General features: G+C 45.0%; 2 protein-coding genes across 2 annotated transcripts; one reads left to right on the top strand and one right to left on the bottom strand.

Moving 5' to 3' along the window:
* The first annotated feature begins 37,142 nt into the window (after positions 1 to 37,142).
* LONP1 (lon peptidase 1, mitochondrial) lies at positions 37,143 to 55,840 on the top strand. The gene is made up of 18 exons (XM_063455975.1): positions 37,143 to 37,716; positions 39,240 to 39,328; positions 39,673 to 39,792; positions 41,110 to 41,329; positions 41,651 to 41,712; positions 41,881 to 42,010; positions 42,134 to 42,217; positions 42,529 to 42,749; positions 42,842 to 42,980; positions 43,734 to 43,912; positions 44,513 to 44,600; positions 44,764 to 44,886; positions 45,780 to 45,896; positions 52,624 to 52,764; positions 52,874 to 53,039; positions 53,833 to 54,041; positions 54,648 to 54,812; positions 55,536 to 55,840. Exons 1-18 carry the CDS (start codon positions 37,219 to 37,221, stop codon positions 55,683 to 55,685), a joined length of 2,901 nt encoding a protein of 966 aa, XP_063312045.1. The 5' UTR covers positions 37,143 to 37,218; the 3' UTR covers positions 55,686 to 55,840.
* Positions 55,841 to 59,470: 3,630 nt separating this feature from the next.
* On the bottom strand, positions 59,471 to 62,498 carry RPL36 (ribosomal protein L36). Its single transcript, XM_063453332.1, has 4 exons — positions 62,417 to 62,498; positions 61,053 to 61,146; positions 60,735 to 60,869; positions 59,471 to 59,600 (listed from the first exon to the last, which is right to left on the bottom strand). The coding sequence occupies exons 2-4, from the start codon at positions 61,143 to 61,145 to the stop codon at positions 59,511 to 59,513; spliced, it is 318 nt and encodes a 105-aa protein (XP_063309402.1). The 5' UTR covers position 61,146; positions 62,417 to 62,498; the 3' UTR covers positions 59,471 to 59,510.
* Positions 62,499 to 70,863: the final 8,365 nt, after the last annotated feature.

Genomic DNA, 70,863 nt, shown 5'->3' with positions numbered 1-70,863 from the left:
CTGACCTTTTTGTTTATCATCCGCCAGTATGGCGTGATGAGTGGGCACGACCACCAGATATGTATTCCGGTGCCGGTGCCCTCACCACATCTCCAACAATTGCTGGGGATTGCGTCATGTATGTGTCGTAGTGTGTCGGGGGTTCTGTACCAGTATGTTAGCAGTTTGTAATTTGTCTCCTGGTACTTCGAGGAGATGGATCCCTTGTGTGTTAATAGGAAGATTTTTGTCCATTCCTGGTCTGTGAGCGTGGTCCCCGTGTCCCTCTCCCATTTAGTTGTGAATCTCAGTGGGGGTCTGCCTTCGTTAGTCATGAGGGTGGCGTACAGTTGTGACACCCCGTGAGAGAGGTGTTGCCTGGCTGTACATATGGTTTCTAAACTTGTCAGCGGTCCGTGCAAGTGTCCCTTTCCTGTAAGTGCCGTGTAATAGCTTTTGATCTGGTAGTAGTGGAAGTTGTCTAATTGGGATGGTCTGTCTTGTGCGTGTAAGTCTGTTTGCGGCCTGAGCGTGTGTGCGGTGCTCCACTTGTGTATGTATTCCCAGTCGGATGCTTGAAAGTTCCTCAAAGCGGAGGGGTGTAGTCCTCCTGCCAGATCAGGGTTGTGTGTGATGGGGGTGAGTGGGCTAGGTGAGGACGTCAGGCGTTTGGCGAATCGTACAGAACACCACACGCGAAGCGTGGCATCAGTTACCGGATTACCTGTTCGGAGCTCTGCATATGTGGAGCTCCCCAGCCAAAGTCTAGACGGTATCGTTCCGCGGGCCTGGTATATCTCCATATGTACCCATTGTTTTGGGCTAGGGTTGGCATGCCAGTCGACTAATCTTTGTAAATGGGTGGCTTGGTAGTACGTGTGTATTGAGGGGAGTCCCGCTCCTCCCTCACCTTTGGGTCGTTCCAGAGTCGACCTGCGGATCCTGGTAGGTTTGTGATTCCACACAAAGTTCCTGATCGCCGTATTCGTTGATTGGAAGAATGCTCTCGGTACTGGGATCGGGATGGTCTGGAACATATATAAGAGGCGGGGAAGTACGTTCATCTTGACCGCGCTGATGCGGCCAAACCACGATATGTATCGTGGTGTCCAGTTGTGGAGGTCCTTCTGTAGTGCTGCCAGAATCGGGAGGTAGTTCTCCCGGTATAGGAGGGTGAGGTCGTTAGTCAGCCATACTCCTAGGTATCGGAGTTTGTCTTTGCAGAGTTTGAACGGGAATTGTGTGATGAGTTGCTGCATCTGTGTGGGGGAGTTAGTCACCGGCATAGCTTCAGACTTGCTTAAATTAAGTTTTAGGTTGGACACCATGTTATATTTCCGAAAGGCTTCCAGTAGGTTCGGGATGGAGGTCCTTGGCTGTTCCATAAAAAACAGCATATCGTCAGCGTATGCTGCTACTCGGTGGTCAATCTCCCCCAGGGAGTGCCCCGTAATTCCCCCATCCCGTCTGACCGCCTCCAGAAAGGGCTCTAGAGAGAGGGCAAACAGGAGGGGGGATAGGGGACAACCCTGTCTGGTGCCGTTATGTATGGGGAAAGGATTTGTCAGGGCTCCGTTGATGCGTATGCGGGCCGTTGGGGTGGTGTATAGTGCTGCGACCCAGGCCCGCAACGTAGGGCCAAAGCCCATGTGTCGTAGGGTTTCTGCTAAATAGGTCCAGTCCACTCGGTCGAAAGCCTTCTCGGCGTCGGTGGATAGGAGTATCAACTCCTTCCCGGCTCGTCTAGCATGGTGTATGATGTTGAGGGCCCTGATGGTGTTGTCCCTTGCTTCGCGTCCTGGTATAAAACCGACCTGGTCGGGATGGACCAAGTCCGGGAGGGTCCGCATGAGCCGAAGTGCAAGTGCCTTCGCGAAGAGCTTCAGGTCCGCATTCAGGAGTGAGATCGGCCGGTAGCTGGCGCAGCAGGCCGGGTCCTTGCCTTCCTTAGGGATGACCGTCACCGTTGCGGCGAGAGTGTCTGTGGGGAACCGTCCCCCCGAGCTAATGGAATTAAGTCCTGTCAGGATCCTCGGGAGCAGGATGTCTTTGAAGGTGGTGATATATGTAAGTGGGAGGCCATCCGGTCCCGGCGCTTTATGGGGCTTGGTGTGTTTCAAGGCCGCCGCCAGTTCCTCCAGTGTCAGGGGTTGTTCCAGTTCGGTTGCTAGTTCAGGGGATATTGTGCGAGCTACATGCTGGTTCAGGTAATCCGTGATTGTTTTCCGGTGCTGTGGGGCTGCGGTCCCCCTCTTATCCTGGGTTTGATCGTACAGGTCTGCGTAAAAGTCCCGGAAGGCTTCCTGTATGCCCACTGGGAGCCTGGTGATATCTTGGTTCCTGGTTCGTATTTTGTGGATATGTTGTTTCAAGCGTTTTTCCTTCAGTAATTTGGCTAGCATTCGCCCACTTTTGTTCGAGTGTTCGTAGTAGAATCTGGCCGACTTCCGGAAGGTCAGATGAAGCCCTTTAGTGAGAATGTCATTTAGTTCTCTGCGAGCCTCCGTGAGTTGTAGGTATGTGGCATCATCTAGTGTACGTTTGTGGTCTAGTTCTAGTGCGGCTATGCGTGTAGTCAGTTCAGTCATGTGTCTTGTCTTGTCTCTCTTACGTTGGGTGCATTCTGATATGAAGTGTCCACGGATGACACATTTGTGGGCCTCCCATAGAGTCAGTGGGTCGATGTCAGGCGTGTCGTTGGTGTCAAAATATTGTTTGAGTGTGTGGGCGGCTTTGTCTGTGAACCCTATGTCGTTCAACAGGCTTTCGTTTAGCTTCCACTGTCGTTCACTTGGCTTACAGAGCGGGGAGGTTGTTGTGGCATGTACCAGGGCATGGTCTGAGTGGTCGAGCAACCCGATGTGCGAATCAAGTAGGGTAGTCAGGTAACCTTGGGATATGAAGATATAGTCTATGCGGCTATAGTTTTTGTGTACCGCCGAGTAGTAGGTGTAGTCGCGGTTATCAGGGTGTCTCGCCCTCCAGCAGTCTATCAGGCCCAGCCTGTGTAACGAGCGTAGTGTTGTTCGGATGCAGTGCACAGGGATTGTGCTGGTCCCTCTAGAGGTGTCAAGGCTTGGGTCAAGAGGGAGGTTAAAGTCCCCAGCCACCACGAGAAGTCCCTCTCTGAATTTCTCTAGCTTGGCCAACGTTTTGCTCAGGAACGTATGCTGTTTCTTATTCGGGCTATACAGAGAGGCAAAGGTATATACGTGGTCGGCTATCGTGCCTTTGAGGAACAAAAATCTTCCACTCGGGTCCGTCTGCTGTGCTATGCAGTGGAACGGTACCGTGTGGGAGATAAGTATCGCCACACCAGCCTTCTTTGAGTCTGGGTGGTTCGAGTAGTAGGTTTGGGGAAAGCGGTTATGTCCCAATTTCGGGGCCCCTTCGCCCCTGAGGTGCGTCTCCTGCAAGAACGCAATGCTTACCCTCTCCGACCATAGCTGTCGGAGGAGGCGCGCTCTCCGTTCTGGGGAGTTTAGACCCCGGACATTATTGGTCCAATACTTGAGACCGGCCGGTCGTATGGCCATCCTGCCCTTTCGGGGGGGGGGGAGTGGAGACGTGGCCCGAGGTCCGGTTCGAAAGAGGGGGGAGGGAGGGTCGGTAGGAGATTAGTCCGGGTAAGGGGAGGGTGATGCGGGTAAGTGGGTGCCGTAGCAGGCAATGTCGATCCCGGAGCGGGTGAGTATGCGCTACTGGGGGTAGGATACCCTATCCAGTGCGCCCCGTTCTTATCTACACGGGAGATCTATTGCGTGGGGTGACAAGTGGTTTCCCGTCACAATAATGTAGGTACGGTTGTCAGAGTCCTTGTCTCTGCCCCTGTTGGCTCCCAACCCGCGAGTCGTGCTCCCTTATGCTATTTGTGTATGTGTCAGTGGGGTTTCGCGTTCCTTCACTCTGAATGAAGGGGTGGGGCGGTGCATTGATTTGCCATGTTCGGGTGGGGGGGCTGGATGGTCCGGGTTGAAATGGAGTCCCTTAAGGCTAGCCAGGAGCGGGAGTGTCGGGGGGGGGTCCCGGGTTTTGGTAGTGTCACCGCCAGCTAAGGCGGGTCCGGGGTGGGGGCGCCAGTTAGGCGTTTCACTTGCATAAGCGGGGTATGTGGCTTGTGACATATGATACCACTGCCAATGTCAACCTATGTGGGCAGCGGCAAGGGGGAGGGCGGCCTACGTGTTGGTGAGCCAGGTGCTCATGGGTTGGACGTTGTGGTCTGCGCGTTTTCTACCACTTGTGGGTTGTAGACAACTGGGGTCGGTGGCTTTAGAAGGGGGGGGTGCCCTTCATGAGCGTGGGTGGGCATGCGTCCTTGTAGCGTTACGTAGGGCCGTTGGTACATGAATCATTCAGTAAATACACAGTCGACAATTATTGCTTTACAACATCTTAACAATTACCTCGTATATCGAGTACTTTATATAGCTTACACCACCCTTATCGCGTCCTATTCCTCCCCCCAGACGCCCCAATCGGGCACTCCTACGGTCATTGGTGGTGTGGTCGGGAGTCGCTAGTTGCTGCAGGTGTGGGGCGCCCTCCGTGAGGTGGGCTAAGCAGATTTAACAGTCAGAAGCTGCGGGCAGGATCTAAGTGTACAATCAAAGCAGTAAAGCCTATTGGCCTGATCCTAGCTCAGGTTACGCCCGACTCCCCACCACCTCCCGATTTTTGTTGCGAGCTTGTATTAGGTAGCGATCAGACTATGCAGGTCAGGTCCCCTGTGGTCGATGCTGTCGGGTGGGGGGGGGGGACGCCTCCCGTGGGTAGGCTTGGGCATGTGGCACTGTTACCTGTCGTAGGGCAGTCGCTACATAACATAAACATTAAGGTCGCAATGAACAGTTAAAGTTATCCGTGTACATAGGATTAATACTGTAATCCGTAGACCATATACAATTAACATCACCCCTACCACTGCCTGTGTCGCCCCCCAGTCGCCCCAACCGGACCTCCTACCGGTCGCCTTAGGCATGGCCGGGAGGTGCCAGTTGCTGCGGGTGTGGGGCGTTCTCTGAGCGGCAGGCTGGACAGCGTAAACATTCGCATGCCTCAGGCACTAACTTGTTGTAGGATACTGGGGCAGTGGTGTTTTACAGTCAAATCCTGGCCCAGATTATCTCCCGCTCATCGTCACTTCCCCTTTTTTGCTGCGAGCACGTGTTAGGTCGCGGTCAGACCGCCTGGGTCGCTTTTGGGCTCAGGGAACCCTCTCCCATTCCCACCGCCCAAATCCCGCTGCCCATCTGTTCCCATCCCCCATCACCTGCCCCGACAGCCACGATTTCTCCGTGAATGTACTCGGCAAGTGGGGGCCAACTCCTCGTTTCTAAGTGTGTCCGTGTGAGGCAGCATCGTTGCAGCGAGTGTATTGTCCCGGATTCCCGCCCGTAAAACCCCCCGCCCCAAAGTTCCCCAGAACAAGCCCCTTCACTCGGCCGCCCGCTGGGTGAGGTTGTGGTACGTGGGCCCCATGTTACCTCAACAAGGCCTGCTTGCATAGTCCCTGGGCCCCTTACTGTGTGGTGGTCCTGGGGGGGTTGTGTGGAAGGGGCAACAAAAGTACATACCCCTGGGTCTGCGAGTAGCCTTCGGGCTTTCAAGAGTCACGGTGGTGTACCTGCGGGTGAGCTGTGGGCTAGCGGCGTCCTCTATTCTTCCGGGCTTACCGGGCCGCCTCTGAGCTGCTGCGTTCCGCGGTCTTGGGATACCAGGAGGTTGCGGTTGGGTACGTTGGGGCCTGTAGCTCTAGCAGGTGGGCCCTCGAAGATCCAGTTCGGGATGGGTACCTGTGGCAGGCCTGTGGCTCGCAGGAAGTGTGGTACGTCGTTGGGCCATCTAATACTATGCCAGTGGTTGTCTGTCCTTGCCTGCAAACTGAACGGAAACCCCCATTTGTAAGGGATCCGTTTTTCTTGGAGAAGGCGTGTAATAGGCCTCAGGGCTCGGCGGGCGTCCAGCGTGAGCGTGGAGAGGTCTTGATATAACGAGACCCTCGTGTCCATGAATGGGATCTCATGGTGTGCTCTGGCGGCTCTCATAATGGATTCCTTGAGTGGGAAGGATAAGAGGCAACAGATGACATCCCTGGGTAGGCCATCACGTCTGAGGGAGCGCAGAGCTCTGTGCGCTCTCTCTATGCCAAAGTCCGGCGGCGCTTCAGGGCCCAGGAGTTGGGAGAACAGGTTCTTGAGAATGTCATGGGGGTTCTCCCCATCCGCCTCAGGGATACCACGGATCCGAATATTGTTTCGGCGTCCCCTGTTGTCGAGGTCTTCCGCCTGTCTCCTGAGGTCGAGGATGAGATTGCCCTGTCTGGTGGCTGCCAGATCCGTCGCTTGGCGGTGTTGCTCTGCCTGCAGGCGTTCAACCTCCAGGTCGTCTACACGTTGTTCCAGTGCAGAGAGGTCGCTTCTCACCGCGGCTATTTCCTGCCGGATGATCGACCGGAGTTCGGACACCATTTCGGCCTTGTCTGCGCGGGTGAGCATGGCCGCGGAGATAGCCGCCAGGTTCGCAGAGATTTGGGTGAGTGTCACTACATCATTGGGTTCCGGCGGCGAGTCTGTCATGTTCTCGGAGCCAGGAGAGGTAGGCGCCATGGTGTCGCGGTCTCGGGCGCCGTGTAGGCCTCGGGGTGCAGAGACGAATTCGTCCATGGGGCCGGGCTGATGCCGGGGCTGTGCAGCCGGGGCCAGGCCTGGGGTGGCTGGGCGTTTAGTTTTCCCCATTTTTGTCGACGTATTTGCTATTTGGCAAGGCTTTTGCAGGTTGGGGCCTAGGAGCTCGAGTGTCTTGCGTCCTACTCCATGTGCGGTCAGGCCACGCCCCCCGCCATGATATTTTTAATACTTTAGTTTTAATAGTTGTTAATTAAAGGTTATGTTTTATTTTATTCTACTATTTATCTATGGGTTGCTTCTGTAATTAGAAGGTTTAGGTCGAGAGGTATTAGGAATTAATTACCATGCTCCCACCTGTAACAGTATCCTATTTCTTGTATGTGTATTGATTTCTGATTTGTATCAGTGATAACACCGGGTAAGGGATCTCCTAGTACGCGTAGGTTTTCGTACCTACTATTTTCTATTAGGAATTATCTACCTACGACCCTGTCCTTCCTTTTGCTCTCTCATATAGTTTTAGTCTACTTTTAGTCGACTAAATCTCGAAAATGTTAGTCAACTAAAATCTGTCTAAAATTGTTAGTTGACAAAATTAGCACTGATTTAGACGACACGCTCTCTTTTTATTTCTGCTCAAAAGCTTAAATTTAGAAACAAAACAGAATCAGGTTTTGAAAACTCACCAAACATGCTTCTTAGATCTTTGTCCTTCCACCACTTGCGAGATTTTCCAATTACTGAAATTCTTTGATTTCAAGTGTCTTCACTAAGTCCTCCCAGGTATTCGTAAAAATCACAAATCAATACTGGGAAGTCATTTAACAAACTGAATACCAATGTATGTGCAACCACTTATTTTATTGTATCTGCACGAACGAAGTTCAGGATATGTGTATTATAACACCAGATGTGCATTTCACCTGGAGATTCTGTTAACCCAGAAGAGAAAGCATTTTTTCGTCCTTCCATATTTAACAACATTATATCTTGTAAAATTAAAGGAACACTCCAGCCACCAATACAACTTTTATTCATTTGAGTCTTCATTATTTTATAACTTGCATAGGCAAATTAAATAGGTTATTTCCATTCTACGACAAAGAAAGAACAGGAGACAGGTAGCGAGGTACAGACCGAATACCTAGACCCAGCCGGGACAGTCACAGTCTGACCACGCTATCCTGTGTACCGCAAGGAGACTCCAGGGGTCTGTCAGGTGGGTATATCACATGACCGCTATTTCGCAGAAGCAGATTGGTTTCCTAATGGGGCTATCGGATTGGGTACCTCCCACGTGGGGCCTGTCCAATAGACGTGTAGTGAATGCAAAGATGACACGCCCCCTGGGTGGATACACAGTAAAGCCGTTCCTACCTGGTTCGTGGCAATGATACCGGGTAGGAATAACCCATTAGGAAACCAATCCGCTTCTGCGAAATAGCGGTCATGTGATATACCCACCTGACATGGATTCCCTCTATTACCCGATCCTATTGAGGTAACATTGCAGCACCTGAGGTATTTCTTCGAGCACTCTTGTGATTGGACACAGAAGTCTGAGTACTCCTGGTGTCTTACATACTTAAGGGAGGTCAGTTACCTCATTCAGTTAGTCCCTGACGAAGGTGCAGTACCTAAGCACCGAAACGCGCGTCGGGCGTTTTGCTAATATCACTTTGCTGTCTTCACATGGGCACCTATTAGACACTTTGGGTGTGGAGCACCTTGATGATGCTCTGAACCACTTTTTTTGATTTATTCGTTTTTCCTTTTTTTTTTCCCTACTATGTCTGTCTAGCTAGATTACCAGGGAGAGAGGCTTTATAATTTTACTATCAGTGCATTTGTCACTGATTTCTAATTCTCTTATACATTTCTCTCTCCCTTTACTGCTTTATCTCCTCTTTGCACTGTAGGACCCCTGGTGTACAGGTATATTCTTTGAGTCTCTCTATTTAGACTCCTGTATACCGGAAGGGGGGCTGGGGACCTATACTATACAACAGAGGTCTAGGTTGAAGTTCCAGCTTTGTGTATGCAACATCTATATGCATTTGAGGACTGCATGGCTGTAGGGTCATTTGGGGTATGGATACTTTCATTTAGCATTCTTCATTAAAGGATTTTGTTATTTTTCGATTTTTGGTATCCTCTTTATGCCTCTGCACTTTGATGTTAGTGCATATGTACCGTACTCCAGCCTTGCCATTTAGTAGGGATTAGATTTTGTGTATATACTTTATTAATTGGGGTTGTAGTACTTCCCTCTCTGTTTTGGGCACTATAGCCATTAGCATTCATATATTTTGTATTTGTCCATTTAGGCTATACTTATATCCAGGGGATGCTGGGGGTCTCAGAGCTTGTTTTTATTTGAGACCCTTCAGCACCCATTTCCTTCTGTTTTGTTATTTCCATTCTACAAACTGCAAGAAGCTTCTCTTTGATGGAATCAGTCACGTAACGATCAATTATGGTGCATTGAACTTGTGTGCTTCGTTTTTCTCCACTATAGTCCAGCCTTTCTTTCTCCACCAACTTACAATGTCTACTGCCCCCTGGAATATGTCCTGAAGGTTTCTAACTTGTTCTGTCCTTACAGATATTTGTAAAATTAAAAAGTAGATTATGACTATGACAGTAGCCACCATCACCATGAGCATAAGACGGACACTTTATGTAGGTCCCCGGATAATTCTCATGTTCTAGTCACCCTGTGCCCATTATAGGTGCAGGGTGTGCATTATTGTTAATTGTTAAGCATTTTGTGTGCTCTCTTGTCCTGCTGATGCTTTTGACGAACTTGGTGTATTTGCCTGTGGAGCCTGTGCAGCCCCATCTGTTGGTTGTGAAGATTTTGAAACAGCTATATGCACTACCTGAATAGCAAGGCTTGTTAATTTGCATATTGAGGTCGATTTGCATATTTTGATTTCTGCAGGCTGGGAAGATACTTCTTGTTAATTATTGTTTTCCCCATCCTTTTATGAATGTTATTGTGTTACTATGATTCCCTGTATGTTGAACAAAAATTAAATATATTGGAGACTCACCGAGGTGAGGCTCATAAGCTGGGTTTAGTACAATACATACTGAATAACTTAATACATATAATAATGACTAAACCAGACGCACTGTAAATAGATGCAGTATCTATATGATCTAATTGGTAACTCCAGGTATACGGTATTGGGTTCTAATCAAAATACTTTATAATGTTCTTAGTAGAACAGAAATCCAAGAGAACACACAAATACCAAAGGAGTACCAAAGAGATAAGATACAAACAAGGGGAGATAGAGTATTGAGGCTGGAGTAATAGTGGTGGATTCTCTAAACAGTGGAAAATTAGAGAGTCCACCAGAGTATAGATGGTACACTTACCGAAATGGTACCATATAGGGTATAAATCCTGAATCTTAGAACTCCTGAATAAGTCACCTCCAAGGGTGTGCTGGGCTATCAATGTAAATAAAAGGATCTATATACAGATACAGCCACCAAAAGCACAGAGTAGAAAGAGACAAATATGTATCCCTACAGCTCCTAAGGAAGCACCTTCAGGGGTGTTCTATACTGTCCCTAGGAGTGAAAAGGAGAAGAGGTACCATATAGAGTATACATCCTAAGTCTTAAATCTCCTAAATAAGGCACCCCCAAGGGTGTGCTGGGCTATCAGTGTTGAATCAAAGAATCAATCAATAAAAATACATATACATACAGATGCAGCCGCAGAGATGACAAAGTAGAGAAAAACAACTATATGTCCCTACAACTCCTGAGAAAACACCTTCGAGGGTGTTCTATACTGTCCCTAGGAGTAGAGAGGAGAAAAGGATAAATACTGCTCCAAATGCCTATAACGGATATCTTCTAAATAGCATCACTCTGTGCTATCTGGACAAAAATAGGTAAACCAAAACAAAATTAAATTAACCACCTAGTGTTCCCATAGTGTTAAGTGAATAAAAGGATTTAACCCGACGCGCGTTTCGGTGCTTTCTAAGGCACCTTCGTCAGGGGCACCCCTGACGAAGGTGCCTTAGAAAGCACCGAAACGCGCGTCGGGTTAAATCCTTTTATTCACTTAACACTATGGGAACACTAGGTGGTTAATTTAATTTTGTTTTGGTTTACCTATTTTTGTCCAGATAGCACAGAGTGATGCTATTTAGAAGATATCCGTTATAGGCATTTGGAGCAGTATTTATCCTTTTCTCCTCTCTACTCCTAGGGACAGTATAGAACACCCTCGAAGGTGTTTTCTCAGGAGTTGTAGGGACATATAGTTGTTTTTCTCTACTTTGTCATCTCTGCGGCTGCATCTGTATGTATATGTATTTTTATTGATTGATTCTTTGATTCAACACTGATAGCCCAGCACACCCTTGGGGGTGCCTTATTTAGGAGATTTAAGACTTAGGATGTATACTCTATATGGTACCTCTTCTCCTTTTCACTCCTAGGGACAGTATAGAACACCCCTGAAGGTGCTTCCTTAGGAGCTGTAGGGATACATATTTGTCTCTTTCTACTCTGTGCTTTTGGTGGCTGTATCTGTATATAGATCCTTTTATTTACATTGATAGCCCAGCACACCCTTGGAGGTGACTTATTCAGGAGTTCTAAGATTCAGGATTTATACCCTATATGGTACCATTTCGGTAAGTGTACCATCTATACTCTGGTGGACTCTCTAATTTTCCACTGTTTAGAGAATCCACCACTATTACTCCAGCCTCAATACTCTATCTCCCCTTGTTTGTATCTTATCTCTTTGGTACTCCTTTGGTATTTGTGTGTTCTCTTGGATTTCTGTTCTACTAAGAACATTATAAAGTATTTTGATTAGAACCCAATACCGTATACCTGGAGTTACCAATTAGATCATATAGATACTGCATCTATTTACAGTGCGTCTGGTTTAGTCATTATTATATGTATTAAGTTATTCAGTATGTATTGTACTAAACCCAGCTTATGAGCCTCACCTCGGTGAGTCTCCAATATATTTAATTTTTGTTCAATACTTTATTTGGGTACAAGCCCTATGGTGGAACTGGAACCACCAAACTGACCTCAGTTTGTCACACACTCTCATAACTATATGAGGTGTTGGATACACTTCCTCTATTTTCATTCCCTGTATGTTTCCTCATATTATTATGGTTATTTGTATTATATTGAGTTTGTCACCATAAGTGTAATGTTATTGGATTACGGGCTAGTCCTGAGTGAAAAAAAAACTCTGCGAGCTAGTTCCATTGGGATCTTTGTGTCCTGGTTAGTTTATTCATGGATGCCAAACATGGGTTTACTTCAGGGAGATCATGCCAAACTAATCTTATTGATTTTTTTGATTGGGTAACTAAAATAGATCAGGGTGGTGCAGTAGACATTGCTTACCTAGATTTCAGTAAGGCTTTTGACACTGTTGCACATAGAAGGAGAAGGCTTATCAATAAACTGCAATCTTTGAGTTTGGATTCCAATATTGTTGAATGGGTAAGGCAGTGGTTGTGTGACAGGCAACAGAGGGTTGTAGTCAATGGAGTATATTCGAAGCTTGGGCTTGTCACCAGTGGGGTACCTCAGGGATCTGTACTTGGACCCATTCTCTTTAATATTTTTCTAGTGATTTCAGAAGGCAAGCCTCCTAAATGGTGGGTTAAACACTATAGGGTTAGGAATACATGTTTGTGTTCCTGATCCTATAGTGTTCCTTTAAAGAGTGAGTTGTGATGATTTAAAAAAAGAATTGCAAAATTTAGGACAAATTAGCAAAGCTGGTAACATAGATTAAATGAAGATTTGTTTTGTCCAATGCAACTATTTTGGCCTAAATTTAGCACTTCGGTATTCTATTTGTCAGAATTCAACATGTTTAGCGAATAAACCATCTAGTTACAAATCAAAATTTATGATTTCATCAATCTAGATCGCCACCTAGTGCTTTTTTAGTGAACTGTAAACATGTTCTCTTTTCGTGAGAAAATTATGTAAATAATAATGACCCTTCTATTGTGGATAGCATATGTCATCTCTGTTGCCAGTAGTTTCTGTCTGTGAAATAGATTTTATTTTGTTAATTACCCTATTATTTGATTGCTGTATTATGACTTGTCTAAAAGAGAAAGGGGGAAAAAAACTAAATTAGCTTACCCAATAGGTAGTCCTGGCTCAGGTCTCAAATAGCTCAGCAGTACCATTACGAGGAAACCTCTATCATTTCATTGTCAGATTCCTTTATATACTATTTTAACAACAGTCAATTAAAGGGAGATTTTTGCTTCCACAATAATATGTTTTTAGTCCATGAAGCCTCCCACTCTGCTTCCCATCGTGTTTTCCTGCAAGATGACTTCTCTTTGGCTTCTTGTCCAACTCAATGCTTTTCCTAGAGAAGCATTGTGGATAGAAACCGCACATGCTGCTCTCCTACAATCAAATGCTTTACATAGAGAAGCAATGGATCCAGTGCTTCTCTATGAGAAGCATTAGAGGAGGGTTGATGTCCTCATGCAATGGATGAGGATGTAGTATGTCATAGAACAGAGTATGACTCCGTTGTGGGTGCGGAAGCGCCATCTAGTGGCCATCTAGTAGGAATACAGCCACTTGCGGTGTGTTTAATCCTGCAATGTAAATATTAACCTATGTACAAAGCAGCAATGCTAACATTGCAGAACCAATATGGGAGGGGTACTGCTCACAGACCACTTCACCGAGATGAAACGGTCTGGATGCCTATAGTAAACCTTTAATGTAAACTGAAATAGGTGGTTTAATTTTTAGCTTTTCATGTGCAAAGGAAAGTGAGACGAAAGATAGGTTCCCAGATGTTTTGGAACTGAAACGTCCACAATACTTTGTCATGCTAACTAATGGCAAAGCACCATGGGAGTTGTAATTCTACAACATCTGTGGAACAACCTTTGGATAGCCGTTGACTGTCTGTTTTTATAATGCTATGTTCTATAACAAGGTGTGGGATTCTCAGAAATTAGTGAACTAAATCTAACTAAATAATATATAACGCATGCAATCTATTAATCTAAATGTGTGAAATCTGAAGGCAGTTGGTAGAATTAAACACACATGGTTATTCATTGAATACGGAATTGATTGGATTTGACCTGGGATTGTTACATTTTTACACCAAATAACCAAGTTGGCTAAGTTGGATAATGCACTTGTTCTGGCCTGACAATTTTAAACTAGTCGTGAAGTAGACAGTAATAAATCTTGTGGAGACACCAAAAAGACTAATGGTCTCCACAAATATCTGGGAAACCAGTCCTAGTTGATTGCGAGAGAATGTGTCCAGCCTACAGACATCCAAATGTATTTTTTTTCAATCTATATAGCATCATTATGGGTTCAAAAGACATGCCAATTAAAAACTAGACAAAATAACGTAATGGGTTCTTGTAGACAATAAGGTGTTATTCTCTTGATCTTTTGTTTGATGCTATAACAATTACAACATGTTTAAGCATATTCCTCTGTATTTATTGCATGCTTCTGATATATTCTGATATGTTAGCAAACTTATGATTTGCCCATTTTGTAACATAGTATTGCTTTGTGATAATGTAATGCACAGTATATGCCCATTGTTCTGATTCCAACGCAAACAATAACAACAGTCAAGACAAGAACATGAATTTGGAATTTTGACAATGCTAGCTAACGGAGGCAGGGTTAGAAGAGCCATCGCTTTCCATCTGATAGACCCACGTTAAATTATACAATATCAGCAATCCATGGGCATGGATTGTAGGTCACTCAAGGCTGTCAATGCATCATTTTGCCCAGGTTTATTTATTCAAGTGAGAATTGTCGTAAATTCAAAAGTGCATATCAAATTCAGGGCCAAAGTAGCCGAATTAGAAGCATAGTTGACTAGAAGACTTTCTCCAGTTCAGCTATTATAGCCTTAAACTTGAAATTCACTTTGAATTCTTGACCTTTAGTCCCATTACTGAATAACCCTGATATTATAATCCTAAATCTAAGTGTACTGCACATATTGTATTTGTTTATTTATTTATAAAAGGCATTTATAAAACTCCAGCATATTCCGCAGCACTGTACATTTATAGAAGATCATAGAAAATACAAAAGGTAAAGAGGGCCCTGCCCATTAGCTGAGACCTAGCCGTTGAAACTCTTTTATAATAAGATTTCAATAGTCAGTCAGTGTCACAGTTCTCACCGCGACATCCAGAGGAGGTCGCCCCAGAAGTGCCCAATAAGGGATTTGAACCTGGGTACTTTTTAGTCCTGGGACTGCTGTTTCTCCTCTGAGCCACCATACAGCCTGAAGTTTGTATCTTTCCTTGTATCCAGCACTGGGGGCTGGACGTTATTCTGTGGCTGTTCCAACATTCTCAGCACACCTGTAGCTGATGGCCTCATTAGCCAGGTATAAAACACTGCCTCTCCCAGAAGGCAGTGTCAGTTCCTTGACTCTTGTGATCGGTTTGCTGTTTCCTGTTCTCCAGTTTGCTCTTGACTCCGGCTTGTGTTTTCGTTTATTCTGACTTCTGGCTTCCTCTGACCCTTGGCTTCCCACGACTATTCTCCTGGTTTATCCGTTCCTGTACCGCGACTCGGAATTATCCTGCACAGCCCCCGTGCACCGACTCACAGGCCAGGTGAATTCTTGCCTGACCACCTCGGCCTGTGTTTTCTTGCAAGGGTGAGCATACACATCTCTGCCTGCCGGACTCCCAACCCAGGTAAGCCCTGACAGTCAGACAACCAGTCCTGTTACTTCCTTGTTTGGTTAGCTCAGTGTGCCTAAAGTCAAGAGGCAGTAATTGCTCAGAGCACCTTTCTTGCAAAGACTTCTCATTGAGCTGCATTGGGAAGTCTGTGATTGGACAGCCACAGAAAGTCAGGGCGGGGCTAGAAGGAGGGGCTAGAAGAGAACTGCAGTTTTTGCAAGCAGTTTTATATATACCTAATGAAAAAATGCATAAATTAATGTGTGCATGTTTTCATTGAGGACGTATCTAATAAACAGTGGTTTTGATTTAATTTGTATTTGGGCAATGGAGTGATCCTTTAATTGACTTATGAAAGTGACCATTTATAATGCGCAGTTAAAAATGTGATACTCACTATACATAACGTATGTCAGCAAGCTGAAGTGCTTTTCAATGTGTGAGAAGTGTTCCTTTAAATTAAATTTAGTATTATTCGAAGACAGTTGGAGGCATTTATTTCACAGTGAGTTAGGCAATAGGCATTATATATTGTTGCTACTGGAAGAGAATCTGCTCTTACCCTTTGGGCTTTACCCAGACTGAAGTCGAGTAATTAATGTAACCTTATTTATTTCATATGCTCTGTTGATCTTCAGTCACTAGTTTCTTGTTGTAAAATATTCCCTTTTTTTTTTTTTAAATGTTCTTATATGCATTTCACACTGAGCCATGGTTGATCTTGAGTGACATGAACAGATGACAAAGAGTGTTGCAAGCTATTTTCTATTTCTGAATGTCTGTGGAACATGGACCTAATAGGGTTATTAGAATTGCCAGCAAGCATATTGTAGCAATAGCATTGACTTTGTAATGATTGCACACCCACTTTAGTGGTGTGTGTATAAATACATATATAATTTCTTATATATGCAAGAAGGAAACAATGAGACACAGATACTGAGACACAACATCAAGGGCAGAATGTCTCCACCCACCAGCATATACCATCAGCTTTTGACCATTTTAACATCAATGATATTGTAAGAACTGACTGGATTTGCAAAGCAAGAAGAATAAACCTGGTTTTATGAAAAAAAAAATGCTAAGCCTATATTACACTGTGGAGGCTGTATTACATATTCTAATTTATAAAGCGCCAACAAATTCCGCAGCGCTGTTCATAAAGTGTAATTTTAATATATTTTAGAAATATATTTTTCTCAAAGTCTTGATACTTTTTTGTCTATTTCCTATGTTTATTGAGAAATTTACAAATCTATTTTTCCACAGCAAAAGTCAAACTACCAATTATTATTTAATGAATAGTTTTCTACGGCCTAAATGCAATTACTTATCTTAAAAGTTCTGAAATGTGGATTTCATAACGTTTCCATTTATTTGTTTATTTAACAGTTATTATATATGCAGATCACTTTACAATGAATGCACAAAAAACGTATACAGAAACAGAATATAGACAGACAATATATACACACCCAGCCTGTGAACTTACAATTTAGAAATTACAGAACTTTTACACATGTACTTAGCAAGATAACACGTGAGCTTAAATTCTAAAAATGATAATGGGGAGTTGAGACAAGAGGTGGCAGGGGTTGTTTGAAATTGATGGCCAGAGATCTAGGGACCAATGAAATGTTTTTCATGTAATATTGAGTATTTTTGGCTATGGACAGTATCTACGTATTCTCTAGAATATTATTTCTATTGATGTATGATTTGTCGTGTAGATCCACTTTATTTTAATTTCTCATTTCAGGATTTGAGGTGATATTGAACCTGTTGTGACTTTGATCTCTTGATCTAAAATATTTTATTCCCCTTTCCAGATCCAATATTTTGGTGAAAAAAAGAAACATGGTAACCTACAATGCATTATCTTTTGTGAATCACTTATCATAAGCAAGTCCTGCATGTATGCGGAGATATTAGGTTTTGCATTTTTTTTTTTTAATCTTTATATTGGAATATTGGAGTAGATACACAAGTACAAAAAAAGGCATGGTAGACAATTCCAAAATGGATGGCATATTCCCCCTTGCCCCTGAAAGGCAATTCCATCCCTGGAAAGATTTGATAATATAGCTGTATGGTTAGTCGCCCACCAATTAGGAGAGTAAAAACAAAGTCATGGGAAATTAGATGGCTAAAAGAAAAGAGAGGGTTTCCCTGGACTGGCTAAGAAAGGGAAAGACATGACTGCTGCCCAGGAATGGGGGATGGATTAAGGGGGATACATATGTAGCAAAAGGGGACCTGTATATAAGGGAGTCTGGGGGGTGGGCCCTTGCCACTCAGAAGGAAGATAACTAACAGGAGCTTTTCCCACCCTCCCTCCCTGTGATGGTCAATGTTAATAGCAAAGTGGTGGTGGTTTGCGCGGTGTCTGGTTGTCTCTGTTTTTGTCACAGCGGAATGCCTGGCCAGCGCATGGGAGCTTTTCGCCACATTGATTTCCCTACACCTTCTGAGAGTGCTAAAAAACAAAACAAAAGAGAATATCAATAGAATAGACATTACTTACTCACAGTTCCAGTGGTAAAACAGCTATGGCGGTAGTTTCTAGGGAGGCACTGGTGGATATGCTGCACTCATACCTGTCGGCAAATGGCTCCGGGTCGTTGGGGGAAGTGATGACCGGCCTGCAGGGGACCAGCGATGGTGAAGCGGTGGCGGAGCCTGGACGGATGCAGGATGGCGGTAGGAGGCCTAGGCGATCCAGACCTCCTATGCGCCTTTCCCCCAGCCCAGTGCGGCGGAGCAGCGGCAGAAGGAGAGTGACCGGGGCAGGCGGAGCGGCTGGAGGTGTCCCCTTACCTACCTGGGCTGCTGGAGGGCGGCTGCGGCAGGAGATGGAGGATGGTCGGCGGGATCAAGATGGCGGCGGGAGCACAGCGCGATCCAGGAGTCCGGCTTCTTTTCCGGTGAGACAGGAACTGACATCAGAGCGCTCTGGGAGCGGGGGACGACGGACGTCAGTAGAGGCGACGCGGGGCGCGTACGTGACGTCAGTGCACCGGAGCATGCTGACGTCACAGGCCCCAGCATCTTGGAACCTGGCAAACTGGTCCGGAGAGCAGGGCAGCCGGGAGGCTGGCCTGGAGAGTGCCCAGGAGTCGTGGAGGGAAGGCGGCCGGGCGAGCGGTCGGCCCAGGAGACCGGGTGATGGCGGCCAAGGTTCTGGTCGGCCAGAGGAGGCGGAGGATGGCGGCCCGTGGAGAGGTCGGCTGGGTCAGGAGGAGGAACCAGCCATGGGTGAGGAAGACAGCGCAGAGGAGCAGGAGGAACAGCTGGAGGACCGTGTGCCTGGCAGCCTTCCTGTGTCCGGTGAGTCAGCCTGCACAGGCGCATGGGGTAGTTTGGGTGCCAGCCTACGGGGATCCAGGGAGTCACAAGGGGAAGTTTTGCGCTTGCTCAGGGCCTTATTGGCAGGGTTGCCAGGGGCAGTGCAAGGGGGGCATTAGCGCCTGTGACAAGGCCTGCGCCTCCACGGGGCGCTCTTCGCCCCAGCATACCTGGGTGTGAGTTGGCTCCGCTGGGCATTTTCCAGAGAGGCTCCATCATTATTTGGATACCTAGATCTCATTTGGGGGGCTTACAAAATATACGGCGGTCAATGCTGGTTTCGATATGACCAGCAATTTCGGCAAAAAATGGCGGTGTGCCCGGAGTTGGCTTTCGGGTGCAGGATGGCAGCCTCCGGCTGCTTCTCATGACCCCCAGGCAGCCGTCGCCCTTTTCAGGGGACCCAAGTGGTGGGGTTTGTTGGCTCTTCAATGAGAGCCATTGCAGGTGGTATAGTTCCTGCCGCTTTCGACACGAGTGCTCTCACTGTGGAGGAGCGCATCCTGCGGCCCGCTGTTTCAAAAAGGGTAAACAGGTGCCTTCAAAAGGTGGGGCTGCGGCTGCCGCCCCAAAAGGCCAGGACCCCTGTTAACGTGGGAAGGATGGCGCTGTGGCTCGCTCAGTATCCTAAGCGGCGGGAGACGTTGCTGTTGGCGGACGGGTTTTCGTCTGGGTTTTGGATTCCTTTTGTCCCCTTGTCGGAGCCGCGTTTTGCTAACAACTTGCGCTCGGTTCAGGGTAGGGAAGGGATGTTGCGGGAAAAACTGGACAAAGAGGTACGTTTGGGGACAATGGCAGGGCTGTTTGTCCGCTCGCCGTTTGAGAATCTTCGAGTGTCGCCGTTGGTTTTGGTCCCCAAGAAGGAGGGGGCTTATCGCAGGATTCATAATTTATCTTATCCAGCAGGTGAGTCTGTTAACGACGGCATTGACAAGGAGTTCAGCCGCGTGCGGTATACGTCTTTCGACAGGGCATTGGAATTGGTCAGGGACGCTGGAGCCTGGTTAGTGAAGTCTGACATTGAATCGGCCTCTCGCTTGTTACCAGTCCACCCGAAGTGTCATCACCTCCTCGGTTGCCACTTTGAAGGTAGTTACTACTATGACATGTGTCTTCCGATGGGGTGTGCTATGTCCTGCTCCTATTTCGAGTCCTTTGCGTTGTTTCTGGAATTGGTGGTAATTAAGGTTTCGGGTTACGGTTCAGTGACACATTATTTAGATGATTTTTTGTTTGTAGGAAAACAGGGGGGCAGGGTATGCGGGGACCTTCTGCGTGTTTTCCGGGAAGTGGCAGCGGATTTTGGCGTTCCGGTCGTGGAACAGAAGACGGAGGGCCCAGCGGAGGTGCTGTCATTCCTTGGAGTGGAAATTGATTCCGCCAACATGATCTTTCGGTTGCTGTGCTGTTTCAGTGGGTCGACCTAGTAAAAGGGGCGAACAAAGTGCAGTTGAGGCAGATGCAGGTGCTGCTGGGTCACCTGGCATTCGCATGTTGGATTTTGCCGATGGGTTGGGCGTTTTATCCCCGGCTCTCCTTGGCGACGGTGGGGGATTCGGGAGCCGTATCATTTTATACAGGTTACAAGAAAGCTCAAAGCGGACTTACAAGTGTGGAGTTCCTTCCTGGAGAGGTACAATGGCCGGTCGTGTCGGCTGCGAGCGGCGGTTGGTAACTCGTTGTTGGAACTCTTCACTGATGTGTCCGGCTCCCTCGGCTTCGGGGCATACTTCTGAGGCCGGTGGTGTGCGGAGGCCTGGCCAGAGAGTTGGCAAGGTAAGGATCTCATGCGCAACCTGACCTTCCTGGAGCTCTTCCCGGTTGTAGTTGCTATGGAGTTGTGGGACCAGGATTTGCAGGACCAAACGGTTGATTTTCACACGAACAACATGAGTGTTGTCCATGTGATAAATCGTGCGGCGTCGCCGCCGGTGCTGGCGTTGCTGAGGCGCTTGGTCCTGTTGAGTTTGCATCATAATGTGTGGGTTAGGGCATGTCATGTGCTGGGAGTGCAAAATATCGTGGCTGATGCGCTTTCTCGGTTCCAGTGGCAGCGTTTCCGAGTGGCGGCTCCAGAGGCAGAGCGGATGGGGCAGCCTTGCCCACAGTCTTTATAGGAGCTCAGTTCCGAAGATTGATGGAATCGTTGTTGGCATCCTCGTGGAAGTCATACCGGGCGGTGTGGTCGAAGTGGCTCGGGTTGGTGTCGGGGGAAAGTAGCCTGGCGTCAGACTTGGGACGCTTTGAGGTAAGGAAGGGCGGTCATGTGCCGCAGCGGAGAAGGCCCTGTCGGCCCTGTCTTTCTTGTACAGGTTCCTGTGTTGGAGGGACATTACCAGGGAATTTAGCATTCAGAGAGCCCTGCGTGGGTGGCGACGGAGGAGGGTCCCGGATCAGAGGAGGCCTATTTCAGTGCAGCTTCTGTGGGAGCTCCTGGCGTTGCTGCGGAGGGTGTGTAGCTCAGAGTATGAAGCGTTGTTGTTCGGGGTCGCTTTTTCTTTGTGCTTTTTTTGGGCTTTGCGGGTCGGGGAGATGGTGGCCGCGAGCCGTCGGGTGGAGCCACCGCTGTTGTTGTCGGACGTGAGGTGGGCGGCCAAGGGGCTAGACATTAAGATCCGTAAGTCCAAGATGGATCAAAGAGGTGAAGGAGTGTGGGTACGTATTGATGCAGCGGGGGGGGAGTATTACCCGGTGCACCTGTTTCGGAGATTCTTGGAGGTCCGCCTTGCGGGCGGGGGTTCTCTGCTGGTGCATCGGGACGGATCTGGGAGGTTCCAGTTGTATGTACGGCTGCACCTATTATAGGGTTTAATTCTTGGGGTGAGTAGCAGTTTCTTCCCGTTTTCTGTTTGTTAATTCTAGGTTCTCTTCCACGTTACGTATGGATATTAGGGCATTCCTACATCTATTGGGCAGCGAGGCAGGCGGAGAAGCGCCCTTATGGCTGCAACCTGGGGTTTTCATATGTCCAAGTGCGGGTCCGATGGAGGGGCATTCGGGGGTTGTCATGCAGGGGAGGGCTGGCAGCCTTAGGCCTGGGGGGCAAAACCAGTCAAGTGGCCCATTGCGCCACCAAATCAGTTCACCATCCATGCCCACCTTTTTCTGGTTTTATAACGGATATTGATGTTATGCTAATCAGGAGCTCTTTGCCATACCCGCTCCTTCACGGCTCTGACTTTCAATGTTGTCAGAGCACAGGCTGAGAATCTCTGAGCCTGCTCTCTGACTCACTAACTGAGCGCCGGAACCACGAGGGAGAGGATATGATCTGACTGCACCTACTGCTGGTGCGCACCAGTGGACCACCAGCGAAACGTTTAAATTAAATATGCTGGTGTACCCAACTTGTGAGCTGTGTTGGCCGCCGGGCGCCTCTGTTGTCATGGCACCCTGCGTGACCGCACAGCTTGCCCACCCCAACGGCTGGCCCTGCTGACACACACTGATGTTACTACTTAGACATCCCTCAATATTAATACAGAGATGAGAGTAAACACCAATAAACTGTGGAAACAGAGCTGATCCCCCCAAATTTATAAAGGTTTGCTTAGAGGATTTATTCAAGATTAAATCATGCCTCCTCCTCTCTCCCCCATGCGCTGCTCTGTAGGCTGGGAGGAAGTGAAGAGTAATCACAGTCTCCCAGCACAACGCCACCTGTGGCTGCATGGGGAACAGCTGTTTAATGTAATGCTTGCAGGACGGCCAGCTGCCGCAGAACCTCTTTGTTTCCGTCTCTGCAAAGGGCTCCAGGCACTGCTTGTTGTGAGTGTGAGCCACTGTAAATTAGGGGCAGAGGGCACTTGCACTGCGGTCAAGACGGGTCTGGGCAGGAGGAGAGTGCAGTGCAATCAGTGCACTCCCCTCCTGTGGGTCACCAGTAGACTGGTGCACCTGCCCAGGATCAGAGCCGGTGCAAGGATTTTTGCCGCCCTAGACAAAATATAAATTTGCCGCCCCCCCCATTGTGACATCACAATGCCCCACCCATATGATCTGCCATATGAACTAACGCCAGTGCTGCACACAGTGTGTGTTTACATTAAAAAGCCTGCAGGGACCAGCTATAGACACCAGAACCACTTCATTAAGCTATAGTGTCCCTTTAATGTGAGGTAAATTATAGATTAGTGTCACTAATAATATACTAGATTGCCTACTTACAATTAGATGAGGATGATGATGGGCTGCAGTTTGGCTCCACTGGTCTGGTGTAGAACAGGACCTCTGGAGGCTGTTTGCAACTGTGGTCACAAAATTCAACGTTCTGGGAGAATTGGAAGCAGCTCCATTTTTTGGGGGCCTCTTACACAGCTCAAGGTCTGGGCCCCAGTGCCTGACGGTGAGTATGCCCATAAGGCCCACTCATAAGTCCACTTATATGTTCCACCCACCCATGAGCTCGCTCACAGGGAGTGGAGTGTGTAGGGGATGTGTTATGTGTTATCTAATATGTGTGCTTATGGTATGTAGTGTATAGGGATACCAGTTTGTGCAGGTGATGCAGTGGGTTTGTGTGTAGTGGAAGCAGTGTGTATTTGTGTATAAGGGATGTATTATGTGTTTCTGGTTGTGTGTGAGGGATGCATTGTGTGAATCTGTGTTTGTATGCATAAGGGATGCAAGGTATGTGTCTGTATGTGTGTGCATTGAGTGTAAGAGATGCATTGTGTTTCTGTGTGTATGTAAGAAAACAGTGTGTGTGTTTGCATGTGTGTGTAAGGGTTTGCATTGTATGTTTCTGTGTATGTGTGCAAATGATGCATTGTCTTTGTGTGTAAGGGTTGCATTGTGTGTGTGTGTAATGGATGCATTGTGTGTTTCTCTGTGTGTAAGGGAAGCATGTTCTATTTCTGTGTATGTATAGGGATGCATTGTGTGTTTCTGTGTATGTATAGGGATGCAGTGTGTTTCTGTGTATGTATAGGGATGCATTGTGTGTTTCTGTGTATGTATAGGGATGCATTGTGTGTTTCTGTGTATGTATAGGGATGCATTGTGTGTTTCTGTGTATGTATAGGGGTGCATTGTGTGTGTGTGTGTGCGCGTAGTGTTAAAGAGCTCCCTGTCTTGCCCCCTGTCCTATAGAGCTGTCCCTTCTGTCCCTTAGAGCTCTCCCCTGCCCCTTAGTGGTCTTTCCTCTCCCCCACCCTCTCCTAGCGGTCTCTTCACACACTCACCCACCCTCCCTGTGCTCTTCTCATCCCCCCTCCACCCTGCCTGTGTTCTTCTCACTCCTCCCTCTGTGTGTTCTCACCCCCCCTGTGTTCTTCTTACCCCCCCTCCTCCCTGTGTTCTTCTTACTCCCCCCCTTGTTCTTCTTCCCCCCTTCTTCTTCTTAACCCTCCTACTTCTTCTTACCCCCTCTTCTTCTTCTTACCCCCTCCTTCTTCTTCTTACCCCATTATTCTTCTTACTCCCCTTCTTCTTCTTAACCCTTCTACTTCTTCTTACCCCCTCTTCTTCTTCTTACCCTCTCTTCTTCTTCTTACCCCTCCTTCTTATTCTTACCCCATTCTTCTTCTTTTTACCCTATTCTTCTTCTTACCCCCTTCTTCTTCTTACTCCCCCCTCTTCTTCTTACTCCTTCTTCTTCTTACCCCCCTCTTCTTCTTACCCCCTTCTTCTAATTACTCCCCACTCTTGTTCTTACTCCCCCCTTCTTCTTCTTACCCCCCTCTTTTTCTTATCTCCCCTCCTTCTTACTTCCCCCTCCTTCTTACTTCCCCCTTCTTCTTACTCCCCCCTTCTTCTTACTCCCCCCTCTTATTATCCCCCTCCCCTCTTCTTACTCCCTCTGTTCCATCTTCTTACTCCCTCTATTCCCTCTTCTTACTCCCCCCTCCCCTCTTCTTACTCCCCCCTTCTTCTTACTCTCCCCCCTCCCCTCTTCTTACTCTCCCCCCTCCCCTCTTCTTACTCTCCCCCCTCTTCTTACTCTCCCCCTCCCCTCTTCTTACTCTCCCCCCTCCCCTCTTCTTACTCCCCCCTTCTTCTTACTCTCCCCCCTCCCCTCTTCTTACTCTCCCCCCTCCCCTCTTATTACTCTCCCCCCTTCCCTCTTCTTACTCTCCCCCCTCCCCTCTTCTTACTCTCCCCCCTAACCTCTTCTTACTCTCCCCCCTCTTCTTACTCTCCCCCTCCCCTCTTCTTACTCTCCCCCTCCCCTCTTCTTACTCTCCCCCCTCCCCTCTTCTTACTCTCCCCCCCTCCCCTCTTTTTACTCTCCCCCCTCCCCTCTTTTTACTCCCCCCTCTTCTTACTCCCCCCCTCTTCTTACTCTCCCCCCCCTTCTTACTCTCCCCCCTCCCCTCTTCTTACTCTCCCCCCTCTTCTTACTCTCCCCCCACTTTCCCCCCCTCCCCTCTTCTTACTCCCCCCCCTCCCTTTACTCCCCCCCTCCCCTCTTTTTACTCCCCCCCTCTTTTTACTTCCCCCCTCCCCTCCCCTCTTTTAACTCCCCCTCCTCTTTTTACTCCCCCCCCTCTTTTTACTCCCCCCTCTTCTTACTCTCCCCCCCCTATTCTTACCCCCTCCCCTGTAGGTGGCCGAGCTGCACTCCGGTCCGCGGTCCCGGCCGGAGTGATAGGAAGGTGCTCAGTGTGCACCTTCCTGTCAGTCCGGCCGGGTACAGGAAACAGAAACTCCTGTTCCGCGCGGAACAGGAGTTTCTGTTTCCTGTACCCGGCCGGACTGACAGGAAGTGCACACTCAGTGTGCACCTTCCCATCACTCCGGCCGGGACCGCGGACTGGAGTGCAGCTCGGCCACCTACAGGGGAGAGGAGGGAGGGAAAAGCTGCTGCAGCCGTCTGAGCGCTCTTTACAGAGCGCTCGGCGGCTGCAGCATTTAAAGGGCCGGCCCGCCGCGGCCGGTCCTAAAATAATTTCGGGCGGCCTGGGGGGCAATTGCCTCCCTGCCCCCCGGCCCAGCCCGCCCCTGTTGTCATGGAGCCAGGTGTACCCAGAGGGCCGTTTCCTGAGCAGGTTTGTTCCCAGTTCGGTTATATTGGTCATTCATGCAGGGGGGAATGACCTGGGCCGGGTCCGGACAGTGGATCTAATTCATGACATGAAGGATGACATCGCCCATTGCATGGCACTGTTTCGGGATGTAACTTTGGTGTGGTCAGAGGTGATCCCTAGGCCCTGTTGGCAGCTGTTGCCTTATGCAAAAGGGCTGGAGTGCAGCAGGCGCAAGCTGAATATGACAGTGTCAAGGTTTGTGCGTCAGCTTGGGGGCATCGTAGTCCGGCATGTGGAGTTAGAAGGGGACAACAGCAAGTCTATGCGGTCCATTTAAGCATAATAGGTTTGGATATTTTCAATGTGGGATTGAGAAGGCGCTGGCGGCGGGGGGCACGATGCCGGGGGAGGGCGTAGGAGGCCGGCATCACGGTGGCAAAATGTTAAATAAAGCTGTGGCCGTTGCCCTTATCCATTATACAGGTGTCGTGTGTTTATTGCGCAACGGATGGGTTCATGGGTCTGCAGTCAAGGGTTTCCCTGGACTGGCTAAGGAAGGGAAAGACATGACTGCTGCCCAGGAATGGGGGATGGATTAAGGGGGATACATATGTAGCAAAAGGGGACCTGTATATAAGGGAGTCTGGGGGGTGGGCCCTTGCCACTCAGAAGGAAGATAACTAACAGGAGCTTTTCCCACCCTCCCTCCCTGTGATGGTCAATGTTAATAGCAAAGTGGTGGTTTGCTCGGTGTCTGGTTGTCTCTGTTTTTGTATTTGTCACAGCGGAATACCTGGCCAGCGCATGGGAAGGCAAGTGGCAAGTGCCAAGTCGGATTGGGGAGTCGCAGCCTGCTTGGGCTGAAGGCGGAAGGCAGGTTGCTTTGGACTCTGGTAAAAGGATGTGAGATCTGTCTGATGGATGAATCACCCCATCAGCTGACAGTTGGTATTAATGCTGGTCAAAATGTTAAATAAAGCTGTGGCAATTGCCCTTATCCATTATACAGGTGTCGTGAGTTTATTGGGCAACGGATGGGTTTGTGGGTCTGCAGTCAAGGGGGAGGGGTAAAGGGGGGCTATGAAGAATGGAGCAGAAGAAAGATTCACCTCCCTAAGCAATGGTCTGGTAGTAAATAGCTGTACAGGAAGCTAACAACCCATAGACGCCCACAACCATCCCTAGGAGACTGTGTATTGATAAACTAAGTCCAAGTATTTATCTATCCTGAAATGTACAGCGACCAACATGGCTTTCATGGTATTAATCATTGCGAGCCTCCTCAGCCATTGCTGAGTACTTGGAGTGCCCTTTTGTCCCCAGTGTAGCGGGTTCAAGACCCTCGCAGCCGTGAGAAGATGTTTTGTAAGAGATTTTGTGTAAACGCATAAGAGGAGAGTAGTGTGACGTAGCAACAACACTTCTGGAGTGAATGGTACCTATTGCCTGGTTATGGTTTCAGCAGTTGAGAAGACCAGATATTAGTTTGTATGTCAATAATCAGCAGTTATGAACACCATTTGGAAACCCAGAAATAAAGAGTCCAGTTTCTTCTGACTTTGCAAATAAATGTCCACAGTTCAGGAAGAAGCAACCTAACGTCCAGTGTCCTCCACCCCTCGATTTAAGTGCAGGTGATTTTCTCTTGTGAGCTTTGACAGGTGGGTGGCTGTACAGAGGCAACCGAACTGGTGCGGAGTCTATTGAAGGGGGAAGAGTATTCAGAAGCAGCTCCTGAGGTAGGCTGCCATCCAGCCCCTGTTTTACCCAAAACTCCGCAAAGATCCTGTCCAGCGTGGACGTGTGTGAGCCAGGATTACTGGGCTCTGATGCACACATGGCATCCGCCATCAATGCTGTGAAGCCCTGTCTCAACAGGGATGCCTCCTAGGTGCAGACCGAAATAACCCCCACCAGTCCAGAGGAGGGGGGGGGGAACAGGGTGCTTGAGGGTGATTCCGGCAGCTCTCTGGGTGGTCCAGATGGGAGATCGGCCACCTCTCCACTCTTCAGGGTCCACCAGACCACGGCATGGCAGTCAGGCCCCGACCCCACAGTACATAATAAATAAGTTTATAAATAAGTCTGTGTAAATAAACTACTTTGTTATTGTTCTAAATTACATTTTAGTTGCATAAATTGTTATTAGTAAATCACCAAAAAAACAACAACAAAAAAGCTTAGCCCCTGGCCACACCCCAACTCACCCCCCCTAAAATTAAGTGTCCCTTTTTTGTGTATTTAAAATTTAGGGAGGTATTGAATTGAGGTTTTCAGTCTACCAGGAGCTGCCAGGCCAATATTTTATCTGACCCTTATAAAATGCAGATTTAAGTGTCTCCAATCTAATGACCTCAAAACATTTTCATAAATAGGCTGGCATAACATCTGGTTAAGATTAAATTTTAAGCACCCACAACGTCTGTAAACATACACTTTTTTTTACCATTCTTTTCCTCTTATTAACAGTTTACAATCTCCGTTAAATTACTTTTGTTAAGTCTGTTATTAAGGAAAGCACTTACAGAGCTAAGCGAACGGACGTGTCTCCCCTGAGCTCCGTTAGGGCCTGGGAGAATATCAAAGAAAAAAGCCACAAAACCGACATTCACAGCGAACAACTCGACACCCCCCCACACACACACAGAACTATGGGGCACAAACACAAGAAGATCCACCATCCAGAGGCTCCCCGGCAACGAGATATCCGGCTATCCTTTGAGAGGCCGGCGGCACAGCACCAGCCCAAAATGGCGCCGGAGGAGCAGGGGATGCCAGAGCCATCAGAGGCCTCCCAGGAGGAGGATGATCCGCCGAGCTCTCCCCGATCAAGAGCGGAGTCTGGCATGTCGGAGTCTGACGATGACGAGACACCCTCCACAAAGGGAGACATCAGGAGGGTACTGACCGACCTCCGGAAGGTCTGGAAGGAAGACCTCCAGGCAGCCCAGGCAGAAATAGGGGAGATCCGCCACAGAGTACAACACAGATAGAAGAAAGGGAGGCCTCCAGTAAGAAACACACACAACTCACAGACAACAGACTGGACGGCCTCTCCTCCCAAGTGCAACAACTGACCCAAGCAGTGACTACCCTAGAAACGCGCCACAGACAAAAAAACCTGCGCCTCAGAGGAGTCTCAGAAAACCTACCCGAAGAGTCGATACTTACTTTTGTAAGGGACCTGATACACCATGGGCATAAAGGGCACTCCTGCCCAACACACGATCACCTCGGCATTCAGGGTGCGGAAGTCTGCCACGGCCCCAAGTGCCGCGTCTAGAGACGTTATGGCCGTAACTAGAGATATAGCGGTGAAAACAGCGATTATGAAATGTTCCAGAGAGCAGGGACCAGCACAACATAAGGGTCAGGTGGTCTCAATCTTCGCGGATTTACCGTTCCCTGTCCTAACAGAAAGGACGAAGCTGGCCCCAACCGCCAGAAGACTCAGAGACAACTCTATAAAGTACCGCTGGGGACTAGGGGGCGCACTAGTGGTGACCAGTGGTGACATGCCAATGACACTGACATCAGCGGAGGACCCAGAGCCACTACTGCAAAGGCTCGGGCTCACGGCTCACCCACAAGCCACCGCTGCAGAGACACCCTTAGAGACACCTAAGAAAAAACGGGAGCCCATAGCGAGCAGCACCCTTGAACCCCAGCAGCGGCTTCAATCACCGACCAAGAAAACGCATCCTACAAGAGGCAAGGACATGGGCTCAAACAAGCCTCGACACCCGGAGGGGAACTTTAAAATTCAGAGACTCACTTAACGAGACTTGCACCACGTAAGCTCTCTACCAGGAGCCACAAAGCCCAACCTTACACAGTCGCCCCAACGCAGAACCACCCCCAATGGCATAATAATACGTTAAAGGCATTTGTAATACACCCTGTTTTAAATAGTTCACACACACTGTTTTCCTATGTAATAATGTTACCTATGACTTATACAATCTTACAATGCATACTAAGTGAGAATGTTATCTAGAATATGCAAAGCCGAACATACCACTACCTAACTGTTTAGTTGCTTTACCCATACTATGGTAATGATGTCTACTGTGAAAAAATTTCAATAAAACTTAAATTAAAAAAAAAAAAAAAGGGTGGAAAAATGTTTCAAAGAATTATGTATTTATTACAAACAATTAAATTGTAACCACGTATGAGGTAAACTTACAGACTACTTTTTTAGTAGTGGGTTCTGGTACTATGTGGAAACCAGCCAATATTCACCATTAATGAAAAATAAAAAAATACACACTTGTACTCACAATCACTTAGGATGAAAAACATTTAAATGATAGTTTTATGAATGAACTCTAATAACATTTCAAAGACGTAAACACTACATTATTTTGAAATAACCATCATATGAATTTGCACAACATTTCATGAGGTCCTGTGATAAGGGTAACTCAGTGTGGCTATAGTAACAGACCAAATAAGAAATAAGCCCTAAATTAAATTTAAAAATATTTATATAATGCATGGTTTAACATTTCCAATAGTCACTAGTCAGTTTTAAGCAAAAATTTAGTCCTGGCATGTAGAAATTCACCCCTGGTTCGTATGCCATGAACCTTCTAGACTTGCAGTGGAGAGTAACTCTAAGTCCTGGTTAGTAGAGTAGGACTTTTACTTGAAAATCTGAGCCCAGTTAAAATAAGTCCTATTGCCCAGGACAAAGGGAAGCGCCAATTATAAGGTAACGCAAAAGGGGAAATGGGGAAAACACAACATTAACAGAGATATGAGAAACACCTGTCAGGTAACTTCCCGACAGCAGAGAATAACACCACACCTAACAGGCAAACAACATGACATGCGCACAGTCGATTATTCGGCAGGTGCGCTGTTTACCCCAACCCCCCAATAACTTACAGACACCGTATTTCTGTTGGAATATAAAAGTCCACGGCTTTATTTATTATTATAAACAAGGTAACAAATTGGGGTCATTGCCACAAAAGTAAATATACCTCCACCCCCCACCGTACATAAATTACCCCCGGCAATGACCCCGCCCAATAACAATAAATAACATTATAAATAACAAATAACACATAACACATGGCCTACCAAAGAGGCCCCATATCCATAACTTTTTTAACTGTAGGGGTGTACCGAGACCCCCCTACACCACCTGGTTCGGAGCCACCGATGAGCTCGAACCCACAAACCATTTCACACTCCAGTCTAATCCAGCCTAACCAATTTATACTCCTCCTACCTTCCAATTACCCAAGCCCTATCCCGCCGCTGTGACCAAACGGGAACTCCAAAACAACAGGGAGGGTGGGAGGGACAATTACCAGGTAAGTGTCAGTTTAGTTAAAATGTCCCTACTCATAAAATGGCTGCTTAATATACTCCTATCTTCCAACCTCCATTTACCAATAACCACGCCCCTTTAACTGGTTACTCCCCTGCCTACTCCTGGCTCTGTCAAGGCCCACTCCCCTGACTGCGCTGTTCCATGGGCTACATGACATGCGCACAGTCGATTATTCGGCAGGTGCGCTGTTTACCCCAACCCCCCAATAACTTACAGACACCGTATTTCTGTTGGAATATAAAAGTCCACAGCTTTATTTATTATTATAAACAAGGTAACAAATTGGGGTCATTGCCACAAAAGTAAATATACCTCCACCCCCCACCGTACATAAATTACCCCCCGGCAATGACCCCGCCCAATAACAATAAATAACATTATAAATAACAAATAACACATAACACATGGCCTACCAAAGAGGCCCCATATCCATAACTTTTTTAACTGTAGGGGTGTACCGAGACCCCCCTACACCACCTGGTTCGGAGCCACCGATGAGCTCGAACCCACAAACCATTTCACACTCCAGTCTAATCCAGCCTAACCAATTTATACTCCTCCTACCTTCCAATTACCCAAGCCCTATCCCGCCATAGCAAGAGACTTGAACCCTTAATGTCTCGAGCGACCCCCACCACACATAAATAGGGCTTTAGAAATACCTTCCTGGAAACCTAAATTTAATAGATCACACCCCACCTCAGACAGGTGCACACCATCCCTCCTAAAATAACCGGGCAACCCGCCCTCCAATTCAAAGTGCCTCACTGGGACCCCCCCTATCCTCCTAATAAAGACAGACATGGCCTTGTTTACTTTACCTCGGCAACGTGCCACAGCCGCCGGGTCCCTGGCATGCCTCCAGTTCAACCGCGGCACCATTTCAGACCACACTAATGTAACTCCAGGGACCAGTGCCCTCACCCTATCCAGGTCCCTCTTCATTCTCCTGACCAACACCTTCTGGGGGACCAAACCTAAGTCATTGCCCCCACCGTGAATCAAAAGTATATCTGGGGCAAACCCCCTTGACAACATCCCAAAAATTTCACCACTTATACTCTGCCAGCTGAAACCCCGAAAACCAAACCACCGAAGGTCCACTGTGTCCAGAAGAAAACCCAGTTGTGTGCCTTGTCTCCGAACTGCGGCCCTCTTCTCCGCCCAGTAGACAAACGAGTGACCCACCAGCCAAGCGACCAAGCCTGAAAGGAAACAAATTCAGTTAACCGGCAGAGCACCCTTTACCCACATCCACAACATTCCATTCACACCAACCTTTCCGGCCTTACCTATGCACGGAACCTGATGGATTCCCATCTCCCAATCTGCTTTATCCGCTCCTCCCCTAGCCCGAGACGCGCCGCCTCAGTCGCAGCCCCGATACGGAAGGAGTGCGTACCAAATTGTCCGGGCTGCAAGCCCAATCTCGTCAACCCCATGCGGAAGACTCGCAAGAACTGAAAGCGCGACAGCGCTTTCCCATCCTCGTGAATCAGGAAGCAACCACCAACCTTCGGGCGAACCCGTAAAAACACGTCCCCACACACTACCGGGCACACCGGGGACCCTGGTAGCGAGGACAGGACAATTTTCTTACCCTTTCCGAAGACGTCCGTCTTCGAGCGCCGGAGCCAAATCACGACCTTGTCCTGTTCGATATCCACATCCTCATACCGGAGGCCCGATGCCCCCGACCTATTGGCGCTCACCAATTCGCCAATACGAAAGGCCCCAAAGAAAGCCCATACGAAAGCCACAGAGAACAAAGTTACCTCAAATGCCGAACTACACACTTCGCTCAACAACCCCACCAACCCTTGAAGGGTGGCAAAGGACACCGGCCTCCTCGTATCCACGGACCTCCTGCCCTTCTTGAAACCCTTCAAAGTTTGCTTCACCAAGAAATGTTTCGTCAAGTCTTCCCACCCGTTAAACTTGAACAGGAAAGCTAACGCAGACATGTAGCGCTCCACCCTAGAAGGGGACGACCCACCTGCCACCAACCTGCAAAGAAGCCACAACAGCGTATCCAACCTACCGGCTGCAGAATCGCCTGCTCCCGCCTGGGACAACATTTCCTCCCATTCACTCCAAACCTTTGTATAAGCGGTCCAAGTCCCCGGCGCCAGCGAGCTCCTTATGCATCGCCCAAGCACAACGTCCCGAGCCGCCACATCTCCTCCGGGCACGCCTGTCCTGTCGCTTGCGCGTCCGGTGCTGCTTCCCGGAACCGCACCCACTGTGAACGAGACAGAGCGTCAGCGACCACATTCAGCAGACCCGGCACGTGCCGTGCCCGGAAGACAATGTTCCAAGACATACACAAGAGCACTAGCTGCCGCAACAACCTAACCACTGGAAGGGACGAAGCCGATAGACTATTAATTACCTGTACCACTGCCATATTATCAGAGTGGAAGATAACTTTCTTGTCCCTGAGCTCCTCGCCCCATAGTGATACCGCTACCACAACTGGAAAAAGCTCCAAAAAGGCGAGGTTCCGAATCAAGGGGCTCTCGGACCAAGCCGTAGGCCAAACCTCGGCACACCACTTGCCCCCAAGGTACGCCCCAAAGCCAACGCTCCCCGAGGCGTCCGTAAACAGCCCGGCGTCGCCAGATGCCTTCCTCGCATCCCTGAAAAACACCCGTCCATTAAACTTAGTGAGGAAGCGGTCCCATACGTCCAAGTCCTCTCTCATGCCTACCGACACCCTGATGTAATGACTCGGCAGACGAACACCACAGGTAGCCCTAGCCAGCAATCTACAAAAAACTCTACCCATAGGGATCACCTTACAAGCTAAATTAAGGCTGCCGAGCAAGGACTGCAGTCCCCGAAGCGTAACTTTCCTAGCGCCCTTTATCGCGTTCACCTGCTGGCGGAGCACCCTCAACTTCTCCTCCGGCAGCCTACATTCCCCCACGACCGAGTCGATTTCCAGCCCTAAAAAACTCAGGCACTCGGTCAGGCCCACTGTCTTGTCCTCAGCCAGAGGAATCCCAAACTGTTGAGCTATCCTCTGAAACACCCGCAGTATTAGGGCACATCTGTCGGACCCAGCCGGGCCCACACACAGAAAGTCGTCCAGGTAATGGACCACCATACCCCCGCCCGTTTCCCTGCGCACTACCCACTCCAAGAACGTGCTAAACTTTTCGAAATACGCACATGAAATGGAGCAACCCATGGGTAGGCACAGGTCCACGAAAAACTTACCCTCAAAAAGGCACCCTAACAAATGGTGACAGTCTGGGTGGATAGGAAGGAGCCGGAATGCTGCCTCCACATCCACCTTCGCCATCAAGGCCCCTCGCCCTGCTCTCCGAACCAACTCGACAGCATGGTCGAATGATGCATACGATACGGAGCACAGGGCCTCATCGATGTCATCATTTACTGACGCCCCTTTCGGGAATGATAAATGATGAATCAACCTAAACTTACCCGCCTCCTTCTTGGGGACTACCCCAAGCGGGGAAACCCTCAAGTCAGGCAGCGGCGGAGCCTCGAACGGCCCAGCCATCCTACCCAGTTGCACCTCCTTCAGCAACTTGTCCCGCACAACTCCCGGGTGTTCCCCCACCGACTTGAGGTTACTGCATAACCTCCCCACATCCCTACTCTGAAACGGTATTGAAAAACCCTCCGTAAAGCCTTGCCATAAGAAGTCGGCGTCCTGACGGTTACCGTACTGTTTTAGCCATGGCAGCATCTCGCCTACTTTCACCGGGGTTGCCCCCCGCGGCAGCGGAGGGGGCCGACGCTCCATTGGCTCCCACTCCTGGCGCAGACTTACCTCGCTTAAAACACCGACTGGCTCCATGTGCACCCCCACAACCTGAGCACTCGTGCTTAAACCGGCACGACGTACCCCACTTGCATTGGCCCTCGTTAAAGAGCCAACAGAAGCCTTTCTTTTGCCCGGCCGATGCAGGTCCCCCAGGGGCCGCACCGGCCGTCCCGTGAAAGGGCGCAGCCTTTTGCGCCATCATGAGCCGCATCCAGAGGGGAAGGTCCATTTGATCCCACCGCATGCTGGGATTCGCCGCTAACCTCTGGCGAAACTGTTCGTCGTACCGCCACCAGGCGACCCCGCCATAAGTCCGGTACGCTTCCCCAATCCCATCTAGGTAGCAAAACAATTGGGAGCATTTATCCGGCGACTTTTCCCCTATCACGCTGGCCAGGATACAAAAGGCCCTCAGCCAGTTCCCAAATGTTTTAGGAATCTTCCGATACCTACGCTTTTTCTCCTCCTCCTCCTTCTTCGCGTCCTTCTTGTCCTCCTCTTTCATGTCTAAGAACTCCTCCAGCGGGAGTAAGGAAAAAACCTCCACAAACTCACCCTTCCAAATTTTCTCCTTGATGTCCATTTTTAGATGACAACCTAATGGGCCCGAGAAAGACACGTGCACGTTTTGCCGCGCAGCGTCGGTAATTTCGCCCCCAATACCAACCTTCTCCCCCGACTCCTTACTAGTTTCGGACACAGATAACCCCACTTCGCTATCCTGTGCTGGGCCCACGGCTCTACCTGGTAACCCTTGGCCCTTCTCACACGTCCACACTCTCCCAAACTGAGGTGAAGCCATTTCCCCACCCGCCCATGAATCTAAGAAAGATTTTAAACAAGTCAATAGTGTTCCTGCGTGTGGTGTAACATTTGACTCACCGCCTGAGCCCGAAGCCGCAGAAGGCCGTGGGTTCGTTTCCCTTCCGTCCGCCATGCTTGGCTCCGGAGCATCCAATTGGCGCCGACTCCCGTCAGCCTGGCCCTGCCTCAGGACCGCGGGTGTATTGCTGCGAGACCTGCAAGGAGAACGACACCTGGGTAGTGTGTCCACATGATCACATACCCGCCCAACCTCTTTATGCTCCTGCCTGTAGTTCCGCACCATATCCCGTCTCCCTGCCTGGCCCTCCCGGCCGTAAGCGCTGCGCCGCTGACCTGGCGAGCTCCTGCCTGATGACCCAGACGCACTGCGCCGCTGCCTCCACCTCTGATGACCCAGACGCACTGCGCCGCTGCCTCCACCTCTGTTCCCCTGAGGCCGATCTCCTCCTGCTAAGCCTGCTTGCTGACCTGCTCCTCTCTCTACCCCTCCACCCGTCAGCCTGACTCCTGTCATGCCTGGCACTGACGCCGCGCTGCTCCCTGCTCCCTCCCTACATTAAAATGTATTCGATCTGTTCGACCCCGCAGAAAAGCATTTGTGCACAAGTCCAATAAATACTAAGCCTAACTGTTAAGAAAATGTTATAGAGCAAATATACAGCCATTTACATAGTGTGAGCTGAGCGGTGGCTTTCTGAAGAATCGTATTTGGGGAGTCCCTACTTGGCTCATGTTATTGTTATATGTTGGTAAGTGTCACATGACTGGCTTATTGAAACAGAACCCTGATACCATAACCACTCCAATAAACTAAAGTGGTTATAGTGCCTACAGTGGTCCTGTACGGTAAAATTACGGCTCTGGAGCTCATAAACACCATATGCACCAATACAATAACGACCTTCTGAAAACTATAGAAATATTACAATAGAAAAGTGTTTAATAGCTGAATTTTACCCACTTAGTATCCGAGACATGACTATGAAGTAATAATTAAACACTAGAAGACAGGGTAACTGTTCAACAACCTCGTAGCAAAAAAAAATAAAAAAAATGCCAGAATTCCCTTGAATTCTTAACGCGATGCATCAATGACAATTCTCAAATTGCAAAAACCTTGTTTCAGCAGTGTCCTCATCGACCTATTGTCCCTGTAACGCTTTGTAATTGTCTCATTTATTGTTAAACCTCCCCATTTATAACATGGTAAAATGTTGCGGAATAAGATGCCGCTACATAAATGCCAAAAAATAATAATAATAAATAATGATAATAACAATACAAGGATACAAGGCCTAAAATCTAAAACAGCTCATGCATGACCCTCAGTAGAATGAGGAGAAGGGGGGAATTGAAGGTCACTTTTTTCATAAAACATCAACTAATCATGTGGCTTATGCAAGGCTGTCTGACATTGCAAGGCCATGTGGAATGAGAGGCTCTGCCAGCACTCAGCATGGCCGCCCGAGGCCGTGTTCATTGGATCTATTGGGGGGGAGTGAGGGCAAGCTGCGCTGACGTCATTGCTGTGCGCCGGAAGCAGCGTGCTACTGAGCAGGCTCAGGACACACAGCCCAGGGGCTGCTCCAAGATGACAGCTTACGTTCGGTTGTGGGGTGTCAGCCGGTGGCTGGGCCGGTCCAGGCTGGGGTTATCCAGTGCTGCCCGTCAGAAAGCCCCCCATACCGACAGATCTTACTGGGTAGCCCCCCCGAGCCAGGCACGGTCATGTTTCACCCAGGTTGCATCAGCCAGGGCAGCCATCAGCCGGTCAGTCCGGGCCACAGCCTCCCCGGTAACCGGTGTCCACCCTGCTCACTGCCGGGCTCTACACGACTTCGGCAACCGGGGTAACAGTGCCTTCTCGGGGGACGACGGTGCGGAGAGCGCAGGAAGCGGAGAGGAGGAGGGGGGCAGCAGCGGTGGGGAGGATGGTGGGGGCAGCGGCGGTGGGGTGGAGGGGGCTGGGTACTCTGCACCCGTGGTTACAGCCCTCACACCCCTAATCGTCCCAGAGGTCTTCCCTAATGTCCCAGTGATCGCTGTCTCCAGGAATCCGGTGTTTCCTCGCTTTGTCAAAATCATAGAGGTTAGAGACATTTATGGCTGTCAACATCTAATGTGATGGCTTTCATCCTTTCATTTTATTATTGGTACTCTCATTGTATACTTTCCACACGAGTTTCTGTATTATTATTATTATTATTACTGGTATTTTAAAAAGCGCCAACAGATTTGCAGCGCTGTACAATTTGTGGAGAACATACAATATACACAGACAAATACAAAAGGTGGAGAGTGCTTATCTGGTCTACAATGTATACTTTTTTTTCTCATTTAATTATAAAAATGTAAAGTTTTTCAATAAATAACTATTTGAAACAATGTATACTTTTTTGCAGCAGCAGGCACTAGAGGCTCCAGGGATAGGCAACCTTTAGCAATCCAGATGTTTTTGACTACATCCCCTTCCTTCCTCCCCCCCCCCCCCCCATAATGCTCTTACACTCGTAATGCTGGCTAAGCATCATGGGAGGTGGCGTCCAAAACATCTGGAGTGCCGAAGGTTGCCTATGCCTGCGACTAGACCTACTTATTTTGTTTTTTATTTTAGAGAAGTTTTTTTGTTAATTTAAAAAATATGCATTAGTCGTCATTTCACATTCAAAATGTAGACGTTAAAATTACACGTTGGTTTTTTTTTTACTCAAGGGAGAATTAAATGTGAATTTCGAATTTATGGTCAAATAACTGAAGTGGAATAGTTGTCGGCAATGCTTTCTGTTCAGCTATTCTGAGCTTAACATTTAAATTCATTTTGAATTCTTACTTTAGTAAGCAATCGTGTTTGTGAGTATATGAATTGATCATTTGATGATTATGTTTAATGTATGAGAACTACATGCAGTTAATGATAGTTACAATTTCTTTAATCATGCAAAGTCTGACTGTTACACATATACATACTGTAAGCAGACAGTGGCTGAAAGATCTACAGATTATAGGCTGAAATGTAGAAAAAAATGTATTATTTTTTTTTAATACAATATTTTTGAAAGTACTTGAAGGAACACTGTAGTGTTTGAAATACAAAGTTGTATTCCTGACACTAAAGTGTTTTAACTCCTTCAGCAACTTTGGATGGGGGGTGGGAGGGAGGGAGAGGGGCACTGCAGGGTCCTGCAGTGCCAGGAAACCAAATATGTTTTCCTGGCACTGGAGAGTCTCTTTAAGGGTGATGGGAGTTGGTACCCAGCCCACTCCAATGGGCAGAAGTGGTCTCGGTGCCTGGAGTGTCCCTTTAAGTCTCTGCACATTTTTCTGTTTTGCTTCAGTCATTGACAGCTAACACCAAACCACGGGAAATGAAATTATTTTCATTCTGAAAGTTAGAAAATATGTCTTGGCTATAGGAAATAACTCATTTTATATACATGTCTTGACACTGAGCTCCTCCAATGGATTTTACAGCATTTTGGGTTTGTGTGTTTAGTTAAAATTTGGAGCACTGTCATCTAGTGAATGTAACATGATTAACTGAACAGAACTTTGGTCTCGAGACAAATAAAAAAAAAAATCTGTTTTTGTTTGTTTTTTATTTGCTATACTAAGGTCAAAAATCCTAATCTAATGGCCCTTTTAAGACGGAAAGTCCGCCTGGCCCAGCCATATGCAGGAATCTTTCTTAAAAAGGATGATAGGTGAGTATGGATTGGTCTGTTCATGTGTTCAGGTGTTGGCTTTGAAGAAGTCTTGTTTTTATGTGTGTCTTATTTAATGCTTCCTAATAATGTTGTTGTAATAGAGTTCCACACAACAGGGACATGTCTCGTTGTTCTGTAGATTCTCTATAACTAGTCTTGCATGTTGTACAGTGATTTAAAATTTAGCTTGATTAGATTGGTTTTGTTTTAGTTTTCCAATATCTGATCAAAGATTGACATTATACATCTTCTTTCTTTGAAAACCAGTCTGAACGCATGCTTTATTTCATTGTTATTTTATTCTGTTTGTATTCTCATCTTATTTTTATTCTAATTCCTAGCAACGAATCGGATGTGGTTGGAAGCCTGGATGAAATTTATAACACTGGAACCTTCGTACAGATCCATGAGATGCAGGACATGGAGGATAAGCTTCGGATGATCGTCATGGGACACAGAAGGTTGGTGCTCAGTTAAAAACCCATTACTTTTCTTGTATCAAGCCTGTATCAAAATGTGCAGGAGCATTATTCAGCATCTACACATTCTGCACGTAGATGCTGAATGCTCCCCATAGCGATGCATTGAACGCATGCATCAATATAAGGGGATGCTGATTGCTATGGTGATTGCAGTCATGTGCAGTAGCCCGTCTCCATATAATTCCATACAGGGAAGAATTGCATTAGCTGAAAAAAAGTTAGGAATATATTTGTATTGCAAATATTAGTGTTCTTATATTAACCCTGCAAGTGTAATTATTGCAGTTTTCATAAACTGCAATAATTACCTTGCAGGGTTAACTCCTTCTCTAGTGGCTGTCTACTAGACAGCCACTAGAGGGCACTTCCTGATTCATAGCACAGGTTTTCTGTGCTATAGCGTCGCTGGACATCCTCACGCTGTGTGATGACCTCCAACGTCGCTAAAATCCCCATAGGAAAGCATTGAAAAGCATATTCAATGCTTTCCTATGGAGAGGTCTAATGCGCCTGCGCGGCATTGCCGCGCATGTGCATTAGGTCTCCCCCGCTGGCTGACGCGATGAAGGGGAGGAGCGTGAGCGGAGGAAGAAGCAGCTACGTGGGACATGTCGCTGCCTCTGGTAAGTCACTGAAGGGGTTTTCACCCCTTTAGCAACCAGGGATGGGAGGTGGGAGGGAGAAGGGGACCTGCAGTGCCAGGAAAACCGATTGTTTTTCTGGCACTGGAGAGTCCCTTTAAGTACAGCATTTCTGAAAGTACTGGAAGTCTCTTTTCATTTTACTTCAATCTTTGGCAGCTAACCGTTCTTGCACCATGTACAATAATAATAAGCCTATGTATGTTAAATTGTCCTATTCAGGAAGGTCAATTATGCCATCTCTATGTGTATCTTATGTATGCTTGCAAAAAAAAAAACACATTGGTTTCGATTCAATACATTATATCCGAATTCAGTTGTTTGTTTTGTGATACAATCCAAAGTATGTATGTGGTTATTTGTGTTTAGTACCTACCTAACTAGTAAGATATATAACAACCTTTCCACTATATTATTGCTTTTAAGATAATAATTTAAAGGTTGGTTGGTTATGCAATCACACAGAAATCATATTCCATTTGTGTTAGAAGTCATGTCAGATCAAGGAGATTAGATAGTGGTTACATGTTCTTTTTGCAATTTGCCCGGCACGAGATGGGAATCAAAGACCTAGGAAGCATATCAACCAAGTCACAAATCGGGTTTTATATGCAGAGTGATTAACTGGAATTATTTGTACTTTTTTAACATTTAGAATACGTATCAACAAAGAGCTTGACGTGGAAGCTGAGGAGACAAAAGGTGAAGAAAAGAAGGAAGGAAAAAGGAAAGGACGTCATGCTGCATCACAGCTGTTAAAGGAGATGGAGAGACGGGAACAGATGGTGATTGACCCAAATACACCTGCCGGGCTTCTCATGGTGGAAGTAGACAATGTGGTCCATGAGGAATTCCAGAACACTGAGGAAGTCAAAGTATGTGAGGCCATGAGAAACATAATGTATATTTTACTCCATATAATCCCTCGTCCTTAATCTTTAGAAAGTATTTATCATGCTTATCGTTTTATTATCCTAATAATTTTAGAGTTTTTTCACTACACAGTGAATTGCGTTAAATTATCTGAATTGCAAAATGCAGGCTAGCATAGCCCAGCTCTGACTATAGCTGATTTTGAAGCTTTTTTTTTTTTTTTTCTTAGTTAAAGTAATATTAAGTTTGTTGGAGCATTCATTTGCCTATTCATTCACTTTTGGGACTATATACTCATTAAATGATTGCATTTTGTAACGCAGGCACTCACTGCTGAAATCGTAAAGACCATTCGTGATATCATTGCACTAAATCCACTTTACAGGTAAGTTACATGATCTAAGCTAGTTTTCTTTAACGTTTCTATCATATCATTAGAATTTTTGTACATGGAGAAAGTCTAGAATTATCTTGAAACTTTTCTTCTTTGAATATTGCATTCCAGTACCTTATTTGCTTCTCTGTAACAAGTCACCTGTGTCCTATTTGTCAGAGAATCTGTAATGCAGATGATGCAGGCTGGGCAGAGAGTGGTGGACAATCCTATCTATTTGAGTGACATGGGGGCAGCACTAACTGGAGCAGAGTCCCAAGAGTTGCAGGATGTGTTGGAAGAAACCAATGTGAGTTGCAGATATTACATATTTTGTGTGATGTAGGACTTTATCACATAGTTGGGAATTTCTGGAAGTAACAGGAATTGGTAGAAGTTTTTGATGTACTTTCCATTCTTCATGGTTTTGCAGATACCAAAGCGTCTTTACAAATCTCTTTCACTGTTGAAGAAGGAATATGAGTTGAGCAAATTGCAGCAAAGGCTAGGCCGCGAGGTGAGAAATGATCCTTATGTTCTCAGGCTACAATCTCTTTTGAAATAATCAATGTCTTGAGAAAGACCCACATACATATCAAAATATCGCCACCATTTCACTTTGATGGCTGAATAAACCACCTGAATTTATTGCTGAGTGCTTTTAGGTCCTTTATTTTTTTTTGTTTTATAACGGTGGATGCAGGTGAAAAGGGATCCCATCTTCTAGAACCAGCACCAGATTTGGAATTTGGAATTTGTTTTGGAGTTCTTGCTACATTTAGTTTACTTGTTGAAATAATTTGACACATTATGTTTGGCATCCTGCAGGTGGAAGAGAAAATAAAACAGACACACAGGAAATATTTGCTGCAGGAACAGCTGAAGATTATCAAGAAGGAGTTGGGATTAGAGAAGGAAGATAAAGATGCCATCGAGGAAAAGTTTAGGGAGCGCCTGAAGGAGCTCACCATCCCCAGCCATGTCATGGAAGTCATTGATGAAGAACTCGGAAAGCTGGGGCTGCTTGACAATCACTCTTCCGAATTTAAGTGAGATTACTTTTGAAGACCTTTCCTGTGTCTCGCCAGTCTTGTACTCAAGGTATCGCCTGCGTATGTAACCTAGTGTTCCTTCTTCTTAGTGTTACGAGAAACTACCTGGACTGGCTGACATCCATCCCCTGGGGCAAGTACAGCAAAGAGAATCTGGATCTGAAGCGAGCAGAGGAGGTTCTAGAAGAGGACCATTATGGGATGGAAGATGTCAAGAAGAGAATACTGGTACTGTAGCAGTTCCATTCGTATGGGAGTCTGTATTACAATAAATATATTCCACTATTCCACACAATTTCTCAAAAGTCTAGAAATGGTTCAAACAATGTGTAATTATTTATTTAAATATTAATTTATATAGGTAATTTTAATAGACTATAGAGCTTTACAAAAATGTAATTAACATCAATGTTATTGCTGGCCTGTATTGGATTAACATCAATATGCTCAGTAGTTTTATATTTATGTCTGTTCCCCTGCCCCTCTATGTGCTCCTCCCCCCCTACATAGATGATGGGTCATTTCCACAGCACAAACTGAACTTCGTCTGGGTTAAAGGGGAGGAAGACTTTTGCAACATGTTTTTTTCATATATCACCAAAGAGGAATTATGCATGAAAAATATATGCATATTTTCTTTGGGGTATAGAAAATAAATTTAAAAAAATCAATGAAATGTTACTTTAAACTTTTAGTTAATTGTATTTTCTCCTTTTGGATTCATCCATAGTACAATAATTCTAAAGTTTCTCTAAAAGCCTTCAATTTATTTCCTCACCCGGTAAAGTGGCTTTAGAATAACGGTTTATTGCGTGGAGAAAAGAGAATTATAATTGGAACAACAATCTGAGTCCTAAACAAAGAGTTACACAAACTAGCATTGATATGTTACCGTGTAAGGCATTTGTAAATAAAGACCAATGTATTCTGACTTTATTACGTTTATTTTTATTATATATTTTATTTTTCTTCTTTCTTTAGGAGTTCATAGCTGTTAGCCAGCTACGTGGAAGTACCCAGGGTAAGATCCTTTGCTTCTATGGACCTCCCGGAGTAGGGAAGACCAGCATTGCCCGCTCTATTGCCCTTGCACTGAACAGGGAGTACTTTCGGTTCAGTGTAGGAGGCATGACTGATGTGGCTGAGATTAAAGGCCATAGGTGAGTGGATTTACCAGGTTTCTCTCAATTCACATCCATTTATTAGATGATATCCCTTGTAGCTCTCGTACCAAATAATTTTATTATTATTCCTGCACTTAGGTGTTTGAAATTACATTAAAGGCGATGCTCCCTCTAAAAAATATCAGAACATTATAATTGGCATCAAATTGTAATTAAAATAGTGGCAGTGTAATACCTGGCCATTTTCTGAAATGCATAACACTCTGTTTAAACTCAGGAAAGTTACCAGCAGTTAACAGACTGATCATTCTGAAAGGGCTCACTCTGCCTGGAACACTCACTCCAGGCAGTCTGGTGATGCTTAAGAGGTGAAGTTTTCCCTCTGGCAGCAGCTGTACGTACAGATCCCAGGCTGCACGTACAGATCCCAGGCACCATGACCACTGAAGTGGTCATGGTACTTGGATTAACACTTTGCTTAATTTTTGCTGCATATTGTATATTGCCTTAGAGTCCAAGATCGTGCGCATAAGACAAATAAATAGTTTATGGTCACCCCAGACTTCCTACTTGAAACCTTTTTGTACAATTCTAATTACAGTCTCGATTTATTTACAATTTACGTTGTTTTTGTAGGAGAACATATGTGGGTGCTATGCCAGGAAAGATCATTCAGTGCCTGAAGAAGACTAAAACTGAAAATCCACTGATTCTTATTGATGAGGTAGATTCTTGTTTTTCTATTTTCTTGCTCCTGTTATTTGAAAGACAATTTTAAAGAAAGAGTGTTTACTTTGCAGTTGGCAACTTAGGTTTATTCTATTATTTGTTGTTCATAATAATCTGTTTTTGTTCTGAAAACCATTTCTGTGATGATCTTCATTCAGGTGGACAAGCTTGGACGTGGTTATCAAGGAGACCCTTCCTCTGCTCTCTTAGAGCTTTTGGATCCAGAGCAGAACTCCAACTTTTTGGATCATTACTTAGATGTCCCTGTTGATTTATCCAAGGCAAGTTTTGAGTTTCCATCCGTTCAAGTCTCCGATTGTTAGATCATATTTGGGAGTCGTAATGGTAAATTATTCAAATCTAACTGCGTCAAGGGGATATACGTGTGACATTTAATTCGAACTTCAAGAGTTACTCCAAATACTTGGATCCTTCGCTGATTTGAAGTTTTCGTGATGCTTGGAATCTGTATTGCACATTCAGACTCCAAGCATCACGATTGCTTTAAGTCGGTGATGTGTTACTGGTATTTGGAGAAACTGTTGAAGCCTTAGCGTTTTGTAATGAAACACTGCACTTACGCATTTAACCACTCTGCTGCCAGAGGCTTAACTCTGGTTGTATCATTAGCCAGGCTGGGTAATGTTAATTCTGTGTGGCACTGTTAAATGTATTTTATTTAAAAAAAAAAAAAACATTTTGTATGTCTTCTGGTAGGTGGAGACAAAAGTCCCTACAAACTGGAACTTTTAAATAAGTCAGAGCTTTACCATGGTAGCCAGCGTTGCCCTAAATCAGGGGTGGGCAATCTGCGGCCCTCCAGATGTTTTGGACTACATCTCCCATAACGGCCTTAGGGCCATAATGCTAGCAAAGCATCAAGGGAGATGTAGTCCAAAACATCTGGAGGGCCGCAGATTGCCCACCCCTGCCCTAAATCATTTACAAGCTGGATTGTGAGCCATGCACAGACTATAGGATCCCCTGCACTTGCACAGTAGTGCTGCAGTCTAGCTGGGGAAATCTTTGGATAACTGACAGTCTTTTGTCTTATTCTAAGAAATCCCATAGTTTTCTAGCCATGGAGCGTGACAGATCTCCGTATATAATACAGCAATTGAAACTTGGTTGGTTATTTGAGTGTAACTTTTATTTTATTATTTTTTTCCCACAGGTTCTCTTTATTTGCACAGCCAATGTCACAGAGACTATTCCAGAGCCTCTGAGGGATCGGATGGAGATGATCAATATCTCTGGCTACGTGGCCCAGGAGAAGCTGGCCATAGCGGAGGTTAGTTTATGTCCAAGGTCAAATTATTTGTCAGTTTTACTGCTCTTCTTCTGTAATTTGCGAAGTGAAAATCATGATACTTTGTATATCAGAAAAGAAGGCTGCACATTTGTAATTGTGTACCAACCATCCCTGTATTTGAAATGGGCAAACTTAGAATTAAATAACCTGAACAATACACCATTAGAGTATTATCCTGAGTCTGGGCAATATACAAAAAGGACTACCATGAGAGAAATCTAGGTGTTCTGTTCCTCCTCCTCTACCTTATGATAAAGACAGGTATTGTTTGACTGCTCTCCTAAATCTGTATCTCATTACACTGTTTATATGCATGTAGAATTGATTGTTTTCAAATGTACCAGTCCATAAAAACGCTGATGCGTCAAGACATGGACTCCAAAAGACCTCTATACGTGTCCGGTGCTATCTGGCACCATGACATTAGTAGCAGATCCTTTAAGTTGTATAGTCACCGCTCCTGAAGACATTGAAAGCCTTTTCACAAGCTATTATAGCTCATTATACAATCATTCCCTGACCCATAGTGGGAAAATACAGCACTTCCTACAGTCGATGGAGCCTATGGCTCTCTCCGCGCACGATAGTGTGCTTCTCGGATGGGAGTTCACCCCAGAAGAGATAGCGAGGCCATTGTGGCCTTTTCGGGTCAGAAGGCTCTGGGACCGGATGGCCTATCTGGAGCGTACTATGACATTTAGTGAAGTGTTGGTGCCAAGGTTGGTTTCCATGTTCAATGCTGCAAGCGGGGAGAGCCCCTGTCCTGGGAAATGACACTAGCTTATATCGTGTTCTTACCGAAGGAGGAAAGGGACCCTCTGAAAGTGGGCAGTTATCGACCAATCTCGCTGATTAATGTGGATGCTAAGATCCTACCGAAAGTGCTGGCCACCAGGCTAAAGCCCATGATTCAAAGGTTGATACACCCAGATCAGGTCAGTTTCATACCAGAACGCCAACTATATGAAAACACTATATGAAGACGGGTGGTGGATCTTGTGTGGCACATGGAGCGGTCTCTGGCACCTTCTCTGCTCCTCTCCTTGGACGCGGAGAAGGCATTTGACAGCGTTGAGTGGCCATACCGGTTTTCTCTCTTACCGCATTGGGGCATTCCTGCCTCGTTTGTGAGCGTTGTGGGGGTCCTCTGTATGGACCTACGGGCACAAGTGGTGCTACCGGGTGATAAAGGTGACACCTTTCCCATAGGTAACGGTACCAGACAGGGGTGCTCCCAGTCCCGCATGTTGTTCGCCTTGGCGTTGGTACCGGTGTTGCACCGAATAAGAGAGGCCCGAGAAGTTAGAGGGTTGGGGGAGAAGAATATAACGTAGTGGCCAATGCTGACAATGTTATACTGACTGTTTCGGACCTCCTCAAGTCTTTGCTCCCTCTGACCGACCTGATAGGGGAATACAGCCAAATCTCTGGCTGCAAGGTCAGTCTGACCAAATCGAGTGCCATGGCTATGCACTTGTCAGCCGCCGAGGAGGAGACAGTTTGATCCACAATGCAACTACTCCTAACTGACTCGATTAAGTACCTGTGCATCATAGTCACTAAGAATAGCCGGACCCTCCATATGGTTAACTATCAATCCCTGTTTCACACTAGAGGCCTGGGGGTCCAGACCAATCTCATGGATAGAGCACATTCATAGCATCAAAATAAATGTGCTTCCAATGCTCCTTTTTCTGTTTCAGGCGCTTCCCATACCACTAACCAAGGCAGACCTAGACACGATGCAGAAACACATAGATTCCTTCATATGGGATAACAAAAGACACAGATTGGCTAGGAATATGCTATACAGGCCAAAAACGAGAGGGGGACTGGGATTGGCTACGATATGTAGACCAGTAGGAGAGAGACCTGGGAGGGGAGATCGAGGGAGATGTGTGGCAGGATATGTGGGAGGCAGCAGGGAAGGTTTCAGTGTGTGATTTCGTAAGAACATATTCATAAGATCCTCTTCAGATGGCACACCACCCGGTGCAGTTATGTAGTATGGGCGTACGACCCACTGATGAATGCTGGCAGATGTGCAAGATGAGAGAAACATATCCCCATATGTGGTGGTTTTGCCCTGTCCTGACGCAGTTCTGGGGGGATAACAGATTTCTACTTGGGGAGATCTTCCACAGGCCATTAGAGCTGGACCTCCTTTTCCTACTGTCCAAAGCCTGGGACGGCATGACCCACTGTGAACAAAAAATCTGTAATAAAATAACTCTGGCAGCAAGGTAGGTTTGGCAGGCCACTGGCTGCAATCGTCCCCTCCATCTATTGGAGAGGTTAGGGCCAAGATTGAAGACAATCACTTAATGGATCAACTAACAGCGACAATACAGAACGCCTTTTCCTCGTTTAATAGGATCTGGGAACTATGGAACACCTATAAAGAGAATTTATAATTTGTCCTTTCCGCAAGGGATCACGCTACACGGAGATCTTGTGGTGGGCCCTGCGACACTTTGAGGTCCGCACAACCAGTGGAGTGACATAAGGGGGAGGCCATTCGCTTCGGGAATGGGGGAGGCAGGAGCTGTGAGATTGGGTGTACTCATGCCCCCATTAAACAGAATCCCGAAACCCACCCCCAGTGAGCTGGCACTCAGGTGACAGAGTACCTGGGCGGCGAATTATGATCCCAGATTTCGTACAAGGTGACCCCAACTGGGCTGGGTACCTTTGCATCGAGATCATCACTGGTATCTTAATTCCTTAATCCCTTTCCTCTACTTATTTATCTTTTCTTGTTTTTTTGTTTGGCCAATACCTGTAGCCCCATTTACATCTAGTCGCAACGAGAAACGCAGCTACTGTCTAAGCAGATTAGTATTAGTCACGCATATTTGCCATCAGAGAAAGGGTATTGCAGGTCTGGTTAACCCTCTGTATTGCTGTTGTTTTAGTTCTTACCAATGTTATATTATTTTCGTATATAATGATAAAACCCTTGTCGTCGGGTTACTGGCTGTTCATATTACATGTTTGAGAAACTGAAGTGATACTGCAGCCTTATTTGCGCTAACACATTGTACACCTGGATGGACAGTTGACGGTTATGCTTTTGTATTCTATGCAAAGTACCTATTCTAGTATTCTGTTTGACGGCACTTTGAAATAAAGAATAAAAAAAAGGTTGTATAAGTTGTGAGGTGGGGACTCGATAGATCATATTTGTTGTTCCAGTACATCCCACATTTGCTCAATCAGACTCAGATCCAGGGAATTTGGAGGCCAAGGCAACACCTTGAACTTTGTCAGGTTCCTTAAATCATTCCTGAACAATCTTTGCAGGATGCATTATCCTGCTGAAAGAGGCATTGCCATGAAGGGGTGTACGTGGTCTGCAACAATCTCTAGGTAGGTGGTATGTGTCATACTAACATCCACATGAATGCCAGGACACAAGGTTTCCCAGCAGAACATTGCCCAGAGCATAACATTGCCTCCACCAACCTGCCTTCTTCCCATAGTGCATCCTGCTGTCATCTTTCATTCATTAGACCAGACAACCTTCTTCTATTACTCCATGGTCCAGTTCTGATGCTCCCATCCCCATTGAAAGCGCCTTTGGCGGTGGACAGGGGTCATCATGGGCACTCTGACCGGTCTGCGACTACACAGCCCCATACACAGCAAACCTCAATACACTGTGTGTTCTGATACCTTACTATCATGACCAGCATTACGTTTTTCGGCAATTTGAGCTACAGTAGCTCTTCTGTGTAATCGGACCAGACGGGCTAGGCTCCGTTCCCCGCATGCATCAATGAGCCTTGTGCGCCCATGATCCTAACGCCAGTTCACCGGTTTTCCTTCCTTGCATCACTTTTGGTAGGTACTAACCACTACATACCGGAAACGCCACACAAGACTTGCTGTTTTAGGGATGTTTTGACCCAGCCGTCTAACCATCACTAATTGGCCCTTGTCAAAGTCACTCAATTATTTTGCTTCCAACACATGAAATTCGACAACTGACTGGCTGCCTAATATATATTCCACCCCTTGACAGTTGCCACTGTAACAATATGCACTCCTGGGTTCCAACAATTTGTAAATGCCCAGTGTATGGTCTGCATTCCTGGTACGTTTTAGCTAAAACTTAACTTTGATTAGATAATCAGACAATCTGTCAATGTTCAAGTTTAAAAAAATAAATAAGTATTGATCTATAAAATGACACAAATGTGTTTTAGTCCCAGGCTAGTTATATATCAATTCTTAAAGGACAGAATCAGCTAAGACTGGATCTTTTTCTATATTCATTTCATAGTCAAGTCCCATCCTGCTTCCATAACAAGATATTTCTTGTTTGTTTTATATAATCCGGATGTAGACTAGCTTTAATTACTACAATGAATGGTCATGTGTGCTCCATAATCTCTCAGTCGGCATGCTAACCACCTGATCCAGATTTAGTGGTAGCTGCTACTCACAAGCTCTGCACAAGCTTAAAATATTTGTTTTACATGAATTGACTAATTGTATGCTTCGTTAGTCACTCCTTCCCATCATTCAGTATGGCCATATAGAGAAATTCAGGCATCCAACATGCACATTGATGACGTGAGATAAGGACTAAAATTGATCTAGTGTATTTTGGTATTTGATCACTGAATTCTCACATTAGTAAATAAACTGGACAAAGTTAAAAATAGCCATACCTGAAACATTCTCGAAGTCCGCTATCTTTCCAGTTCAGTTACTTTGGACTTAAATTTAAAATTCACTTTGAATTCAATTGTCTTCAGTAGTTCTAAAAGTATTTGAGCATGATTGGCTCACTCAGTTCCTTTTTTGGAGAGAGTTTATTGCAGAAGCTGTAAAGATTGGGAAAATTAAAGGGGTTCTATAGTGTTGGTAATGAAGATATGTGAAGTATTTTTTTTTTCTCCCCATTTTACCAAAAGTGCAGATTTCTAAAGAAATTGGCGCTTTTATAAACTAACTTTGTTTTATATCTCCCTGGCTGTCAATAAGACAACCAATACTTCCTGGTTGCTTAGCTCTATGGAGATGAAATCAAGAGGCAGACAATTGCCCAGAGCACATGCCTTGCAAAGACTTCTCATTGAGATCTATTGGCCAAGTCTATGATTGGACATGTGTTAGGATGGCCTTCAAATCTGCAACTTTTGCGAGCTGTTTTACGATCTAAATTCACGCATGTTTTTATTGGGGTTTTTTTCACTGATCCCCTGTCTGTTGTTTTAATGTTGTGTCTGAAGTGAATAACAGATTATATTGTTACAATGACACCTGTCAGGGAGTTGGATTTATATCAGGCAACAAGTGAACAGTCAGTTGTTGAATTTCATGTGATGGACGCAGAAAAAATTATCAAGCTGGAAGTTTTTAATTACTTTGTCAAGAGCCAAACCCTGATGGCTGGACGACTTGGTCAGAGCATCTCCAAAACGGCAAGTCTTGTGGGGTGTTCCCGGTATGCAGTGGTTAGTATCTGCCAAAAGAATTGCAAGAAAGGACAAATTGGTGAACCGGCGTCTGGTCATAGGCGCTTAATGACTATTGATGTACAGTGGATCCTCGGTTTACAAATCTAATGCGTTCTCCGGGACGTTTCTTATTGCGAAAAATTTGTAAACCGAAACGCGGTTTCCCATAGGAATGCATTGAAAACCAATTAATCCGTTCTGGAGGTCAGAAAAAAAGTCAAAATGACTGGCATGAAAATCAACCCACAATGCAGAACACACAATAAAAGGCATGCAAACGAGGAAGCTCAGCTCGCTACCTTTCCACAGCTTGAGAAATGCACCAAAAAGTCCCAAAACAACTGCAAACTATTTCCAGAATGGCTCCAAAATTCTATGCAAGAGCCGCTCCACACTCAACGCCACGTGCTACCCACAGGCTCCAACATGCAGGGTGCAGTGCATCCTTGGGAAACGTGCTTTGTATTGCGAAAAAAATTGTAAACCGAGGCATTATTTTCAATGGATTTACATTTGTAAACCGAAAATTGTGTTAACCGAGGCGTTTGTAAACCGAGGTCCCACTGTACATGGTCACAGGTCTTAAAGGATCTGCTGCTAATTCCAAAAACCACAGGACATGTTCAGAAGTCTTGTGGAGTCCATGCCTCGGCGCATCACAGCTGTTTTGAGGGGACCCAGGCGATATTAGGCAGGTGGTTTTAATGTTGTGGCTGATCAGCGATTTTTATTATTATTTATATTTAGGCTCTTGAGTTTCCCTTTTAAAGGGCGCTAATGTAAATGGAATAAGTTGCTACTAGCATTGTATATACAGGATGTTGATGACATAATTGATGGTTGCATGATTATTGAGGGGGGGGGGGTGTGCGAGGATAGTTGGGGGGAGTGGCTACAACAGATTCCAGGTGGAAAATCTAAGATCGCTGACCAGAAGTGTGCAGTTCTAGGAACAGCTAAGTTACTAAGTGCTATTTGGATTTTTACATTTATTCATATATAATAAAATCTGACCTGGCGGTGTGGCTGTAAATTATAAAGTAAAAAGAAGATATGAGAGCACTGAGAAGAGGAAAAACTTTGCCCTTCGCTTAATCCCCACTCAAACAAGTGCCATTGCAGAGAGAATCTAGTGGTTATGCTGAGAATAGTGTTTTTAGCACTTTTAAGGTTTATGCATATACAACTCTTTTTCCAGAGATCTGCACATCTATACATGTCACGCTCTTTATTTGCAGAGGTACCTGGTACCACAGGCACTGACAATGTGTGGATTGAGTGAGGAGAAGACTCGCATTACACCGGAGGCACTGACTGTACTCATTAAACAATACTGCAGAGAGAGTGGCGTCCGGAACCTGCAGAAACAGGTTGAGAAGGTAAGATCCCAGGCAGGCAGGCAATTGTAAATCAGTTACTGATAAATTGTGGTTTGGTTGAGCAGGGATGGGGACAGAGATTCTATATCTGATTGCTGGCATACTTTAGGTCCTGCGGAAGTCTGCATTCAAGATAGTGAATGACGAAGCCCAATTTGTTGAGGTGACAGAATCGAACCTGCAGGATTTTGTTGGAAAACCGATTTTCACCGTGGATAGGATGTACACTGTCACGCCCCCCGGTGTTGTTATGGGTCTGGCATGGACAGCAATGGGTGAGCAACATAAGAAAGTAACTTCAAACATCACTAAACTCCTTAAAGACTCATGGCCAAGCTACTTTATGCCATAACATCAAATCTAGTTCCAAAAGGTCTTGTGCCATATTAAATCCTGCTTCCTTGGCATCTTGACGTTATGCAGCCCTGACGTACTTAAGTGAGTGTATCGATCCATTGTGATATAGAATAGTTAGGCTACTTTGCTATCGTGGAAAAGAGGCTAATTTCATTTTGTTTGCGACAGCTTTTAAATCACAACAATAAACACCACTGCAGTGTTTGTCGAGGTGCAGTAAGAGGGGAACGTATTTAAAGGGACACACTATGAGCCCCCAGGATTATTGATAATTTGTCAAACTTTACGACCGGTTTAAAACTTAGCTTGCCGTGTTAGGCATCCTTCCGGACTAATTTGTTGTGTTAGAGCAGTTGTTCTTAATGCTTTATTATCATACCAGGTTTGAAACAATGTCAGCTGACAATGAATTTCATAAGTTGGCATGATAATGCAGAAGTATAAACTTTCACTTTATCAGACCAGATAAAGCAAGGTAAATGTCAGTTTCATAGATTACCAGTAGGTGGTGCCCAAGACTCCTACCACTATAACTACAACAGCATGCTGTATTAGTTACGGTGCCTATATTATGTCCTCATTCACTTCCCTCCCCTCCCCCTTTAGGCTTTGACTTTCCTTTGCCAATTTTCTCAATCACACACCATTGTGCTGTTTAGTGGGGTGAATATAAGATGCAAAGAACTGTCACAAACATTCTCTGCTTCTCAGGTGGCTCCACGCTATTCATTGAGACATCCCTTCGGCGGCCACTGGATAAAGAGTGCAAGGATGGCTCACTCGAGGTGACAGGACAACTTGGAGATGTCATGAAGGAAAGTGCAAAGATCGCCTACACTTTTGCTCGTGCCTTCCTAATGAAGAAAGACCCAGAAAATACTTTCTTGGTAACCTCACATATCCATTTGCATGTTCCAGAGGTGAGTGTCCCTTTCTCACTAGTAGGAAGTGGGGGCTTTATAAAAAAAAAAATATATATTTTAAATTCAAGGCCTAGTTCTAGATGTGACGTAATCAGCAAGGTCATTAAACAGGTTTCCATGGTAACTACACCATTTTAAGAATGTTACACAACTGCTAATCTTTATAAATATAGCTAACCCCAGTGGGTGTGTTTGTTGTTTATTTTTTCCTGGGGTTGTTTTTGTCTTCAGACCGTTTATCTATTATTTATAATTGCGTGTCTGGCTTAGGCTCGATTTTATATTTCAGGATAAGCTTTTCCAATGATCACAATCTGTTAGAAAAACTTTTCCAATGATTTATTTACAGAAGTCTTCATTAAATGATATGGACATTTTCGTACATAAATCATATGAAACATTTTTCCAACAGATTGTGAACATCTGGAAAACGTATGCGAAAATATTAAATCAATGCCTTAGTCGTATGTATCATTTGCACTATGACTACATTAAAACCCCTAATCAATTTCTGCATAATATTTATTGTGTGGGTATGGTTGAGCGTTTTGTTTTTTTTCCTAATGATTAACCACGTGTTTCTTATAAACTTATTTTGTGTAGGGTGCAACTCCAAAGGACGGCCCAAGTGCAGGCTGCACCATCATCACTGCTCTGCTGTCGCTTGCGTTAGGAATCCCAGCTCGCCAGAATGTGGCAATGACGGGAGAGGTGTCTCTTACTGGCAAGATCCTACCGGTGGGGGGCATCAAGGAGAAAACAATTGCTGTGAGTATCAAAAGCAATTTCAATAGAGGACGATATTTAGTATCACATTCAGTGCAATTTGGTAAAAGTGACCTTTCAAATTAATCTATTTACAATATATCAAAAGCAACATATGTATACTGTTGTGAGAGACATACATTTATAAATAGTTAATCCATTACCCTAGGCAACGCGTGGCACTCCATATCCTTTGGCGGGGTATACCCAGCTTCCCACCTAAACACCCCTTGACATTAATACAGACTTGCTCCGCACAGACTAAGGGGCTTAACCTAACTAGACTAAAAAATTAAAATTGGGTTGACGCAGCACCTGTGTACCTTGACATGCCGTAATGTTCCTTACATATGTAACTTGTTACATCCTATTATTTTATACACATGTTGTATCTTGAGTTCTTTGCTGAAAACCCACAAAAATAAAGAATTAAAAAAAAAAAAAATTAGTTAATCCAAAAAAGTATGAGGAAATAGATTCATGGGTTTGGAGTGAACAACAAATGTATAAAATGTTACATGCTTAAAAAAAATTACAAAAAACTTCATGTTGTACATCGGTTTGAGATTGGGTTTAATCTAGTGTAATAGGACGCAGTTGTAAAGATACAGTTGATTGTTTTGGGTGCCATCTGTGAACTGAAGCCCAGGTTTCAAGTGATGTATGAATTTAAAATACCAAATGATTGCATGCTTTTCGGTAACATTTGCTATCCTCATTCCACAGGCTAAAAGAGCAGGAGTTACCTGTATCATCCTTCCTTTAGAGAACAAAAAGGATTTCTATGATCTGGCCACATTCATCACCGAAGGGCTGGAAGTACATTTTGTTGAGAACTACGAAGAGATCTACGACATTGTGTTTCCAACGCCTTGACATCATCCCACCTCCATTTCGGTGTCACAGCCACTGGAATAGCAGATTTGAAGTTGCTGCTGCGCAGCTCTAGATATTTCATTATAACCAAATTTACAATTTATCTTAGTGTATATGGTATTCGTGTAATTATTAAAATAAAATAATTTTAAGTAGATTTGTCCATGTTTGATATATCACAAAGCAATGATAGCCATCGGTATGTTTAACCTAAATGCATCACTCTGTCAGGAAAAACGGAGCAGATGTATTCCTCCTAAATGTCTTATTGTATGGTATTGATAACCTGATGTTATCGAAGCCAAATCTTGCCAAGCAAGCCAGTGATCCACCTGCATGGGAACTGAATGACACATCGTACTCTGAGACAAGTTTGGTGTAGCACTCCAAGGTGTATGTTGTAAACGTGATATATTTTAAAAAGAATAAAAATAGAAATCCAGCGCACTCACTTATCAACTAAACAGCTACTTTGATGCTGACAGATTTGACTAGTTTTATTAAAAACACCTAGAGTAGGACGTGCCAAAGATGGGGTACATTGACGTTTGTGGCAGGCTTATGCAATGTATGATCATATAATGTAACTAAACCCTCATTATTTTTTGCCTAGATTAGGTGTTTTTAATAAAACTAGTCAAATTAGCTGTTTAGTAGTTAAGTGAGTGCGCTGGATTTCTATTTTTACTCTACTTATTGGCCCCCAGCAGCACCCCATTTAAGCATATTTAGGCGAGTGCAGCCAGCCCCTTGTTTTCCCATATATATTTTAAAAAGAAAACATCTCTGAAAGCATTTCTTGTCACAGCAGCTCCCTTGGTTCTGATCCATGTTGAGTTCCTACATCATCGCCCAGGAAGCAGCTGTGATCTGTCATTCCAGCTCTTAGCATAACTTTCTATACATGGGTTACTGAGCATGCAGGCATGTATTGTCACATGTGTGCTTGGAGATTTCTTGTTAAAGTAAATGAAAATTGTGTGCAATGAGATGCCAGCGCACTCGCTTATTCACTAAATAATGATTTCAAATCTGAGATTGTAATTTGGGAGTCCAGGCCAACTCCTTGGTTTTGCACCCCTCCCTGTCACAGGTGCCCCATTCCAGGATCCTATTTAGCCTTGCACTGCAGAGAGTCCCAGGATGAAGTATTCCCCAAGTAAGTGGATTGATCACATAAGAGCAGGCATTACGCTGTTAGAGTAGGACCTGCCAAGAATGGGGTACGTTGACGTTGTGGCAGGCTAATGCAATATATGATCATATAATGTAACTAAACCTCCATTATTTGCCTAGGTGAGTTTTTTTTTTATTTAATAAAACTATTACTGAGAGTTGAAATCATTGTTTAGTGAATAAGCCAGTGCAATGTTGTATGTATATATACATTTTTCCCACATTTGTATGATGTGCTTTTAAATGCATTCTTTAACCCTTGGTATATAAACTTATATGCTTATACTACAACTTTTTTCCTTATTTCATTTTTGGAACTGGATTAATATCTGTAAGGAACAATTAGTTTTTAGCAGTGGTTTACATCGTACAATCTCTTTTGTGCCTAGTGGAGTTAACAGAATTTTGACTTACTGTAATTTTTCCCCCCTTACCCTAGTAGCAGTACAATAAGGTTGTCAAATACCAACAGACACTGTAGGCACCCGGCCTATTTATTCTCATTGAAGTGCTCTGGATGCAGTGTCCCTGCAATGTTAATACTGCCTTGAGTGACTATTTACCAGAGCACCGAGGCGCTTCCTGGGAAGGTCTAAGGTGCTGACATTGTCCCCCCAATTGACAGATGTCAGCAGAGCCCAACCCAATGCTGAGGTCCCCATATTTATCACGGAAGTGTGTGCACAAGGCACTATATAGTGTTAGGAATATAGTTTTCTTTGACATAAGATCTAGGTCCCAGATAATTTCAGTAATAAACAGAGCCAAAAATATGGCAAAGTAATAAATCTATAAAGGAAGGGAAATGCATACTGCTGCTATACTAGCTGGGGGACTTATGGTAAGTAAAAGTTTTTTTCCTGTCCTATAGTGGCTGTACAATATGAATATCAAGATCCTAAGCAAAGGGGGTCAGTTCAAATAACCACAGCTTGGAGAGAGACCTGTAAGATGGTTCTGCCAAAGAAGATTTACAGTCTCTACTCATGGAGGAATGTGTAGAATGAAGACTTCACTGCCCTGCAGTTATCCTCTAAAGATGCCATCACTTTCACTGCCCATGAAGTAGTCACGGCCCTCATGGAATGATCCTTAACCCCTTAAGGACATGTGACATGTCATGATTCCCTTTTATGCCAGACGTTTGGTCCTTAAGGGGTTAAAGGACCAGTTTCTCAGTGTGAGTTTAGATCCCCATAGGAAAGCATTGAGTAATGCTTTCCTATAGGCAGTTTGAATGTGTGCACAGCTCTGGCCACGCATGCGCATTTGGCTCCACTCGGGAGCCGATGTTTGCAGGGGGAGGAGAGGTCACCAGGGCGGAGCTGGATTAAGGCAAGTGGCTGATGGGGTTTTAACCCATTCAGCCCCATGGGAGGGGGTACAGACCAAATAACCCTATAGTGCCAGGAAAACTGGTTTGTTTTCCTGGCACTATAGCGCTCATTTAATGTTTGTTGATAATATCTTGTCTTTGCATCATGAGCCAGACTAATAGTCTCCTTAAATAAACACTGTTGGTAATACAAAGCTTAATTCTTAACACAACAGAATCCTGACAAACCCCCATGGAATTTGTGTTAAAATCCATTTAAATACTGCTGTTTGCCTGATTCCAGAGCAGAGATCCCTTGGTACTAGCTCAGTCACCACAAGGGGGAACGTAGTGCATATGCAGCACAAGCTCCACACACTAAGCCTTCCTCATAGGAAAGCAATGAATTAATAGACTGGCAAGTACTACATTTGCTAATTACTTCAATGCATTATAATGGAAATATACACTGAAGAAATAAAAATATATTTATACTTTTGTTCTCTTTATTCCGTAGCATGGTAGCCATTTGAATACATTACCAGTGGGGGAAAATTATATATATATATATTTATTTTCCCCCACTGGTAATGTATTCAAATGGAATAAATAATCGGATTTAAGACAACTTGTTAGTTGCAATTTTGAACTGATACCCTATATATTAAGTCCTCATAAATGAGGTACAATTTTATAAATAGTATATTTGAAATCATTTTTCATTAGTATACTATTATATTCAGATTAAATTTGTAAATTCACAAAACCATTCTCACTTAAAAGAAACACTCAAGCACCATAAATATGACAATAAGTTATAGTGGTCACGGTGCCAGGAATGTCACCGAGTAAGCAGTCAAACAGTGAATGTTTTGACAACTTACCCCGGGACCTCTTTTACACTCAACCACCAGGAGAGCTGGAAGCTTCTGAACAGAGCATCCATTAAGTTACCCTGAGCTAAAGCCTGCACCACCAGGATAGCTCAGTGCAGAGCTCCATGCAGGAGGTGACTGGCACACCCTAGTTAAGTTGTCAATTTATTTGCAGATTGTTTGATTACCTACCCGGGAGGATGCCACAGCACTCATTGCACCAAAACCACCACAGCAGGCTAAAGTGGTCATAGTGCTTGGAGTGTTCTTTAATCTCTTTATAGGGATTATTTGACTATTCCAATTATTTGTACAAGTCAGTAATGCTGAAACCAGGGCAACCATTTCACATCATTTACTCTTATGCCATTTGGTATGATCATTATCAGTTTAAAATAAAGGACGCACACAAAGCAGAGTCTTTTATGTAAAGATTTATTTAAAGGCGAACGTGACCGTTTAATCCTTCTTAGCTGCAGCCTTTCTCATGGCGGCTAGCACGTTGCTCAGTTCTTCTCTCTTTCTCTTGGCGCGGATGTGTGTGCCAATCTGCAGGAGGAAAGAGAAGGCGTGTTAATATTTACAAACATTTCACTGTAAAACAAATCCATATGCACCATGTGGCAAAGCAAAACACAACTACTGAGAAAAATCAATGTTTACATTTTGCCATAACCATGCCTCAAGTCTTCACATTCAGCAGAGTGGGAAAAAAAATAAAACCCACACAGCATGATGCCACTGAACTACCTGAACAGTGTTGAGAAAAGCATCCACTGGCTATGTTGAAATTGCAACATGTGTCCAGTCTATGAGAAGCATTTACAGGAGGAAGATTGCACAGCACTGGATTATAAGCGAGTAAAAACTATTATTTTAAATGGGATTGGTAAAGTTAATTTTAACTTCATACATGAGAGTACTGAATATGTAATCAAGGTATTAGTTCAAGATTTCAGTTTTTACCCATCACTGTGTGTAAAGCTGTGCATCTTCACCAGTCATTCTGTCCACTACAAAATTATCTACACTGTGCACCAAGCCAATGTACAGAATAAAAGATGCACTCATCACTACATATGGACACAAGTGGAATGCATGTAAAAATTGTCAATTCTTCAGGATAAACTTTAATGCTGAAAACCTAGTGACAAGAGGGCAAGAGAACTATCATTTTACTACTCTAAAGTAATACTACAGCTTGCTGAAGGGGCCTGCATGCTCTTGGCACTGTCTCAGTTCTGTGTCAGACACTGCATGCTCCCCGACACTCTCTCAGTACATTGCTTTTGAGAAAGTTACACTTCAGTGTCAATTTTGTTACCATTCATTGTCAGACTGTTACACGTCCATCACATTATTTTGCTGAGCAAGGTGCCAGGCCATGGGTTCCTGAGGTACTGTCTAGAGCAGGGATAGGCAACCTTCGGCTCTCCAGATGTTGTGGACTACATCCCCCATAATGCTCTTACACACAATGCTGGCAAAGCATCATGGGAGGTGTAGTCCAAAACATCTGCAGTGCCAAAGGTTGCCTATGCCTGGTCTAGAGTGTCTCTTTAATGAAAATAACTAGTTCTACACAATTACTAAAAATATATATTCAATATATCAACAAAATATATTTTGATCAAAGAATGTTCATACAGCTAAAAATATTACAAAATGCATTATTATGCTTACCCTCTTCTTGATAAACTTGAGAGCTCTCTTGTCCTTGGACACTTTGAGCAATTCCATAGCGCGTCTCTCGTAGGGAGCAAAACCACAGACTTCGCGAATCATGTCTCGGACAAACTTGGTGTGTTTTGTCAGGCGCTGAGGAAAGAAGAGGGTTTAAATATCTCTGGAATCCCATGTCAACAGATCACAGTATCGAGGATCTCAGTAAATAGTTTGACATCGAGCTCTGCATCCTCAATCTCAAACGTTCAGCATTAACTTTGGATGTTTATATAGAATACCTCTATAGAAGGCATTAAACAGAAATCGGAGACTTACCCCTCTCCTACGGCAGTGTCTGGGCTTGGTAACATTCTTTGTAACGCGGTGGCCTTTGTTTAGGCCCACGGCCATAGGGTAACGAAGAGCCATTCTGCAGAAAAATAAAGAAACATTACATTTTAACTCGTGTTTCTACAGGATATAGATCTCACTGATAACGAACATTTAGACCAAGCTTTCCCAAACTCCGGTCCTCCAGATGTTGCTGAACTACAACTCCCATGATTCTCAGCCTGTTTCATCCATAGAATCATGGGAGTTTTAGTTGAGCAACATCTGGAGGGCCGGAGTTGTAGTTGAGCAACATCTGGGTTGGGTTGGCCGGAGTTTGGGGAAGCCTGATTTAGACTAAATTCTCCAGCGATCTTGTCAAGCAGTTTATATCAGTGCCATAGGTGTATGATTCCAAGCCAAGGGACAAGTTCCTCTGCTCCTTTTGTACTGGTGTGTGTTTTGTATAGTCGGTATATTTTATTACCACTATGGATGAGCTCTGGTGCTTGCTTATGAAGGTAGAGACCACTAAACATTTAACACAGTGTTGCATTGGGCACTTGGGAAGTAGACACATTCTTGTTTTTTGTTCCATTCAATATGTAGTAAGGGCATAGAGTAGGCAACACCTGGCACTCCAGATGTTGTGGACTAGATCTCCCATGATGCTTTTGTCAGCATTACATCTGTATGAGCATTTTGGGACATGTAGTCCACAACATCTGCAGTGACAACGGTTTTCTACCCCTGAAGTACCTGGCACAGCTTTCAGAATTCAATGGCAAGAAAGCAATTAAAATCACTATTTATATACATATATTCCATATACATTAGCTTTAACAGGTGGATTTACAGAATTTATACAAAAAAAAGACTTGATAAACACACTAACAATTGTGGACATGAACTCTGCATTAAAAGACATTAGTCGAAATGTTTTGGACTATTTCAATGTAATCCCTATGTGTATGAATTTACCAACGTGTGTCAAACATGGATATGTATTTCCCTAGAAGTTGATATGTCAGAGCGCGAACATACACCGCAGCGCATAACAAACTATCATTAAAACCACAGTATTCTATGCATAATGGTTTAGATCGTTTCAACATTCGAAATCTGCTGTTCTGCCACAGCTGACATTTTACACCCGGCATGCTGGAGGCTGACACAGGCCTCTCACAGCCATGGGTATCGGTCCCAGAATAGGGCCCAAAGTATGGAGCGATTATCGGGGCCTCCGAGGAAATATTATCACGGGGAGCAAGCTGGGTGTGCCGCCTGCATAGCCCCGCTAATCCCTCTACCGTTAAATGCAGGATGACGGCGATATGATTCGGATTGACAAGCCCTACCGCATCGCTTACCTGATCACTCTGATGGCTGACAAACCGGAAGGAGGGCTTGAGACCGGAAGTGCTCTATTTCTTAGCTCTGTTGAGTCTTCCAAGCGTTTGCAAGCGGCAAGAGCGCCGCCGATCTAGCCTCATAATTACCATAGAGAGTAATTCTCCACCTCTGAATGGAGAATGAATGATGTTAGGTGTAATGAGCATAGTTAAAGGGGCAGATTTTGGTAATTGTTAGTTTAAAGGTAAAATAGAATAAATAATACATTTTTAAAAAAGCAACACAGTATTAATTGTGCAAAACATTAGTAAACTAGAAAACTGCTAATTTACATCATTTAAATAGTTTGGATAGTGTAGTGAAGTAGAAAATACACTATTTATGTGTAATACAATTGTAATCAAAATTATTCAACTCCCTTACTGATTTTCTGCTGTTTGTAATGAACAAATCAAACAAAAGCAATTGAAATAGCTCAACACAACGAATGCTTTATATGATTTCCCCAAATTAAACAGAACATTTGGTAAACTCATTAGCTCCTTTGGCTTCCAATATCATTTCTATGCAGATGACACGCAAATCTATCTGTCCTCTCCTGATCTCTCCCCGTCCCTCTTGACTAGTGTCTCTGCCTCTCTGCTATTTCTAACTGGATGGCTGCCCACTTCCTTAAACTAAACTTGACCAAAAATGAAATTCTGGTCTTTCCTCCCTGAAGTGCTGCTACTTCTCCAAGTCAACGGTGCTACCATCAGCTCCACCACGCAGGCTCGCTGCCTCGGTGTTCTCTTTGACTACGACCTCTCCTTTATGCCTCATGTTCAGTCTACCGCCAAATCCTGTCATTTCCATCTCAAAAACATTGCGCACATCCAGATGCGACTAAGGTGCTGGTCTATTCCACTGTCCTTTCTCGCCTTGACTACTGTAATCCACTTCTCAGCGGTCTTATGTGCTCCCCGTTACAGTCCATAATAAATACGACCCTTCTGTCAGTCCCTACATTGGCTTCCAGTAAGATATAGGGCTCAATTTAAAATTCTGGTTCTTGCTTTCAAACCTCTACATAATGCTGCTCCCACCTATCTATCCTCCCTAATACACAAGTATGTCCCATCTAGGCCCTTAAGTTCTGCTGAAGACTTACGTCTCTCTTCTGTCCGTACTCCCACCTCTGATGCTCGCCTTCAAGACTTCTCCAGGGCTGCACCGTTACTGTGGAACTCACTTCCCTCCTCCCTTAGATGTTCACCCATTCTCCACTCCTTCAAAAAAATCATTAAAACCCACTTCTTCATAAAAGCGTATCAATTAAACCGTTAATAGCTCCCGACTGATTCCTCTCTTGCAACTGTCATTAATCCTGTAGCAAGTGTGTTAAAAAATGATAAGCTTAGAGTCATGTCTACAAATGCTCGCAGTTTAGGGAATAAGATCCATGAACTTGTGGCAATAATGGCAACTGATAGTGTAGATTTAGTCGCTGTTACTGAGACATGGTATAATGAGAAAAATGACTGGGACATAGCAATACCAGGGTACTCTTTATATAGAAAAGACAGGGAAGGCAAGAAAGGGGGAGGGGTGGCCCTGTATGTAAAGAATAGCATAAAATCTAGCCTAATAAAGGTTAGTGAGGCGAACATAGAGTCAGTTTGGGTTACGTTAGAATTTGGTAATCACACAGTAACTCGTGTAGGTGTGATTTATAGGCCCCCAGGACAAATTGAAGAGTTAGATAATCTACTAGTTGAAGAAATAGCTAAAATGACAATGAAGGGGGAAGTTATCATCATGGGTGACTTTAATCTTCCTGATATAAATTGGAAAACAAAAATAGCTACTTGTGCCAGGAGCACACATATTCTAAACTCCCTACTGGGATTGTCTCTAAAACAAGTCGTTGAGGAGCCAACTCGTAAAGAGGCCATACTAGATTTAGTGTTAACAAATGGAGATTTGGTATCAGATATTACTGTAGGTGAAAGTTTAGGATCCAGTGATCATCAGTCAGTGTGGTTTAATATAAGAACAGTGACTGAGTCACACCACACAAAAACAAAAGTTTTAGACTTTAGAAAAACAGACTTTTCCAAAATTAGAATATGTGTAAAGGAGTCAATATCAGACTGGAGCAATTTAAATGGAGTCCAAAAGAAATGGGATTATTTAAAAGTTGCACTACTGAAGGCAACAGAAAATTGCATTAGGCTTGTCAGTAAAAGCAAAAAATTCAAGAAACCACTGTGGTACTCCACAGATGTAGCCAAAATAGTAAAAAACAAAAAGTTAGCATTTAGTAATTATAAAAAAACCCAGAGTGAGGAAGACAGAATGACCTATAAGATTAGGCAGAAAGAGGCTAAGCAAGTTATAAGAGCTTCCAAATCACACACAGAAGAGAAAATAGCACAGTCAGTAAAAAAGGGGGACAAAACCTTTTTTAGATACATAAATGAGAAAAGAAAAGTAAAACAAGGATTAGTTAGATTAAAAACAAAAGAAGGAAGGTATGTAGATGAGGATAAAGGTCTAGCTGACTGCCTCAATGAATATTTTTGTTCGGTATTTACAGATGAAAATGAAGGAAAGGGACCTCAGTTAAGAAAAAGGATAAATGAGTCATTTATTACACGTGAGTTTACAGAGGAAGAGGTTCTATTTCAACTGTCAAAAGTAAAGACAAATAAGTCAATGGGACCTGATGGAATACACCCAAAGCTATTAAAAGAGCTTAGTGGTGTACTAGCAAAACCATTAACAGATTTATTTAACCAATCATTGATAACAGGAGTAGTCCCAGAAGATTGGAAGTTAGCGAATGTTGTGCCCATTCACAAGAAAGGTAATAGGGAGGAGTCGGGCAACTATAGGCCAGTAAGCCTAACTTCAGTAGTGGGGAAAGTGATGGAAACCATGTTAAAGGATAGGATTGTTGAACATCTAAAAACACATGGATTTCAAGATCAGAGACAACATGGGTTTACTTCAGGGAGATCATGCCAAACTAATCTTATTGATTTTTTTGATTGGGTAACTAAAATTATAGATCAGGGTGGTGCAGTAGACATTGCTTACCTCGATTTCAGTAAGGCTTTTGACACTGTTGCACATAGAAGGCTTATCAACAAACTACAATCTTTGAGTTTGGATTCCAATATTGTTGAATGGGTAAGGCAGTGGCTGAGTGACAGGCAACAGAGGGTTGTAGTCAATGGAGTATATTCGAAGCTTGGGCTTGTCACCAGTGGGGTACCTCAGGGATCTGTACTTGGACCCATTCTCTTTAATATTTTTATTAGTGATATTGCAGAAGGTCTTGATGGTAAGGTGTGTCTTTTTGCGGATGATACTAAGATATGTAACAGGGTTGATGTTCCAGGAGGGATAAGCCAAATGGAAAATGATTTAGGTAGACTAGAAAAATGGACAGAGTTGTGGCAACTGACATTTAATGTGGATAAGTGCAAGATAATGCATCTTGGACGTAAAAACCCAAGGGCAGAGTACAGAATATTTGATAGAGTCCTAACCTCAACATCTGAGGAAAGGGATTTAGGGGTGATTATTTCTGATGACTTAAAGGTAGGCAGACAATGTAATAGAGCAGCAGGAAATGCTAGCAGAATGCTTGGTTGTATAGGGAGAGGTATTAGCAGTAGAAAGAGGGAAGTGCTCATGCCATTGTACAGAACACTGGTGAGACCTCACTTGGAGTACTGTACACAGTACTGGAGACCCTATCTTCAGAAGGATATTGATACCTTAGAGAGAGTTCAAAGAAGGGCTACTAAACTGGTTCATGGATTGCAGGATAAAACTTACCAGGAAAGGTTAAAGGATCTTAACATGTATAGCATGGAGGAAAGACGAGACAGGGGGGATATGATAGAAACATTTAAATACATAAAGGGAATCAACACAGTAAAGGAGGAGACTATATTTAAAAGAAGAAAAACTACCACAACAAGAGGACATAGTCTTAAATTAGAGGGACAAAGGTTTAAAAATAATATCAGGAAGTATTACTTTACTGAGAGGGTAGTGGATGCATGGAATAGCCTTCCAGCTGAAGTGGTAGAGGTTAACACAGTAAAGGAGTTTAAGCATGCGTGGGATAGGCATAAGGCTATCCTAACTATAAGATAAGGCCAGGGACTAATGAAAGTATTTAGAAAACTGGGCAGACTAGATGGGCCGAATGGTTCTAATCTGCCGTCACATTCTATGTTTCTATGTTTCTATGTTTCTAATCTAATAATATCTTTACCTTTGCTCATTGAGCAGGGCCTTCAACCCCTCTGTTCCTGTGTGTCCAACTTGTCTGGTTACAACTACATGTCTTTTCGTCCATCCAGTGTAAAGCGCTGCGGAATTTGTTGGTGCTATATAAATAATAACATAATAATAATAATAATAAAAATGCAACTTATAATGAATATTCTAGTCTCAAAATTATTCAACCCCTGAATAGAATCCCTCACAACTGCACAAATATGCAAAACAGGTGTTGTATCACACACACATAATGCAACTAATCAAGGGCTTTAATAGTTGTAACACTTGAAATATCTGAACTGGAACACTTGAAATACCTGAACTAGATTTGGGTTTGTTGAGTGTCACGTTTGACTGCATGTAAGAAATATGGCTAAGTCAAACAAATGGTCCACAAATTTAGGAGAAGAGATCATCGCCCATCACAAACAAGGAACAGGATACAAAAAGATAGCGAAGGCACTGAATGTTCCTAGAGACACAGTTAGAAGCATAGTTGGCAAGTTCAAAGCAGTTCAAAGCAGTGGTTACACTACCTGGACGGGGCAGAAAAAGGAAGCTGTCAATGGATGCAACCAGATTTCTGAGAAGGCAAGTTGTCAAAAACCTTCGAGTGACTGCAGCAAGACTTAGAGGCAAAGGGTGCTGAGATTTCAGTGAGCACAGTAAGGCGCGTACTAAACGCAGAAGGTTTCCATGCCAGAACTCCAAGACATTGTCACGATTCGGGGAACCTAACACGCTAACAGGTCACAGAGAGGAAAAGGTGCAGTACCGGTCCTTAGAATGGCCGGGTTAAGCACACCAAGAATAGTCAGGAGACAAGCCGAGTAGGGGGAGCCAGAAAACAGGAAAACGTGAAACAAGCCAAGGTCAAAGGGATGGAGAATACAGGAGAGTCGGAGGAACAAGCCAAATAATCGGTAACCAGAGAGAAACACAAGCAAACAGCAATACGGGTAACCAAAGACCACAACAGGGCACTGAGGGACAGGAAAGGTAAGTATTTAAACCCTGTGGTTAATTCTGATTGGATAACTTCCAATCAGAATTAACAATCACACGTGGGAGATATCTAAACCTCCCACTGTGATTGTCATACTGTGACTTAACGCCGGGTCACATGGCTGACCCCGGCATTTGCATAAATGCGCAGTCTCCCAGCGTGCAGTGTTATACACGCTGCTGCCAGGAGACGAGAAGGAGGATGCGAGCGGCGTCCGAAGCTGTGAGGACGCCGCTCGCCAACAGGCATAGGAAGGGGAGACCGCAAAGAACCAAGGGTGAGTGCTGCGAGCGGCTTGCAGCCTCCCCTCACAGCGCAAAGGCTTCAAAAGGGAGGTGTGAAACGTGTTAGGTATACGCATGGATGGAGGCAAGGCCAGGGAGTAGGACACAGGATTCACCCTACGCAATACCCTATAGGGGCCAAGGAACCTGGGCGCAAATTTCATCGAGGGAACCCTGAGGCGGAGATTCCTATACCTTATTCCAAACCTTATCACCCGGAGCATAAGAAGGAGCCGCACACCTACGGCGATCAGCGAATCTCTTCTGAGCAACCGCTGCACGAGAGAGAGCAACATGGACCTGATCCCACATCTTCCGTAAGGAGGCGAGGTGCTCGTCCAAAGCGGACATTCCCTTGTCGGAAAATACACCGGGAAGGACAGAGGGTTGGAACCCATAAGCAACCATAAAAGGACTTAAGCCAGTAGATGAATGAGTCACAGTATTCCTGGCGAATTCAGCCCAGGGAAGAAGATGAGACCAGTTGTCTTGGTGTGCATTCGTGAAGCAGCGTAAATACAACTCCACAGACTGATTATCCCGTTCATCAGCTCCATTAGATTGTGGATGATAGGAGGACGTAAACGACAAGGAGATCCCCATCTCAGCACAAAAGCCCTTCCAAAACAGAGAGACAAATTGAGACCCCCTGTCGGATACGATATCCAGTGGTATACCATGCAACCGGAACACCTCTTTGGCAAACACCTGAGCCAACTGAACCGCAGAAGGAAGTTTCTTAAGCGGAATAAAGTGCGCCATTTTAGAGAACCTATCTGTCACAGTCAAAATTACTGTCTGTCCATCAGAGGAAGGAAGATCCACAATAAAATCCATGGATAAGTGGGTCCAGGGTTTCTTGGGTACAGATAGGGGCATCAGGAGTCCCCGGGGTTTAACATTAGGTGACTTACACTGTGTACGGACACGACAAGCTTGCACATAATCCACCACGTCTTGTTTAAGTGAAGGCCACCAAAACTGTTGAAGGAGACCCTTGTACATCTTGGTAATCCCCGGATGACCAGCAGTTTTGGCGGTGTGAAATAAAGCTAACAACTTTTTTCTGTCTTTTACTTTCACGTATAGTCTACCAACAGGTGTCTCAGAGGGTGCTTGGGTTTGGTATGTCTTGATACTATTCAGGAAAGGAGACAAAATAACCAAACGAGTAGCAGCTATTATCTGAGACGCAGGTACAATGGGTTCGGGAGGGGGGCAATAGACTCCAAAGATTCGTACTGTCGGGAGATAGCATCAGCTTTGACATTACGGTAACCAGGCCTATATGTAATAACGTACTGAAAGCGTGAAAGAAATAAAGACCATCTAGCCTGCCGAGAGGACAATCTTTTAGCATCTGCTATATAGGAGAGATTCTTGTGATCAGTTCTAACCAAAATTTTGTGTCTAGATCCCTCTAATAAGTACCTCCATTCTTTAAAAGCCATCACAATAGCCAATAGTTCCCTGTTCCCAACGTTGTAATTCTTTTCTGAATCAGACAGCCTTTTAATAAAGTAACAACAGGGATGGAGGGGTTCATCATACGATAATCTTTGGGACAACACTGCTCCTACACCTGATTCAGAAGCGTCCACTTCCATAACAAAGGGAAGTATCAGGATGGTGTAGCACAGGGGCAGTGGCAAATGCCTTTTTGAGAGTCTCAAAGGCCTCAAGGGCTTCAGGAGTCCAAACCCTGGGGTGCAAACCTTTTTTAGTTAGTTTCGTTATAGGGGAAAAAAAGTGGTGAAAAGTTTTTAATAAACTTCCGATAATAATTGGCAAACCCTATAAAGCGCTGTATTGCTTTAAGTCATTGGGGAAGAGGCCAGGACAGTATGGCTTCCAATTTAGAAGGAGCCATGCTGAATCCCTGTTCAGAAATTACATACCCTAGGAATTGCACAGAAGTCTGGTCGAACAAAATTTTTCTAACTTGCAATAAAGACCGTTCTGCAACAATTTCTTAAGCACCATCCTCACATGAGTATGGTGTGACTTCAAATCAGGAGAATATACAAGTATGTCATCAAGGTATACCACGGCACAGACATGCAGTAGATCCCTAAGGACATCATTTATGAGGTCCTGAAACACAGCAGGAGCATTACACAGTCCAAAAGGCATGACTAGATACTCATAATGTCCACTACGTGTATTGAACACTGTTTTCCACTCATCATTCTTCTTTATACAAACAAGGTTATAAGCCCCCCTGAGGTCTAGTTTAGTAAAATATCTAGAACCTTTGACACAATCAAAAAACTTAGTGATGAGAGGGATAGAATAGGCGTTCTTGATCGTTATATTGTTCAGACCCCTGTAATCTATGCATGGCCTTAAGTCACCCTCTTTCTTGGCAACGAAAAAGAAACCAGCACCAGCAGGAGAGGAGGACCTTCTGATAAAACCTTTCCTCAAGGATTCCCGTATATACTCCTCCATAACCTGATTTTCTTTTTCAGAAAGAGGGTAGACCTTACCCCTAGGTGGCATAGTACCCGGTAAAAGGTTTATGGCACAGTCATAGTCACGGTGTGGAGGTAGCTTATCTGCCTCCCTTTTTTCAAAAACCAATGCAAGGTCTACATATACAGAAGGGACAGAAACAGAAAGTGGTTTAGCCGTAGGCACATTGAGTAAACAAACAGGACGTACATGGGCCATACAGTCTCGTTGACAAGATTCCCCCCAGGAGAGTATATCTAAACAACAAACGGACCGTTTCACTTACAGGAGGATAAAACCCAGTTTAGGCGATAATCCCCGTTTCTAGAGACAGGCACAGCTACTGCAGAACACCAAACTCCCGATCTGGATACGAAATAACACTCCGAACTGGAACAGCTGAACAAGAAAAGCATACAATCCGCTTACACTCTTGGCA

Source organism: Pelobates fuscus, chromosome 5, assembly GCF_036172605.1.
Source record: "Pelobates fuscus isolate aPelFus1 chromosome 5, aPelFus1.pri, whole genome shotgun sequence".
NCBI lineage: Eukaryota > Metazoa > Chordata > Amphibia > Anura > Pelobatidae > Pelobates > Pelobates fuscus.
This window is presented reverse-complemented; position numbering and strand designations above follow the sequence as displayed.

Bases quoted from the DNA above. Each gene is read 5' to 3' on its own strand.
- LONP1 (XM_063455975.1), top strand. From the start codon at position 37,219: ATGACAGCTTACGTTCGGTTGTGGGGTGTCAGCCGGTGGCTGGGCCGG. The intron at 41,330-41,650 runs GTATGTGAGGCC...TTTGTAACGCAG, and splicing joins AGAACACTGAGGAAGTCAAA to GCACTCACTGCTGAAATCGT. The intron at 54,813-55,535 runs GTGAGTATCAAA...CTCATTCCACAG, and splicing joins TCAAGGAGAAAACAATTGCT to GCTAAAAGAGCAGGAGTTAC.
- RPL36 (XM_063453332.1), bottom strand. From the start codon at position 61,145: ATGGCTCTTCGTTACCCTATGGCCGTGGGCCTAAACAAAGGCCACCGC. The intron at 60,870-61,052 runs GTAAGTCTCCGA...TTCTTTCCTCAG, and splicing joins GACACTGCCGTAGGAGAGGG to CGCCTGACAAAACACACCAA. The intron at 59,601-60,734 runs GTAAGCATAATA...TTCCTCCTGCAG, and splicing joins TCAAGTTTATCAAGAAGAGG to ATTGGCACACACATCCGCGC.